The following is a 72,089-nucleotide window of genomic DNA, read 5'->3' on the forward strand; positions in this document are numbered from 1 at the left end:
CTTCTTTTCTTGCCTACTTTTGGCCGCTCATGTTGTACAAGATCATTTCGGCACAGCAACCTTGACAAACAGAAAGAAAACCACGGCCTGAAATTGACTTAATGAAAGGTGATAGTTTGAGCAAAATGGATGCGCTTTGGTAGGCTCAGGGGAAAATAACTTTCAAACCCTTATCTAAATACATTGAGCACACTGCCAGTCTCCAACTCATAGGGTGCATTTGTTCTAGTGAGAAATGTTGGCAGTTCAGCCTGGAGGGAGTATAGGAAATGTGCGAAACACATCAGTATAAAACAATAAACCTTTTCAAAAGAAGGAGCTGGAAACAATCTACTGCTGAAGTTCTGGCATTTACAGTTGTAAGACAGAATTGATGTGAACCATTCAACTGGAAACCAAAGATCTTTTTTTCTTTTCTTACTGCATGGCCATTTCCCTTACACTGGGACGCCACAAAATGACATGAAGTAATGAAAAGCCTTTTTTTTTTTTGTACTGTGACTTTTTCAGTAATATTTTCTTGGTCTGGTGGGGGGTCTATGAATAACGCAATACTCGATTCTGTACTTTGTGTTCCAAGCATTAGACTTTTCTGTTTATAAAAAAAAAAAAAAAAAAAAAAAAAAAAAAAAAAAACATTTAATGCAGATGGACAGACCAATTACCAACGCTTGTTATTGCAGGAGTTCGTTTTCAAGAAGAAAAGGGTAACACATAGTGAAAAAAACATATAGCAAAAAAATAAATAAATATGTATATCGCCCAAAGGTTTGATATTTACCTTGTATAAGAAGTGAAAATGTCTTGCTTCTGGATTAAGGGTATTGTAATCCATGAAGCATTCCTGGAAAAAAAAGGCTTTTGTATAGTATATAACTTTCAGATGTCACGTTACAGTATATAACGTCCAGATTATGAACACTAATGTTAAACAGTAGTCTGCTGAGTCTCCTTAAGAATAAACCAGAACCTAGGGAAAACAGAGGTAAAGCAAGAACACAAATAGAGATATCATTATTGAAACTCAACGCATAGGGAGTCTATTACAAAAACAACCCATCTTAATGGTGATCTAAATACTGCTGTGCAAACAAAAAGAAAAGGGACACAACCAACTCTAACAGTGTTAAAATGAGAGGCATGGTTCTAATTGAACAATTAAATATTGGCTGTATTGAGATCTAATTAGATCAACTGAACAGAGTCCTATTTGTAAAGTCTTCAGGTCCCAGGCAGGATGAGGAAATAAAGGCACTAGAAATCTTGAAGAAAAAACAGCAGGGATTGATAAAAACTAATTAGGTGGTACAGGTGCAAACATCTTGACCGATGAGTGAAAAATAAAGATACACCGATCATTATATTCAAGCAATGTGACGGAATCCAAGACAACAGTAGATGAAGGCTTGCAGAAAGAAATATGAGTTTGTGGGAGGCAAGTAAATGAAGCAATGCTGTTTAGGTTGATGGGATCAGTAAGGGCACAAAATAAAGTCTTCAGGAAAAGCAGACAAGCAACAGTATCATTTTGCAATGAGTGTAACTCGCTGATCCGGTTAAACTTTTATAAATCCACTATTTTAATGAAAAAAAAAAACAAACGTGTTTGAATAAATGCTTTTGTGAAATTCAATAATATTGATAATATTGAAACTTTTTGGTAGTTTTGTTACATTAAAAAAATCACAGAGCGCAGACTCTCATAAATGTGCCTTGAATGCGTTTGCATGTATGTAGATTATGAGGGAGAAAACAGTATTATATATTGGCAATTTGTTTCCATGGGAAATAACCCTCTGATCTGGTGGTGTATAAAACCTTCACAAAGTGAGAGTGAGGACAGAGAGAGGGGGGAATTTAAAAAAAAAAAACATGAAAAAATAATTTAGAGGATGGTTAGCAGAAGAGGAAGAGCTTGCATGGTTAACAGGAGGGGACTAAGCTGAGGGAACCAAAGCCACTTCAGGAATAGTGGCTTGAATCCTGATTCCAGGAGAGGCAACTTTGCTGTATTAAACTCAGTCTCCCCTAGGTGGCCTGAAACCTTGTCTCCTAAAACCAAGTTTCAAGCCACAAAGTAGCTTCATGTTCCCTCAGCTTGGTATCATTAACCTGACATTCTGTTGACACTTTGGTTGACAACTCGTTTCATATACAGAAGATGAAGGGAGACAAACTGGCGCCTCTCACTGGCCTGTTGGCATAGAGATAAGCGACAGCAGCTGAGCTGTTATAAAAATTCAAAAAATAATAAGACAGGCAGAAAACTATCTTAATTACGATCATACATTATTTAAAGTATTCATTTGGAACCAAGCTGGAGGCTGGAATGCTATTTGCCACTGTACTGGTATATGTGCTGGAACTCATTAGTATTCAGTGCTGTTTTTATTGTTATTAGTTGGTGAAAATTAACACCATCCACCCTCCAGACACCTGTGCTTTGTCACATTCTACATGAACAGAATAACTGCTTTGAATGTTCACATATCCAAAGACTGCTTATAGACCTTTTATATGGAATATTTCGTTATCATCAAATAAGCAGTTGTTTCTAACATTTGTTTAAAATCTCTCAGTGAACACCTGAATTACAGTAAAAACTGCTTAATGTAATACCTGGTTATGAATCAACTGTATATTGCAATCAAACATTCCCTTCTGCGGTTCGACCACTACAAAACCTACCATGTGATTAAAATGAAGATGTACCAACATCATCACATTAGGATATGTTCACTGTATTATCAATGCCTTTAAACAAAAAACAAAAATAATTATAAGATAAAATAAAAGCAATGTTCTCAGAGGGTCTGTTAAGTTTTCGTTAACTATGTATTATTATTATTTCGTTAACTATGAATTTTGAAACCAATTCAAGCATTTTTTATTTCATAAATGTAACTGAAGTGTATGTATGTGTACAGTTTCCATGTGTTGCTACGTTTATGTCGACTTATATATATATAATATATATATATATATATATATATATATATATATATATATATATATATATATATATATATATATATGATTAAACTATTGCTGTGAACTCAGTAGCCTTGAAGGCTGACATTTAAAAAAAATGAGGTCCTCAAAGAAAATCCGGGAACCTACTTTATCTTGTATCTTTAGCACAGCAACTTTTTCTTCTGCTCTGCTCTCCTGCTTTGAGTGTCAGTTCACATGATAAGGCAGATCCTGCAGCCGGTAGGATGAAGAGCCAGTCCTAGTTTTTTTTTTTTTTCATGTCTTCCGGTCATGCCTTCAAACTCTTATCGGAAGCTACAGTCCTCCTGCCAGTGTTGTTCGTTGTTTCAAGGTATCAAACAACGCTAGAGAGCATGTTGCTGCCAATGGCTTGATTCCCAGCCACTGAAGTTCTGCAGGTGCTAGAAGCATTCTTATTCTATTCTTATCTTTCTTATCTTATCACTTCTTCTATATATATAAGAAGTGAAACAGTGAAAATAAAACAAGCTAACTGGGATTTAAAACTATTATAATAGCAAATAGCATTAAAAAAACAAGAACAAAACATGTGTTTCTTTCATATCTGCATGCAAGACCTATACAGCAAATAGAAATGAGCGACAGAAAATATTTAAGGAATTATTACATTAGCAACAGCCAGTTTATTCCGAGATACATTGTGGAATGTTCTAATAGTCCATTTAAGGTAATTGTATTGCACGCTCAGAATGCATTTACTAGGGGATCTTTTCACAATATATTTCTGATATTTTAAATGCTGACTGAGCGTGGCATTGGAGGTCCGGCACTGAATACACAAAGGGATATATAACTATTCTCAACGCCTTTCAAACGCAGTCTCCAGAAACAGGTCAAGGTAGACTGGCACAGAAGTTAATTAACAGGTTATCACCAAAAAAGAAAAAAGACAACTGACACACCACAAATCGTATTACCCCTTAAAAAAAAGGAGAGAATAGTTCATGCATTAGCACAATGACAACATTCACTTATTTGAATAAATGTTCAGTATATTGCATACGGGCAAACTTGGGATAAAGTAACATGGGCATTGGCAAGTAATCCATCAAATCGTAGCTTTACTATAGAAAAAACATATATAGCATCCAAGTGATTCAGTATCTCCTATTGTATTGGTACTGTGTCTTCTCTAAAGAGTGCAGTGTAATAGGCAATTGGAATGTCTATTTTGCTTTATAAAGTCCCAATACCTCATCTTCACAGTCACCCTGAGGTTCAACCTTCTCAGGTTTTCCTGAAGAAAGGAAATTGTTACATGCTTTTCTGGTGTGATCCTTGGTTGTCAGTTACCACTTCATCACTAGCACTAAATTGAATTGAGATTAGTTCAGGTAGTACATTATAGGGTTATAGGACAGCGATTGTCTGTGTATGGCGAAATATTGGCACCAATAGAAGGGAATGGACCGAGGATGAAAGTAGAGGTCTGTTTAAGTGCTACAAGTCTCGATATACTGTAACCCATACACAGACGCTCAACGCCCTCTAACTACATTATATACTGCTTTATTATTAATACACAAAATCCAGCTGTACTTGTTTTGGAATCATTAACCTGTATTTAGTCCCTTGTCAGTTTCATTAAAAAGAGAGAAAAGGTTGATGAACAGAATATCATTAACTGGCTGAGGTACACAGCCGCTTGTGATGTCACTGTTTTGAACAGCCTGCAGTTGAATGAAATTCCAAGAGGTGCCTCAGGTATGATTTCTGAAGGTATGAAGCAAGTGACGGGTGATGTCATGAATAGGGTTTCTCTGTGATGTATCGCGGAATACAAAAGTATCAAGTTAGGCAAATTCTAATTGGGGTCTGTGACACCTGTTATAGAACAGTAAAATGCTAGGATTTTAAAACTGCTAAAAATGTGAAATTAGTGAATAACAAAAATTTGCTCAAAAGCGAACCAGTGCTGATTCCCCATCTGCAACCAAATGTGAAACTCTGTAAAGCATTAGCTCTTTTACAACCTTTTGAACACCCAATCCCAGTCAGGCAGTCCAAGCTGTAGAATGGATACAATGTAGAATGTGTAAGACCCTACCTGGCCTTGGCTGTGAGTGATACAAAATGGTCCGTCACAATTCAGCCTTGGAGCTCCGCAAATAACAACTGGCTTGTGCTGTGTACTTGAATGGACTGGCTGATACCTGAAATGTCTTTTTAAACGTAGTTGTATTTATGCACATATTTAATTTATGATGCTTCACCTGAATCATGTAGTGGACTTATAAGGTCATGCTGGAAAAGGGAATGTATATTCTGGCACAACGAATAACACATTGTGGAACACATACTGTCAGAAACCATAACACACTGGATAATCTGTAATAAAAACAGCAAAGGGATCTAACTGTCTGTTTCAAAAGTTTCCTAATGTAGTTAAGGTCAAGAAATATGTCTATTGACAAGGTGTCACTCTCCTGCAATATTTATTTGTTTTAGCTGTGTGCATGTATCTTCATGTGAGGATAATAAAACATGAAAGAGATACATATTGCCATCAGAATTTAAATAGCGCTAGAGTACAACGAATACTGGTCTGGAACATTGTTTATATAGTATTTCTGTACAAGCTGACAGCCACAAAGAGAATAGATAAAGTTTAATAATAATAATAATAATAATAATAATAATAAAAAAAACAAGTTTGGCGCTTTGGTACACATTGTGAAAAATGGATCCCCTAGGGCATTGCATCTCGCAAACCCAAATAAAGTAAATCTCACAAACAAAGCAAAGCAAAGGCAACATTTTAATAATGTCTCCTAGCAATGACGGAAATGGAAAAAAAAGGAGTGACATTTTATTATTATTTTTTTCTCATATTGTTCAAAGCTTTTGCCTGTAGGGATTAAGTTGAAGAGCTTGAATTTCCAAAAGCCCAACCACAGCATCTGGCTGCGTTTAGTTTTCTGTAATATTGGATACTTTATGAAACTGACTGAATCTGTGGATGACCTTCACATAGCAGTAGTTCCCCAGATAGTATTTGTAACCCATTTCAAATTGCTTAAGTTATAAGAAAACTTCTATTGTTTTAACTGTTTTTCCTAACAATTTAGCAGCTAGCAGCTTTTTAATTTCATTTATTCATTTATTTATTTTATATATTATATGATATATATATATATATATATATATATATATATATATATATATATATATATATATATATATATATATATATATATATATATATAGATGTACATGATTTCTCTTGTCTCGTCGCAAATTCGGTATCAAAATACTTTTCAGCTCACCAATTCTTAAAAACAGATACTGACAATTTGGTTTGTCGTCTTGTTCTTAGTTCACTTCCTTGCAGTTCAAGCTCATTAAATGCCTTTCTGTATTATTACTTGTAGTACTAGGGTTATCTAGAAGGTTTTCAACAGCAGTAGCTGGATCAGGTGTTGTAGGTAAGGATGGTAAATGTACCCACTCCCGTGAGCAGGAATGTCATTTGAAAAAAGCCTGTATACACGATGATCGATTTTAAATTTAATTCGCACTTGGTGCTGAGATGTCCCAGCGGGCTTCTACTGTCTATTAGAGCCTGCTAGAACTGGAAACTGATTGGCTGATGGTATGGAATCGTTTTCTAAGCACATATACATCCCTCCACTGCTAGTCTTTCCCTTTATCTTCAGCTTAGCATGTAACCACTGCTTGTGCTTCGGCAACATTATGCATTATACAGTGAATGTCAAAAGCACAGCAGGGTGTCTCATTTGTATTATATACAACCATCTCTAGGGGAATGTGTGTGTATGGATCTTCTTGGACAACACTTGATCTTCTCAAATCAGAAGAATTCTAGGGTGACCATGTTCACCAGACCATTTTGAGACAGTTTTTAATGTCAATGGCAATGCATTCTGGGTACTGTTTTACCTGTCTCCGATACCTTTCACGTGTCTCTCGTTTCAGAGAAGCATGACAACACCTACCAGTCAGGGCATTGCATTGTGGGTTAAAAAAACCAAACTGTCCCAGTAACACGAAACATCGTTTACATTAGACATTTCTTCAAGAACAATTAGGGATGAAAGCACTTTCAAAGTTCTTTTTGCAGTGACAGTGTAAAAATCACGTTTGCATGTGCTCTTCCGTAAGAAGCCGATTGGTAACACTGCTCAGAAAAAATATATATATATATATATATATATCAGGTCTGTCTGGGACTCACGCTCTGTCACTACAGATCTAGTAGATCTGTCTGCATAATTATAAAACCGACACTCATTTAATGGCTTACTGGTGCAGTAAACTACATTTAAGTAAAGCTTGAAATTAAAATGTAAATGAATAGGGATTCACGTTTCAGGGTGCTTTTATCAATAAAAAAATACTACTTATTTCAAGGTATGTGATATAAACTTGTGAAGGAGAAATAACTGCTGGCATACAGGAAGATCCAAATGCTAATAAGTTCCTGAAAGGGCCACTAAAATGCTTCAAGTACTGTTCACTCTTAAATTGGCGATGTGTTAAACTTTTTTTTTCATTGGGGAGGCCACTTACTGTAAAACTTTCCAACCACAACTGTTTGAGGCCATTATTGCAGCATACAAATATCCAGAGACTAATTATTTTGCTTCTGAGCCATGATTTTCACATGCACTGTGCAAATCTTTCATATTCCTTTATTTTTATTAGGAATGCGCCTTCTGATTTATCCACTGAAATTGAGGTCTGCTAAACAAGCCTAATTCATCTTTGTTTCCAGTTTGCTGCTCCTTTCAAAGCTGCCACTGTGTCGCCGATATGCTTTGGATGATAAATACGGAATGAAGGACGGGATCCAAATAGTCTCTAGATGTGCAATTGAGCGAGCAAATTAGCCAGGATACCGTTCAATTAATCAAACTCAATTTGTATCAACAAGGACCATGAGTGCTTGATTCCATTCTATTAAAACCATTGATAGTGCAATTAAGTAAAATACAACAACTGACACATGCCTAACATTCTGGCCATAGCAATTAGAAAGCAACAATGGGACAGCTCTCTCTACCAGAGTAAAAGGGAACAGAATAATGCATGTATCAACGTTTTACATTGAGACGACACTACAACATGAATTGGCATATTCTGTGGAACTGATTAACCTAAATAACCAGCAAGAACTTAAGGGCTACCTGTGCGGTGCTGCCAACTAGGCTAGGTTTCTCTTTCAAAACATCAACATTATTAAATTGCCCTGTAAATATACTTCAAAATACAATTACCTGTACTGTAGATGCACCTGGTGCACGGATGTAAGTCTGTACATTAGCATGTATTTAACAGTTATTATGTGGAGCATATTATTTTGTTGAAAGTATATGTATATTAAACAATGGAACAGCAGTGTAAGTACAGCTAATGTTAACATTATCACTTGAAAGTAAAGCCGGTAACCCTATATTAAGTGTCTCTAATTACTATGTTTGTCAGTAGTAGTTATGTTTTAAATACATGTGCACTTATATATAATTCCTGCGTTACAGAATAGTCCCTCATTTGCAAAACCTTTGCAGCTATGGAAGGTAAGTTATAATAACTTTGAAGCTGTTATACGATACACCACTAGTACAGCAGAACTAACCTCGTAGCAGGATATATCAATTGAAGCAGCTGCCTAATTGCTGACTGCAGTAGATTCAATATGCTGATCCAGCCCTGTTGATGGAGAGACAGCTACTGTCAATTAGAGTCATGACAAGCTGTATCATTTGAACCAACTGCAAGAGACAGTAATATAAAGCAAGAGGTTTGTCTGATCACAGTCTACAAACCCATTTTAACAGGCTCTGTAAATCTGGGATGGACCCTTTACTTAGTATTTTATTTTCTGTCTGCATTTAATTGGACCCCTGAATCATAAACGAGAGCACATTGTAAAACACTGTGCTGTACTGGGGTGTTGTCGGCGTACCCCTGTATTGCTTTATGTTTATTTTTGTATCGTATTTGTGCTATGGACACCAGTACTAAATAATAATTCAAACCATGCAGTATAATGCTAAACCCTGTGTCTTGACGAAAAGCGTGTTTTAAGCCTTCTCCCAAATCCAATAAGCTAAACTTAATAACAACATGTGTCACTGATCATCATTTACATTACACATATACATTACTATCTGGCACCATTCCAAGAATCCTTGGAATATTTATTAGCCTTTGCAAACATCAAATACGACACAGGCAGTATTCCGGTACTGCTGAGATGAATGGGTTTAGAAGTATTCTATTCCTTTGGGCTAGACCCAGGACATCAATCCAGGAATTGCAGCTCCTTAAAAAGTCTTTTCTACATTTCTTTTTATTGAGAGAGGAGCCTGTTTAACTGCGACAAGCCAATTCTTAAGAACTGAGGTCTGTGAAGAAATATTGTTTTAGTCTGCCACTATTTATAATGATTGGATATAGAACCCCCCTATACAATGACTTCTTACAGTAGGGACTGTATTACAAGTCACAGTAAAATTTCTGCTTTTTGCAAAATTTGGTGGTGCTTCTAAACATATTACAGTACCTTACTGTTCAGTGCTTCAATTGTCAGCCAATTGAGTGCTGCCCTGTAGGAGCTCCTGTCCACAGTTGGCAGTGGAATAGCCTGGATTTGAACCAGCAATGTCCAAGCTATAGGGTGCATCCTGCACTCCACACAGAGTGCCTTTACTGGATACGCCACTTGGGAGACCCTGTTGTCAATATTATTAAATATTACTATCAAATGCAATTCACACACTTAACGAAAATCTGGTTTAGTAAGAAACGGCATGATTAACCTCAGTTCTCTTGGGTAGTAAGTAGGACAAAGATGGCAATTCTCACATAATTTAATGGATGGAAGATGATGTGGAGAGAATCCATTATGCTGCTGGGATACATGTTGGATGTGCAATCAGAAACATGCCATGTGTGCACGAGAAATCCAACATGCTGCCATGGATTAATTTTCCTCCATCAGTGGCTGTTATAGTGAAGCATGGGCAATGCAATCATCTTGAAAAAATGTTTTTCAATATACTTTGGTCTTTATAGTTCCTAAGTGAATTTAATTACTTTCTGAAGCAGCTACATCTCAGCAAGGTAGATACATACCAGCTCCTTTAGATGAAAATTATTTAGGCATTTTATTTTAGAGACTGGAGATGTGCACTCTGTTTCTTTATGATATAAAACAAGTTTGATAATGCAAACGCACAACTAGACAAACGCACAACTAACAAACAATTGGGGTGTTTTCTTCATCATTGTCATGACACCTTTGTCTAATGACTTAGTTTCTTTCTATTTTTTTAAATAACAAACAACAAATGCATACTTTACTCATGAGCAGCTAGCCAGAAGATACAATGCGATTAAGATATTGGTGTAATTGCAAGCACAGGCTAACAATAAACCGTTGTCCTGCCAATATCTATTCATTACCTTCATTTTCACCTGTCCATCTTCTTTTGAGCTAATTTTCAGGCAATTCAGATTACTACGAGACGTTGTATGTGGCTTTTATATTTGACTAAGGGCTTTATGTGTAACTTAAATACATTATCTGGGAAAGCAGCAGCAATGTTACTCAGTTTTGTAAGTAAGCAAATGCTACTTGTCCTAAACACCAAAAGTCGTTTTAGTGTTAATTGGTTAGCACTTTGTAGCGGAACGTTATATTGACTCAAATGAATGTACAATTATAATGCACCGTTCACTCGTGAGGCAGTAATGTACAAATGAAATAACTCTGATACTGTGATTGGCTAAATTAATTTCAGCAATACGAAATTCCACCTGTATAAATAGCATATTCTATAATACAATGTGCTGACCACTTATACAGGGACTTTTTCAATGAATTACTTGAATGGGTATGGTGGTAAGCACCAAGCTATATATGAAACTAAATCCACGATTATGAAAACATTAGTATACATAGTAAAGAGACACTGTTGTTGCATTTATGATAACATTCAGGTCAGGTGTTAACCGGTCATTCAACAGTGAGATCATCAACGCTGCTTTCTGACTATAAATGATAAGATTCTTCATAGCAAATTGGCTCTCAGCGTGTTTTAAGCCTTCTCCCAAATCCAATAAGCTAAACTTAATAACAACATGTGTCACTGATCATCATTTACATTACACATATACATTACTATCTGGCACCATTCCAAGAATCCTTGGAATATTTATTAGCCTTTGCAAACATCAAATACGACACAGGCAGTATTCCGGTACTGACATGCAGCTGAGATGAATGGGTTTAGAATGAATTAAAACAAATGGAAAATCATTTGTAATTAAGTATTTTCACACTTTTTTTTTTCAAATGAAAAAGAACAAGCTGGCAGCCTGACTAATTTTTTTTAACCTTTAATAAATAAAGGTGGCCAGCAGCAGGAATAGCAGACACAGAGGCAGAAAACTGACGTTCAAGTGTTTGCTTTGCACTTTTATTCTTTAACAAATTGCTGCTCTACAAAGAGTGCAAAGAAGAGTAACCAGAACTGCATATGCAGACAAGCTAAAATAATTGAATCTATTCAGTCTTGAACAGAGGAGGCTATGCTGCAATATGATTCAAGCATTCACAATTCTAAAAAGTATTGACAATGTCGACCCAAGGGACTTTTTTGACCTGAAAAAAGAAACAAAGACCAGGGGTCACAAATGGAGATTAGATAAAGGGGCATTCAGAACAGAAAATAGGAGGCACGTTTTTGCACAAATAATTGTGAGAGTCTGGTACCAACTACCCAGTAATGCTGTTGAAGCTGACTCCCTGGGATCCTTCAAGAAGCTGCTTGATGAGATTCTGGGATCAATAAGCTACTGACAACCAAACAAGCAAAATTAGTACACACAATGTTATTAAATAATAATAATAATAATAATAATAATAATAATAATAATAATAATAATAATAATAATAATAATAATAATAATTGAGAAATGTGCACAAAGTAGAACAAATAACTAATTGCCAATGTAATCTACAATTATTGTAAAAATAAATATGGAAATAAAAAATACAAAAAATGGATATCGTTTTCATGCATATCTTTTATTAATAATCATGCTGTCAGAATCGTGTACTCAGAGTAACCAGCTTGAGAATGGAGTGCCCTTTGCTGTCCCTATGGACCTATAATGACACCAGCCTGTCATTAACTGGCCAGTAATGGCCCTTTTCATTTGACATTATTGCTTTAATATTGAACAAAGAGATAGTGGGAATCCAGACATGCTACTGGAAAATAATTACAGGGGTTAATAATTTTGGGTCCTTAGACATGGTCTGCTTGATTTTCATTACATGAGAGTAGATGTTGAACTTCATGCTGGTTTGAACTCGGCTCTCGCCAAGAAAAGCACCAACTAAGACGTAGCTTTGCAGTAAACTAATGTGATCCATCTGCATCTCCATCCATTTGCGTTGTCTTCCATCTGATGATATAGATATCCTTCTGTCTGGTGTTGATTGCTGAAGTGTAATGCTGGCTCCAGGGATTAGCTCATTTTGCCTCCCCAGCGCATCAGCACACACAGCGGCTGCGATGCTGGCTCCGGGGATCAACCCAGTGCGGTCTCCCCAGCGCATCAGAATGACAACTGTCTGGATTGAGCTAAATAGGGTACATCTCTGGGGTCTTGAAGTGGGCACCTTCCATCCTTGGTGTTTTGTTGACTAGCCCACAACACCTCAAGAGGGAATACATGAATTTAAATTAATGTACGATGTAATGAATTTCGATTATTCATTTTTCAATGGCCATAGAACACTGCAGTTTCAGAATGAGCTTGCCATCACAGTGTCCAAGAATGCGGCATTTTAGAACCACTTCCTATTGACTATTAATTCACATCAGATCTGCAGAAATGTGTCATTCATTACAGCTGAAGCAGATGGCAATGGTCTAGTGCTACTCCCTTAAAAAAAAAAAACATTGAGTCACACCTTCAACTACACTGAGTGAACCCAGGGAGCCAAACTACTGATCTACATCCTCGAACAAACGTGTTTAATCAATACATGGTGTTTGCATACTGCCCAGCCAAGCCTTCACAGCCTCGACCATTTATCAGAGTGAGCTACAGCAAGTCATTGCCACGGTTCCCTCTGCTAAGATTTGTATTCCTCTCCTAAATTAGAAAGACATGGTGGATAACATGAATCAATATGTTGGTACGGGATTCTAGGAAGCCAGCTGATCGGAGGAAACAAACAGTGATTAGAGGAATCTGAACACCGACCATTAGCTGCTGTCCGTCTTCCCAGGTGTCTGTTTATGAAAGTATTTCCCATTGCTGGTGGGACCACTATGAAGTAAACAGTGACTACGAAAACAAGTATGCAGTGGAATTATTCATTTCAACGTCCTACTAAAGCATCAGTGCCTTATTGATATTTGAATGCAGTAATTATTCATTGTTTCTCACCGAAATTAATTGCTGTTCCTATGGATCACAAAGCCTAACCTTTTTGAAAATGCTTGTTTCACTTTATATATTAGAAAATAACCCTTAAGGAATTGTGGCAGGTGCCTTTTCCCCTCTAATATGTTTTTTTTTTTTTGTTGAAAAGTTGATGAATGGAACATTTAATTATTTTAGACGGCTTGCAAATACTGCTGCAACCCAAACGTTTTCAGGGAAGTCTGCGTAATGCTACAGATAAAACTTACATTCCAACAGTATGTGTTGTAAATTCACCTGCAAAGTAATCTGTTCAAGCCACCTCTCCATTGAGGTGGGAGACTTTCCCACCCTCTTAATTCTCATGCAGGGATGGACAGAATTAGTACTGTACATATACTTGTGTCATTTGTAAACAGGCTGCATAGAGTCTGATCACTCAGCCTACAAAGCACTAATGGATAATCTTTGTCAATGTTTCTTTAGTGCTACGTTAAAAGAAGCTATGTCAAAGGAACGGGACAAAAATTGATTTGAATGCTCATACAGCAGTGTGCAAACGTATTAGAACACCCTGTTGCTTCTGTAGTTTTGATTTGCTGTGCGTATGAAATCAAACCACTGGAACTGAAAATCTTGGAAAATTGTCAAAATAGGCAAATTAACGATCGTCTAATTTAACTGATGACTTTAATAGGCCACACATGCAATTAATTTAAAATATCATGAGAAAAGGAGCACAGAGCCATAAATGATTGAATTCGTTAGACATGTTAGAACTTGTTTAAGAAGACTAATTAAAGCACAAAGTGGTCTAACATTTTCACACACAATATTGTTTCTATATCACTGATTACTGACCGAAAATTTAAATTCTCACACCCAGAGGTTTTCATGCAGGGAGGTATATAAAGGATATCAATGACAAATCTTTTAATACATGTGTACATTACTGGAGTTTATATAAAATGTCACATTAAACAAAAGACAATCTGTAGGGAAATAATAAAATAAACCCCAACATGAGAACTACTGCTGTTTATATTATATTTAAAACTCTCATAGCACTGTCTATTTCTAATTCAGTTACTTATCAGATCTATATTCCAGACTGTTCCCTCGCCAGCTGTCTAAACTGAGAACAGCATATGGTTCTAAATAGAACAGATCTGAGTGATTGTGTTACATCTTCACCATGCCCTCTTCAGTTTACTGTGGTGTCTGTCAACTTGCTTATACAAAGTTTTAAATCCAGATTTAAATGAGAGCACAAATAGAATCTTTCATGAACAGCCTCACAATGGGAAACGTAATTAAAAAAAAAAAAAGATATGGAATAAATATGCCCCTCCTCTCTCCCATGATTAAAATGATTTCAGAAAAAAAAAAAAAAAAAAAATAATATAACAATATATATATATATATATATATATATATATATATATATATATATATATATAATATATATATATATATATAAATCATGGTTTAACTGAAAGCTTGTTTACACAATAATGCTGTTCAATTTTCTTGGAGAACTCTTGAGTGGCTGTGTTTCTAAGGATATCCATTCATGTTTCCTTGGAAACTGAAAACTGCTCTGTGACAATAATTGAAGGGTTTTATAATCTTTGCTTGGTCAAACCTCTCATGTTGAGCTGCATGAATGGCTTATGGATTTTCTCTCTCTCTCACACACACACACATACCACTTGTATTTCAGGATGATTACCTGCCCTGCACAGTCATTGATTGCAACAGTTACTCTAAAGATGTCAAGTTATAAATTCGGTTTCCTGTTATAAATTCAGTTATAATTCAGGCATTTGGATAATGTTCCAACTGTTTTTGAATAACATTCAGTACAACTGGGCTGCTAAACAGAAAGCAGGCTTTCTGAGGTGTCGTTATTTATTAAATTTTACTGTATAAAGTATTGTATTTTTTTACAGCAGGGATGGTAATCGGTTTCATTCCTTGAAATGTTGTGACACAACAAGACTCACATTTCAAACAAAGGTCTTACTTTTAGAAGCAGAAAAGCTAAACAAGAGAACAAGGCAGATGGTTGACGTGAGTGCTTTTGGATTTGACCGCTGGCCCCATATCTAAAGAGGAGAAGGAATCCATCGCCCTCTGACAGAGGAACTAATCTGCTGTGGCCTCGTTAGTAGGGTGGAATGTCACAATGTTGCGCACTTCCCCCCCCTCAATCAAGGGGACAGTGGATGTTTGGGAGTTGGAGGTTGGAGTTGCAACTGGGATTGCATCAGCAACAGTTAGGTGAGTTTCCTTGAGGTTTGAATACGTTAGAGAGGAGGAATCCACAGGAAATACCTGTCCGGAATCTCAGTCTAGCTTATAAAACTGTGAGAAGCAACTGTATTACATTGTTATACTGCAGTTATAGATAACAGCAATGCCAGAACAGTTACAGTGTTCTGACCGCCAGCGGTGGGCAAATTAATGAAAAAAAGTACCTTATTACTCGTTACCCATAATATAAAACATAAAACTGACTTAAGCATGTGCTCTTTTCAACAGATATCAATACAGAACTTCTCCTGTTTACTGAAACATTTAGACACATGGGTAGTAATCTATCTGAATAAAACTTCTGGGATGCTGCAAATCAGATGAAAAAGAAAAATATAACCCCGATCAACAGTATGCTGCTGTTTTATTAAAACCGATTTCCTTTAGTAGCGTTGACACTTTCAAAGCAATAGATATGCTTTACTTATGTAGATTGAGAACAAATTGTTGCATCTCTCCCAAGTGTATCTTTTTCCCCGAGCCAGAAAACATTGGCAAATCACATTCGGCCTGATTTCCTTTCTTAATATATTGCTTGAGGACGGGTACAGTTCTGGTATGGATAGCTGAATAAATGTGTACGTTTGGTAACTGGGCTGGTCACACGAACCCTTTGCCTCCAAGCTGTCCTGGCATAATGCAACAAACATTCGCTATCTCGTGGACAATGGAGAGAAAACCAGTGAAACATCTATGTTATTCAGGATTGTGCTTTGACCAAAAAGCTACCGTGAAATACGGACTCAAAAAGCTACAGTGAAATCAGTTGCATGAAATAATATACTTGTTAATAAAGTTAATAATATATTATTAATAATATGTTAATAATATACAACTTGTATATTAAGATAAGATAACAGATAACATGTGCTACCAGTAACTGAATGGCACTGTGTGATATATAGAACTACCAATATTCAATATTTCTTAAAGCATCTTAAAGCATGAAGTGGCATTAGTCTTGGACTTTCAGCCCAGTCTCAGTGTACGCTGCCAGACTGTGTCATGCAAGTCTGTTTCCAACATGAATCTGTGCAACCCCATTTTCAGGTGAAGCAACTAGCCATAGCGACAGGGACTGTTAGAAAGCTAATGCTCCTCCTTATTGCTTTTCAGCACAATTAGGTTCTCCTGAACCCTACTGAAGGGTCACCCAGGTCTGTGCAATTCCAACTGGTCCATGCTTGTTTTTTTGTCTGTTTAATGGACTGTGAATTAAATATCAAACACTTGCAGCAATAAAATCTGTCTTTGCAAAACCACTAAAGCCCATTACCAAGGCTGCTTCACCAGAGAACCGAATGCCTCTAGATTGCATCACTTGCCACCCAAACTTAAATTCAACTCAATGCTTCACTTTGTTTAAACTTACAGTTTAATTGCCTTTCTGGTATTTCTGTTTGAAACGAAGACTAATTCAGCTTTTAATATACAAAAGCTGAGTGCATATTGATTCAGTTCACTGCTAAATCTTTCACATCCACGTATTGACTTTGCAGGGTTAGGCAGGTCATGGGAAAGTTTCACGAATATTGATTAAGGATTTAAAACGAAAGTCTCTCCAATACAATTAAAAACAGGTTATAACTTTGAATCCAAACTTTTTTAATGATTAATTACATTTTCTACAAAAGATGATCTACTCAAGGAGTAATACTTAAGCATTGTGTCTTAGCAACTTGTACGCTAGCGGCATGCACAATAAGGCAATGTGATAGCTGTTTGAGAATGCCTCCTTCCATTATCCATATGTCCAAAAGGCTACTTCCTGGAAAACTTAAAACAGACTGGACAACACTACTACATTATGCACATTTTACACAGCGTTCTTTATCCTTGCCTTTCGGAGAGTGGAGTGGAGAGGCTGATGGTAGGGGTGGGCAGGGGAGCAGGCTAGCTGCCCTCTATATTAGACAAAGCCAAAAATCAGGTGGAGGCTGGGGAGGAGGACATGAACTCTGGCGCACAGCTGGGATGTAATGGGTTGAGGTAAGATATAAATCCTTGTACGTATTGTTTATCGAAGGGCAAATAAGATACTAGCTGTTCGGTCTGACGCTTTGATTTGCTATTGGAAGCGCCTAAAACACGTTTGATGTTTCCGTGATTTGATCTAATGTTAGGGAGTTCCCTGCCTGCACCACCGCTTTGCTTACTGGGCTGTGTGGTACTGGAACTGGGGCAGGGTTCTATGGAACTCCCATTTCTCTGTCACGTATCTACTTTCCCCTGGTTGTACTTGCAGGTGGCAGCCGATGGAGATTTTACTATAGTGAGGATTAATGCCTTTTACTTCTAGAGGCCTGGGTTGCAGTCACTCTAATTTAGGTTACAAGAGTCCAAAGACTGGAACAAGATGAACACTGGAGCAGACTGAAGATTCAACCAATCAATCAATCAAAACCTTTATTTATCCAGGTGAATCAATTGAGAACAGATTCTCATTTTACAATGACGAGCTGGCAAGAGCTTCACAGCACTATTGCAAACAACATTAAATACAATAAATAAGAAGTAAAAAAAAAAACACACATAATCAATCATAAAATATAAAACACAAAACTCTGCAGCAACTTAGCAGGCACAGGTGTCAGTCAGCAATGAGTCGACCCTACGGCTCAAAGCAACCTCAGATATGATCCACTCTATATTGAACTTTTATTGAAACGTTGGCTGCTGCAAATTGACGACCAAAAACTGTTGATACCCTGCATGGGAACAACCAGTTTAATAAAACTGGATCTTAAGTTTGTACAACAAAGAAGAGCGCTCCAGTAAACTATACAAGTGAGCAGGTGTTTTCCAAGTTAAGACTGTGTAGATTAACATATACTAGTGTCTCTGTAGCCTTATATGTAGAGAGGGACAGTGAATCAGATTCATAAGCCAGTTTACCAATGAAAGCAGGCCAGGATGTTTCCCGGATGGTTTAATTCTTTTGACACATGCATAACCCACCTGAAACGGGACTCTTGTGAATGTTACAGCCCCCTCTGCTGGAGAACAAGAGAAAGTCCTCTCATCTTCATAGATACTGTTTCAATGATGCATGATAAACTTCTCTTAACCTACACTGCAGGTCACAGCAAATGTGTTCAGAGTGCAACAATATACCTTATGAGGTCTGGTTTTAGAAGATGTATAGTGGTACCTATATAATTGGTGTGAAATTACATTGAGCTGTACCTTGAGAAAGTAGATTGAAGTTTATTGAGAAAATAAGACTTGCTTTATGCATTTAGAATATTAAGTGAAAAGGGTACTATAATTCCCATTTACAAAAATCTATATTTTTTACAGTACGAGTTGCCTCTTTTTACATCAATACCTGTGGACAAAATCACATATGTAGAATTGAGCAAAACGAGTATTTAATTAATGTATGACGTTTATTCATCCAAACTGTACCGTTTTGTTTTATTTCAAGATAACAAGATCCATTAGCCCATTGGAAGCGAATTACAAAGTCACTACATGTATAATTCTACAAAAAGTTTCCTATCTATGTATCTATTTTATAAAGTATTTTTTTTCAAAGTTTTGGCAGGGCAATTTCTTGAACTCCACAGAGTTCACACAGACTGCTTCAAAAGTTCTAAAATGTAATTAGAAAAAGCGTGAGCGAAGGGGTTACACTGTAGGCTACTGATTAGTTTAGCTCATTGGATTCCAGATTTCAGAATTAACGATAGAGCTATTTTTTGTCCATAACAGTTTGTCTTATTATTGATATAAATGAAGCTTTCACCCCAAAATGGTGATATATAGTGAATGAGGAGAAATGAATCTTTCCTCCCTGATCATCATTACATTATCATTGGGATTGATGTAAATTGGAAACTTTCCAAATTGCTTACTTTAGGGACTGCTCAGACTGATTAAGCAGTGACTCTTATTTTTAGCATACTGTGCATGTTCTTTGATATATTGGTAGACCTAGAAGATCTAGATTTCATTTGCATTTCAACAATTCAATTATTTTTCTGTTCCCTGCATGCAGTTCCAGTTTCACGTCTTGCTATTTAAAGACAGTAGTGCTTGTTGTGCAATCACATGCGTCACGAGATTACACGCTCCCTAATCTGTTATATCTGCCGGATTTCAATCCCAACTCGCTTCCAATCCCTCTTATTCAACCTCCCGATTGTCTTTTTCAATGTGATATAGCCACGTATTACCTTCTGTAACGTTGTGGGCTTGGCTGTAATTGCAGGATTAATCAAGTGACTGTATTTATCCATTCTCCAGTGCAACTACTGATCAACTCCAGCATGTCGAGTGGAATCAATGCAAGAGTCACTGGACAGGAAACGTGGAAACAACTCCGGATAGGGCTTTGCAAGCGGTCTTAATTGGTTTCTTCATGATTTTAAAATGACTTGATCCGAACCGTAATCCTAAATCACCAGCACATTGCAACATTTCCATCCAGTCCCTCAGTAGGATGATTATTTGAATAATATTCTCTACATCAGTTGAGGTTGCATGTGCTCTTTGTGTTTAGTTTACTGTTTTTTTTTTTGCTCACTCGCTTAAATGCAAGATCTTACCCCACCCCACCCCACCCCCAGTAGCTCTCTAGTTATAAAAATGAAGCACAAGTGACCTGATGAGAGCATCAGCCGTTTCATATTCTATATACCCTTTGCTAAGCCCCTTTCCAGTTGGGTGAGCAGACTAGTGGAACTCAATGTATCTCTCTCTGCCGTGGTCCACAGATCACAGTACATGCTTAAGAATCTTTCCCCTCCACCTAGCAGTCTGATCCTGCCCTCGGTTCTGTACATTTCCTCCTTCCCCCCTGGGGGACTTCAGTTCTACAGTATGAGCTTACAGAACCTAGCCTGCCTTCAGTACAATTAAAGAGCTGGAGCGCGTTTGTGTGTATGAGCGGCATTATGTAACTTAGGCGTCAGAGGTTAATGAAAAGGAAATGCATGTTTTACAAAAAAAGTATTCATTTACTTATAATAGTTCTCAATCTTTGACAAACAGAACTGGCCATTATTGGCCTTGACCATAGTTGTTTGTCAAAGACATGCATGCTCTGGTGCTTACAGTACTTTCTGACATCGGTGATCACTGGCTGAAGAAGCCCAATGAAAGACTATGGGAGGCTCATCCATGTTGAATAAGTTTCCTTCTGAATAGACTACAATAGAACAGTATATAATAGAATAGAACAGAACAGTATATAATAGAACAGAACAGAACAGAATATAATAGAACAGAACAGAACAGTATATAATAGAACAGAACAGAACAGAATGTGGTTAGTATGGATGTTTCAGACTGAAGTAGAACCTGTGTTTTTTCCACAGCTAGACTAACAGCCTAGTCATATGAATATAAAATGCTCTATGCAATGACTAACCACCAGCTGAAATATTAAAGATCTACTGGGTGCATTTGTTTTTTTATTACATGTAAGTTAGTTATGCTGGCTTCAGATGCAAGCATGCAGGCTCTCATTTTTTTTTTAAATCAAATATTGTACAGCAGACGTTCAAAAAGGGTACAGTAGGTCATCGAGTCAAAGACAATAACGGCAAAAAAGGCTCCTAACATTGACGGAGTCAGATGATAGGTTGTCAAGCCTCCTATTCCTTTAGTGTAAAAGTTATTAAAGAAAAAAGAGCCATACAGGTCAGAGTTTTATTTTTTATTTATTTATGTGCTCAATTTATGTTGGGTGCAGCAGCATGATAGCATAACACTGTTAGCGGTATAGACAAATATAGACAAATAACCTAAGAAAAAAGAAGAACCATTCTGTCTGAGGGCCTGTGCATTTCAAAACCTCCGAATACATCTCTGATTCTGTTATTGCTTCCAGTCCCTGCAATGGTCTGTCTTAGAGCTCCCCTGGCAGACAGAAACCCCTTGAGGGGGTGTGTGCTTATAAAATACAGTCAGGAAAAACTGTCTCAGTATCGGAAGAGCTGGGATAAGGGAGCCCTGATGTTTGGCCACAAAACAGAAACCAAGGCTAAAGATTTAGAGTTGGAGATGGAGCTGTAAGACAGAGGCAATTCAAATCTGTGGGGAAATATACAAAATACTGCTGACATTGTAAGTAGAATTGTAGTATTTGTATTAGTATATAAAACTGTAAATCAAGTAAACATAATTATATACAAAAATGTATGGTTTAAGTACATTAGGCGCATTTTTGTCAAGAACGTCTTTAGAAACTCAAACAAAAACACACGATATGAGACTTCTTATAAAGACAAAACATCTGTTCATTTAACAAAACTATAACCTCATATACAATAAATTGTATATGAAGCCACTTTAGCAGTTTATTAAAGATAATTATGATGACAATGTAGCTGCAGAATATAGCAAATCTGTAGAAGACTGCGAATTCCGTAGGACCCTCCGAATTCTGGGATTTCCAAGGAATTCCGTTATCCACACATTTGGATTGCCTATATCGCTCATATAACTGAATCCCCGGGTGCAAATACAGTTCTGCTACTGGATGTTTCATACTCTGCAGTGAGACAGAGTTGTTGGGAAATTTCCAGCACTCCTTGCAAGAAATAATTAAAAGTGTCCAACTGCGACGAATGATTCCAGCAATCAGAACTACAGAGGTGAGATGTTTTATTCACTGGTTGCTTGTTCCGATAACACCAATAGGCAAACTGTTTGGCAGGTGGATGAGTTTCACCAATGGCAATATGACTGTGTCAATGTCATTGCAGAACGTACAGAGGTATTACGACAACAACAGCAAAGCACAAAATAAATAATTAGAGGAGTGCTTTGATTTAAAGTGTGATCAAGATGAGTTTAGGAACAAAAAATCTATCTAATGCTTAACGATGCACCATGCATTGCTGCTCCAACAGCATAAAAACCCAATAACATTTCTCATGGAGTGTGGTATCTTAATTAGGAATGCAGCTGTGAGGTATGATTTACTACATTAATTTGGTAGCTTTATGAGCTATCAGAGAAGGAAAACGTCTGACCTCTTGACCAGAACAAACGTGCTACCAGGAAAATAAAGATAAAGAGCATGGAAGCAGAAATTAATTTGTAGACTCTGTGAGCGGATATATTAAGTTGATGATGCAGCTAATGATGATGGCAAAGAAGATAGCAGACCATAGATTAGCACAGAGGTTATGGAAATGCTTTTGGTACCTTCGCAATGAAAGACACAGAGAGAGCAATACAAGTTGGCATTCTGGTTCTGGTTGAAAACGAGGATATTAATCTAACCATGGAGGATGAACTTTACACAAAATGCAATTAATACAAATGTGTGTGTGTGTGTGTGTTTTTTTTGTTATATTAGTGTTTTAAATTCACAAATGACAATTAGTCTAAATGACCTTTCTGGGCTGATTGCGTGCATTGAATTAAATACTAGCATGTGAAATATATAGAGCATAAGTCAGCACTGTTTTAATTAAACATTGTGAGCAATTCATAATTTAAAAAAAAATGTTTTGCAAAAACTCACCGAAAAAAAAACTAGAATCGTGTTTGGCTAACATTGTGCCAATGTGTGCTCCAAATAATTTCACTCATTATTAATTAATTTCACTATTATTAATAGCAGAGAGTAGGTGTGTTTTTGGCTGCTTTATTTTAATGATCATGCATCATTCTCACACCATTTTACAGGTGTGCACACCTTTTTGAATCAATTCAACAAGTCGTTCGAAACGTATACAGTAATCACAAGCTTTCATAGAAACTAACAAACTCAGAAAGACAGCATGTGTGCTGCAAACAAACAAAACCCTATCCTGGAAAGACTCCAAACAACCTGCTTTACAACTAGGAAGAATGCAATGTTAGATAATATAAACCTTCTTTGAATAACAAACTCAAGAATGTTTAAAACATACGGTATAGTGCAGCAACTTATCTTATGGGCATGCCATTTATAAATAACCCATGCTACTATCTTCATATTTCTACTAGTTATATTAACCCTATATTGCTATGTATTGTCATGTGTTCAAGTAAAGGGTTGACCAATATGTATTGAACCGGATGCAATATTTACATTTTCATTTTCGTTTTTGCTTTTGTCGGCTACGACGATGCGTTCTTCACATCCATGTAGCAGTTTACCGTACGTATAACATTGCATCCAGTGCAATGAATAGCAGAGGGTTTAGATACGATTTTAAACACTCATCTCTTTCTAATTGAATTCCTCAGTTTGTGTGGCAGATATATGCACTGCGCCTCACTGGGACATCCCAGTCTCTTCCATCGCTCACATCCCCAGTTTAAGGCCTCTTAAAGAACATGTCTTTTCTGAGAACGTATTGCATCAGTTGTGACAATTCTTAAATTGTTGAAACCTGGAAGCTGTATTCAAGAAAAGGCATGATATAGTGAAGCACTACCTCTAAGCTTGGACAGTAGCTAAGTAAACTACATCATCTTAAGCTACTGCCTGTGTGTTTTATATAGCCCCTAGATAAATCAAGCATTCTGCTACTCTAGGCATCATAAAAAATGAAGAAATACACTGTGTGTTCTGTTCAAAGAAATCCATTTTGGAAATGCTGAAAATGGCTGGCTGTTCTATTGCTAATGAAAGAGAAATAAACAGCCCTGTTATGGCAAAACAGCTAACTGAAACAAACGCAATGCAACAGTCTGACCCAAACGGCTTGTGAGGAGCAGCTTTGGAAAATCTGTGACACAGAGACGATTTATGTTTTAATTGAGCGCTATGGTGACCCCCCTGTTGCCTACAGAAAGGTTTTTGGTTTAATATCTCACGATAAAAAGAAAGAAAAAATATCAGCCGTGATTCGGTTCTTCCAAGAGTAATTTCAGAGAAGAGCACGACACCTGTGACAATGCCAGTCTACCTTGTCATGCAGTGTCTTGCAGTGAAATAAGTCTTACAATCCCTACCAGATGCAGTAACATCAATGGGGAGAATACAAGAGCGACATACTGTAGGTTGGATTGACCATTTCTATCAATACAATTAGCCTAATTAAAATATGCACAGCCTATGGTTTGATATTCAGATATTTTATTTCCATATTCATATGGCATCCTAGGAACAGTTTACCACCAGGGTTACGGTGCCCTGTTGAACCGATACTGTAGAAATGTACAGTTCGTGTTTCTAGAGTTTCTGTGGAACAATGCTGAGAGCTCAAAGCATAATTCTGCGTTTACTTGAGTTTCAAACACTTGAGTGTTGAGTGAACACAGGGCAACAGTGATTTACCGAGGCAGCACATCTGTGAGTATTAATAACATTCAGATCTGGTGACTGAGGAGGCTGGGAGATATTAAACGATCTGCCTTGTGCTCTTCAATCCAGTGTGCTTCAGTGCATCTGACAGCTTTAGTTACACTGTATTATTCTGGTTAATGTTTAGTTTGTAATATCACGTGTTTATGGAAGGAAATATATACCTGTTTATATTAAAACAATTTATATTAAAAGCCTTGCGGGAGAATGACAACATTAATCCACTAGATGGCACTGTTGGCTATGCTGAAATCCCATGCAAACAAATTGCATATATATATATATATATAAGCATATATATATATTATAAGCCACACCGTGAAAAAGAATACTGTAAGCTATTTACTGTTATATATATAATATATAATATATATATATATATATATATATATATATATATATATATATATATATAATACATAACACACACACACACCTGTATAATGTACTCTGCATGTACTTGTATGCCAGAAATTCTGGAACAGAACGAGTGTCAACATGCTCAATTCTTCAGATCGTAGGTTAACAAGATTAGAAACGGGCAAACACGTAACTCGTTTAACTGATGCGACATCCGCATGCCTCTATTTGTCAGTCCAGTCTACAGCATGTCTGCTATTTCTCTCGAAGCCTCAGTCGGCTACAGACTCAATAATGTATAGATCAGACAACCCCCACAGCTCCTCAGATAGCAAACTGTCAGGCAAGTGCCAGTGTACTGTATCCGTCTATCGGTTTGATTGTTTAAAAGTGCATGCTAGGAACTGGGACATGATCACACTTACCCTATTCAGGCCGTCCTGAGTGTGAAATCTTGGCAAACCTGAATTACAGTTCCAAATAATGTACTTGTTGAAACAGGCGTGTGTTATTATTATTATTATTATTATTATTAGAGACATTATTATTATTATTATTATTATTTAAGTAGTGCTTATGTTTTCAATGAGTGGCAGGCGAAACTGTCACGTGTGTTGTGTGTGTGTGTGTGTGTGTGTGTGTGTGTGTGTGTGTGTGTGTGTGTGTGTGTGTGTGTTACTTTCTACTAAACATTATATGAAAATTGCCACTGAGAATAAAATTCGACATTACAGTATTAATTGTGAAACCGAATTGTTTCTCAGTATTAATGTAGTGTGACCTATGTCGGGGACAGATACGAGCCGTAGAGATCACTTACAATTACTTGTGGAGAAAAGTGTGTATTGCGTTTCAACTGTACACGTAAAATGACATTGTTTGTGTGTGTGGTGTGACGTGTCAGTCCGGCAGGCTGGTGGTTAATGAGAGTGGAGAAGACGCGCAGAGAGGCAGAAAGATGCTATGGAGAATGATGCTCTCTCTCTCTCTCTCTCCCTCTCTCTCTCTCTCTCTCTCTCTCTCTCTCTCTCTCTCTCTCCTCTCTCTCTCTCTCTCTCTCTCTCTCTCTCTCTCTCTCGCCCTCACGTAAGGTTTATGTCTCGACTTCTCGAGCACATTCAGCCAAACGCAGTCAATCAGATGCGCACATTGGCGTTTAACAAAAGTCAAACTACATCCCAACTGAGAGTCGCAATCAGAAGGACTAGTGCTGGAATCATCTGAATGAAGTGGGTGTAGACATTTATTTCTCTTCACTCAAACCTATTATTATTATTATTATTATTATTATTATTATTTATTATTATTATATTATTATTATTATTATTGCGTTTATTTATTTGTTTATTTTGGTTAAAAAAACAAAACCCTTAACACCTCTAAAATCGGAGAGACGGCTGGGACTTGAGTGATGGTGCTTTATGAGCTTTTACCCTCTCGTGGTTTTCTAGCAACACTGGAATATATTTTTTATCGTTTTAAAATGAAAGTTTAAATGACACGACTGTTTGGGAGTCAAAACGGTGTCTAATAACACTGTTCTGATTTAAAGGACGACTTATATCTGTTGAGGACCAGCTGCGCTGAGAAGACTTTAGCGGAACGATGCAACTGCGTTCTTCCAAAACACACTGACAGAATCAGAACTCCGAAGCTGAATCGCTCCTACTTCTGTTCCTTTTGTTGTTGTGTGTTTTTTTTTGTTTGTTTGTTTTGTTTTCCGTTCTTGTTTCTAACTATATAATTTTAGAGATAACTCACGCTTGAAGTCGTGTCTGGTAAAACATCAGCATGTTCTTACTAGCCTTTTACACGGAATAAAGCGTTTTACTTACCCCTTTTCTGTGGGTACACCGAAATTCGGGAATATATAAATGGGTGACTACCTGAAGAACTAACCCCGAAGAGAAAATGCGGATAAAACAGTTCATAGCACTAAGGTAAGACAAATTAGAATCTATCTTTATTCTGTTTACTGTATTATTATTATTATTATTATTATTATTATTATTATTATTATTATTATTACTATTGTATCATTTCTGTAAAGCAACTATTTTGTATATACATAATTTAGATACATATTATAATTAATTAATAGTTGCTAAACAACATTAAATAAATAAATTTGTAATTTGGCCCAAATACAACCTAAAAAAAAAAAAAAGACCTATGTACGAATTATAATTTGATATTGCTTTTGGGTGGGGTAAACAAGTATTAACTCAATGCTACCCCCAAATGCATTATTTTCAAAGTGTTCTAGCAATATAGGCTACAGTCAGGAACTCAGTTATAAATCCAATTTCATGTCAACGGCTTGACAATGCATTATTGCATTATTGCTTTGTTGCTTTTAACTTAAATTTAATATCGTGTTTCTCAAAGCATCCGCATTTTGATGTGATAGCAACGCCGGCATTCACAGAAGCGGAGAATATTGAATTGTGGAGATTTAATTCATTTGGATGCTTCATAGCTTGTTTTCTTTAAAGAATTCTCATATACACAATTACTATACGTTTCCACTGGGGGGCGCTATTTTCACACGCTGAACCCAGACCCCCAAATGGATTGACATCATATAGAAGACAATATAGCCTTCTATAGTCATATAGAATGACAGTGCTTATAAGTAAGGTATGTCTTGTGTACAGGCTGTGGATACTGTATACATTACTGGAATATGACACAAACATATTGGACACGCTGGAGCATATGCGCCTCAAGCATGACATACATATTCATTATAAGCCACACCGTGAAAAAGAAGGCAAAACTATGTATGTGTTGGTTTTCCACTTGGATGGTCAGAACGGTTCCTCTTCTTAAAGACTACACAGCACTTGTTTCACAGCGTTCATTGCTGTATGTATTTATTCAGCATTCCGTATGAAGTTTTCATTTTGGTGCACATTCTTGTTTTTTATTAATACCAGCACAGTCTTGAAACAATTCGTCAGTGTATGTCTGTTGCTACAGAAGGATCATTCCTATGTTCGTAGTTTGCCTTTTGTTTGAGTGTTTATTGATTCAAACGTCACGAATGCAGTGTACAGAAACCCTTGGGTATTATGCTGACACCCATGACTTGATTGCATTCATTTCTCTTCAATGCCACTCAAGCGACTTGTAGTTTACACTTAAGCTAATACTCTACTACTATTACTGCTAATAATAATTTTTACTATAGACTTACATACCGAACAGCACCAGCATAGTGTTGCAATACAGCATTCATTTTAAAAATTGGGTATGGGGTGCTCCCGAGAATTGCATCCGGTAAAGGGCACTCCATGTGGAGTACAGGATGCACCCTATAGCTTGGAGTTCGCCGGTTCGAGTCCAGGCTATTCTACTGCTGGCCGTGGACGGGAGTTCCCGATTATCTGATTGGCCAGAATGGGGAGGGCTTAGGTCAGCCAGGGTGTCCTCAGCTCACCACTCACCAGCGACCCCTGTAGACTGGCCGGGCGCCTGCAGGCCTGCCTGCAAGCGGCCCAGAGCTGCGTGATCCACTGACGCTGTAGCTCTGAGGTAGCTTCGTGGCGGGGCTGCAGAGTGAAAGGAAGGGGGCGGCTGTTCGTCTTCATCTCTCCCGAGTCAGCGCTGGGGTTACAGCGGTGATCCATGCTTACGAATTGGGCATTTCAACTTGGGGAGAAAATGGGGTAAAATACAATTGCCGATTCCAAATTAAACAAACAAACAAACAAACAAACAAACAAACAAACAAACAAACAAAAACTGTGATATATCTATCGCAATATATTGAATATTAGGTATGGTTAAGATGCCCACTCATACCAGCTTATCATGTTTGCAATTGCCTGTTGTATAACTCCATGTCATGCTAAGTGAATACAGTACGCGTTCTGTACAGTTTCTAGACTCTTGTAGAAGCACACTCTTTATATCCCCAGTAGCTGCTGATTCCAATTGCTGATATTTGCTTAAAAAACAAAATACAAAATCAAAAAAGCCAGTATAGGCTGTTAAAAAAAGAAAGAACAAATCTAAATAAATAACAGATTACAGCATTTTTCTTTAAATGATTAACATGAAAGATCAAAAATCAAAATAAATACATTGCCACCTTAATCTGCAAAGTATTTCAATTATGATGACACTACGTAATTATGGCTGTTGAAAATCTTCACGCCTGCTGACTAATGCTCTTAAAAGACCAATGAAAGAGAAAGGGGTTTAAGGGCAGACACACTAACGAGCAGTGTCAGTTCTGCATTGCTGCCCGCCAATAGACACAACTTGCTTGAATGTAGATTGTAGCCAACAGCAGACTTTACGCACATCTTGTGACAACTAAACCACCCAAAGGTCCACACAATGTGGGCCAGCAAGCAAAAGGAGCAATGATCTGGAAACTGAAGTTTAATTGCAATGCAGGAGACACCAAAAGCTATGTTTACTTAAATCTGACATATTCCAACGTTTTCCTTTCCATGCAGTATGTTTCAAGATAACTGAAATGGCTGTGTAGTGGTATCAAATAAAGCACTGATACTAAAATGTAGAACTAAGGAGATACACACACACGCACACACACACACACACTCACACGCACATGCACACACACACGCACATGCACACGCACACACATGCACACACACACACACACACACACACACACACACACACACACACACACACACACACACACACACACACACACACACACACGCACACGCACACACACACACGCGCACACACACACACACACACACGCACGCACTCGCACACGCACTCGCACACACACACACAGACATAATAGCTGTTTAACCCTTTAGTGGCAATGCCTTTTTCCCTTTTATCCACTTTAGGCACTCCACTGCATTCTAATAGTGTGTGTACCGGGACCCCAGCCCCCAATATATATATAGTTCAATATCTGTAGCTGCCAATGATATAGTCTGCCACAGCAATAGTTCTTTCATGGGTTATACAATTATGGTATAATAGTGGTGTTGGTAATTTTCAATCTTTTTGGAAAGGCATCCATTGTATTGTTTTTCATTTAGAGCAAGAGTTTTGTAGTGTAAATACAGCCAATTGGCGCATGATAGGTTTACAACATTATAATAGTTGATTTGCAGCCATATGAATAGCAAACATAATTAAATCTGTCTATTGCTGTGAGCACTGCAAACCCTCTCTGGTCTTTTTTTTCGAGAAAGACAAGTTGCGAGTAGATTGAACGAGCACAGGGTATGTTAACACAGGCATGTCATTTCACACAGGGTAGGAACACAGCATGGCTTCATACGGTTTTGTTACTGTATGCTCCTTCAGTGTATAATGTATGCTATCTGATGATCTTCTGGCAACAGCATTGTTCACATCCCCACATCACAGTCAATGCTGGACCAAACTAGGATCCTTTACGCATGATACATTGTTAATGAACAGAATGTTCTGGAGTTCATTTCTCTGTACGCTGCGAAGGTCTATTGTTTGGGCTGCAAGTTACAACTATAATCTCTATCTCAGTGTGCTAAAATGTTTTTTACCAGACTATCAGCTACAACTGAGAAATATTGTATAAATGGTTGAAGTAACACAATGTACCTGGTAAAGCTTTACTCTTTATTGTCTTTTTTAATTGTTTTATTACCCAATATGTAATTTTTTAAAACAAATTATTATACATTTTTTTATATTTATTATTGTACCCTAACACACCTGTCACTTGTCAGTGCAGGTACTTGATCACTCCAACTTTTTTTTTTTTGGAAAAAAATGTTATAAAAATGTATTTTGTGATTATAATAGGAATTAACAGATCGAGTGCCTGTTTAGAGACCTTGAATACCGATACTGGGGAGTTTAATATTTTGAAGCATGAAACTTCAGTTCTAGGCATACTTACTGTTTACCGTTTTGCACTGATGGAAACTTTCTGTAAATATGAATCTCTCTCTGCAGGGTCCAATATAATGGTCCTGTCAGTACAAGAGCCACAAGGGGATGCTTTGTTTGTCTGTCTCAAGAACATGAAGATCTGGCTTTAAAAAATACAGCCAGTGCCAAAGCATGCACTCTATCATTTTCTCCCTGCATTGATCCTGCACAGATTTCCGTGCTGTTGGCAGTGAGTGAGCGCTGGATTCTACAGTTTGAGAGCGGCATTGAGGGCCATCATTAAATCCGAGTGAGATAAATAAGAGGCAGAGCTGAGCTCTGATAGCATATTGAAAGAATGCACTGTTATTCTGCTGATGTACAGTGGTGATCTGAGCGTGCAGACAAAATACAGTGTAGAATATACTGTGCTGTCTACAAGTGGAACACCTCAGACATTCAATGTTTGCTAGCTGGCTCAAACTAGAGCTCTTTATAATGTACTGATATGGTATTCAAACACCCACGCAATGATAATCCATTAAAACATCCTTTATACATACAACTCAAGTGAAACCTGCTGAATAATGTTATGTTAACATATTGAATGACGTACCGCTTCGTAGTTTTCTAAATACTTAACTGACAAAAATTGAACATTTTGACATTTCGGAATCTAACATGAAATACTGTATCACTATTATGGCTTCCTGTAGACTTTTGCGGTATCATTTTGCAGTACATGATTACATGGTGTTAAAATATCTAAATTATGTTCATATAGTTTATTTTTGTTTAAATGATGTCTCAATCCTAAAGTTGTAGGTGATTCTAAACTTTTGTACAGTTGGGTACAGAATGATGCCATGAAAGATGATCACGCCATAAAATCTAAAAGCCTTTTTAGAGCAATTGCTTTGTAGGTATCAACGTTAGATTTAATTCTATATTTCAGAAAAAAATTCAGAAATCCACGCAGAAGGTGCAGATAATAGATAAGATTCTTGATAATAATTTGTATTGTGCTTTTGCAATCTTGAAGGAATTGAGCCCTTGTTCCATAAATCACTTTTTTTTTCTTTTAGTCTAGTCAGAAAAGCCATTACGGTTGAGATTTTTCTTTCTCTATTTGACAAATGGGAACTCAGTGTTTTCTCTATTATTTTAAAACTACAGTATGCCCTAAGTTGGCACTAAAATAATTTGCAACACTATAATGCATATCTCAGTGGAATCAACAGAGTCTGCATGAAATATTAATAATACTGTAACAGCTGAGATTTGCTCACGAGCTACGCAGATGGGGGAACGAGAGAAACGCAGGAGTCTTAACGAGTTTCTGCATTCTTTCTATAATTCAGATGGATACTTACTGTGAAGGATAATCAGAAAGTATAGCAAATGCTAATTTCCCTGCTAATTCATGGTAGATGCATTCTGTTTGCTACAGACTGTCATTACTGCCTTTTCTCAGTCTCAGACGGCAACTCAAACAGACATCATTAGATCACATAAAACATTTGCAAATGCAATGTCGGTTTTACACTGCAGTGTCTGAATTTCCTTGGGATTTTATCTCTGTATTAAAAAATCTTGCTCGAATGCACCTCTAGTTATTGTATCCTTCGGCTCTATACAGTAATCAAACCACTGAAACAAGGATTTTGGTTTGCAATCACTGTCACTGAGCACACCTTTTTTCCCATCAGTGTTTTCCTTGCAAGGTTTGAACTAGTTTAACCCAGCTATTGTGGCAACTTGTCTCTTTTCATATATTCATAGATCAAACAGTTGGTTGTATTAATTTGTTTGAATAAGCTGGTCCATCTTAAATGCATCTTGTTTACTAGATGATCCTTTAAAGAGTTCAATAGAGCAGAAAGAAATGAAGCAAGCTAAGTACTGTAGAGGAGAATTGAAATATTGAAGTAAGGACTTGCGATTTGTTTTCAAGTAGGTCCTGGGGAACTGGGGAAGATGGATCCAAATGCTGAAGGAATAATAATAAAAAAAAAAACTGTTTGTGAATTTTAGTACTAGTGTTGATGAGTTAAGCATATGTTCTGGTAGGTGCTCCATGCAAACTTCCCCACAAGCCAATGTTGATAACTTATATGCGCTCAGAGACCATGCGTGCTACGCAGTCTTGAATTTGTGTCAACTGAGCATGGAATTGTAACCAGAAACTCTTTCCATTTGTGACCTAAAGCAGATTTAATCCCAGGCTCTCAGAGATGCACCTCCTAGACTGCATTACAGTCTTTATTAGCTCAGATGAGTAGAATAGAAGGTTAATGCGAGTGTAGCATGGTGGGGGCACAGGGATTGGATATTGTAAACTTATACCTTTTTAAACGTGTTATTGATTTTCAATTAAAAGAAGATGTGCATTGCAGCATTCTAACTTCATCCTTTGTCTAATCCTACATTTTAAAGCTTCAATGACTTGTTGGTGAAGCTTGTCTCTAGGGTGATTCTTGCAGCAAAATGGTTTAGTTTCATTATAGTTGAGTGACTGAAGACAGTGACTTGCTTTGGATTAATCCCTCAAATGCAAAACAAGAGTAGCTGCCATGCACAAATGTATACGTCTGCTTACAGCAGACAAATTGTAACATGCTGCTAGAAATATAGGGAACCACTGTTTGATGAGATGGGACCATCAGAAACAATATTTTGACTCACACTTACAAGATATTGTGTCAGTCATTCTGGCTTTTTTCCCCCTAAACATTAGTGAACCTAAAAGTGTCTGTATTATTACTATATTATTCCAGCTTTTCTTCAGGGAAAATTGTTGGAAACTAAAGGGATCGTTGTGAAAAACAGGAGGAAATCTGTCCTTTGCATTTCTTTGAGTTTCTTGATCACTGACCATGGGGGGAGGAAATGGGAGGGACTTGTCAGTATGTACTGCCAGATACCCCGCTTCTAAATCTTGACTGAAGTGGCAAACGATTAGAATTTAGGACAGGGGTACGTGAGATCCTGCTTTCCATCAATTCAGTCATTCTAATGCATTCTAGCTGCATTCTTTTTGAAAAGTTTCATTGTTCTGGGTGAATTTCCTCCAAAGAAGTGTGACGTCGTCAATCTTATTGAGATGGGATTAGTGAAACGGTCACCGAGCAACCTGTGAGTTCTCTAGCAGTGCCAAATTAATAGAATGAACATGTGCAGCCTTTGAAAAACTCTCCAAAAATAAGATCAAATCTAGAGAAAATAAATGCATAAAGAGAATGCAGACTCAAATGCCTGTTCAAAAGCCTAGCTACACTTGAGTTTTCACAGTATTTGAATGCATTAACATTATGTTTGCTAACATCCATGAAAGTAGTGTTTAACTTCAAAGGCATCAAAAAAATAAATGCTGTCATTATAGCTCTACTAATCTGCTGTTGTGCTGCTTGATTAACCAGATTTTTATGCAAGTGTCAGTCCCCTCACAGCCCTCTATGACTGTACCTGAATAACAGTGGGGATCAAAGGGACATGTCCCAGGTCCTGTGACATAGGCCAGATCAGAGCACTACCCCAGCAGGCGGAAGATCACAGCACTGTGCTTTAACTGGCTCCCTACAGGGTCTCTATATTCCAAACCCAAATCTTGTTTCCTGAATATCAAACCATACCGAGGACAAGCTGCTCGGGGGTGGGGGGGGGGGGGGTGTGTGCGTGCGTGCGTGAGCAGAACATCTGAAACAAACACATTTCTGTCTCTTGTGCCACACAGATGTGAAATGTATTTTGTGTTGTTTTTTTTTTTTGTTTTCTCTTTAAATAATATACCGTGGGGTCATTTTGGAAGATCTCTTTAGATGGTAGATTTTCACTTAACGCACATCGCAGGCAAGTCACCAGATGTGACTAGCGTGTGCCTAGGATTGAAGTACGAATGATAGATCAATGAAACTTAGCAACAGTAGATAATGAGGAAGAGGATGGTGTGGGTGGCATGGATTGGTTTCATATGAGGCACCGTGGTTTGTAACTGAGCTGAGGGTGTCTGGGGCTCAGGTCATTACAACAGCTTTGTATACAAGGTGCATATTTTTGTGGCTTTCTGATGCCAAGGATCCCGTCGTTTTAAAAGTGCATATTTGCTTATTCTGGGCTTAGCACAGCCTTGACAACCATACTGTTAACAAGCTGTCTTTAAGTAGAGACTTCATCAGAAAGCCATTTTCTAAATGCAGAAGATGCACCGGTTGACATTAGAAACCAAATTCCATTAAGTTAGGGTGTTATGAATGGTGCTGCATAGTCTGAACTGGGCTTTGGCATTTCTGGGGCTAGTCCGAATACTAAGCCCTTGAATTGCTGTCTCACTCTATGTCGGTGACCACCTATGGAGCTTGATTTGCAAGCTTAAGCAATGTGCTGCCATTGTGCAGTGGGTGATTTAACTCATAATGCAAATTGAACTGATCGGCATACTGGAGACAAACTTATTAAATGTTAGATTTTAATTTGAAGTACCACAGTAAGAGGGAGAGTGAGAGACCCACATGCTAGCAGTATGTCAAAGCTATTCTTGCATCACACCGAAGGATATAGAATTGGTCACAAATGCAATTGTGACAGCTCCCTGGGATGTAAGCTTGAATAACCCATGGATTAAGAGAGATGGTCTTTTACCCTAGTGGATAATATGCTCGCTTAGCAACCACAAAGATTTTAGTTTGACTCTCACAATCTGATAACCTTGCTGTACTTCTTTATATTGTAGCTGGTGCTTGGTAGACTAGAGGTGTCCAGGGCCTGCTGTGAAGGAATATATCAGCCTGCATGAAAACACACAAATACGTTGCTGAATACCGATGGGTTTCCTTGCTAAATTAGTCCCTATTTCAATCATGAAACTCATGCAATAGAATTTTTTATTTTTATTAAAGCTCGGACTAGACAACACTACTACTTCATACATATTGTTACACTGCATTCTTTGGCCTTTTGAGGTACCCCTGCCCAAAAATGAGCTTAGGTAGGGATGGCCAGGGGGGCAGGGGATAGCTGACCTCCCCGTTAGACAAAATTAAAGGCTGGGGAGGAGGTGAACTCTGGTGCACAGCAGGGATGTGATGGATAGAGGTAACATATAAATCCCTTGCTTGCCGGTCATTGGACGTTTCGTTTATCGAAAGGCAAATAAGGTACCAGCTAACCGGCTGACGATTTGTTCTGGTATTGATAACGTACATCAGAAAGTTTGGTTTGGCCTTTGCACAGCAGGGCTGGACTGTGGGAACAAGAAGCATGAAAAGAAAACCTCCCTCTCTGGGGTTTTAAGGCTAAACTGCTTCTTCGTTTCTGGGTTTCTTCTACAGAAGTCATCCAGGCCAAGCAATCCTTGTTTCATTCCAACATCATGATATTTTTACAGTGTGCATTAAAAATGTAGTAACCAGCAAGATATGTCATACCCTTGTTTATCTGGGTGAAATGCCAATGCAATGAAACAAGGGATGGGGGGAAAAAAAAGCAAAACATTGTTATAGACAAGATTGCATTTGAACGGAAGGCAATTTCAAAGTGCCTCAGTGATGCTGAAGATAGACTACTGCTCCCCTGTCACCTGAATGCTTGACAGCCCACGAGCAATTTAATGTAGCTGTATACTTGAAGCAAATCAAATTCAAATTGCCCCATGATCTTCAGACCTTAGTATCAGAAAGGGCTTCTGTGTGAATGTTGATAGCAGACGTTTGTTTTTTTTATCCAGATTCCCACAGCTTATTACAGAAAGTAGGCCACTGAGATACGCTATTGAGAGTCAAAGGCTTAAAATCAGAACCTCTGAAGAGTTAATAAAGATAGTAATTCGCAAAACGAACCGCAGAATTGGAGTAGAAAATGGGAGGCTTGTGGAGCGAGGAAGGAGGATGGGATACTTAAAAAAGTATTAGCTGAACTGGTAGCCACAGACTGAGGTTTCATGAGGTGTCTATTATATTTGTGTGGCCACTGGCTATATCTCGTGACCTAATAGAAAGTCATTGAAAAAGGACTAGTTTATTGTTCGGCATTATGTGCCCAGTGCATATATTGATTTCATATGTTTTCTTCTTGTTTGTCTAAATGCATGTTTCTATGAAAGCTTGTGGCCTTTATTATACATGCTGAACTCCTTGTTGGATTGATCTCTAGAGGTTCACAATGGTGAGGGAATGAAACCAGCTCATATGCATTTTGATAACAAAGGGTTCTCTAAAAGACCCCCAAAACCCCACACTGTGGCTATTAATAGATCTGTGAGCGTGAGGGAGCATAAGATGAGATGTTTTTAATTCTTTCAGAAATCTAACTTTATAGCACAGCTACAATACAATAACTCATGAAACAGCGCGTCCTATACAGAAAAATGTATACCTGTGCACAACAAGCAAGAGGCAAAACCACAATGCAAAAGAGCCGGGCTCATTTTCCACCCAGGGTTTTAGAGCTTTTAACCTCCTCTCATCTCACCGACAGGGGACTGGGCAAAATCTGTAATGGCAGAGTATCACATAACGCTGCCCATTACATACATATATAAGCAGTACATGCAGTACTGCATATCACATTACTTTACTTGCTTGCTGTTTTTGAGTGGAATTACCTTTCCTATTATCTGGAGCAGCGTGTAGTTTCGAGGTCTGCAGTGTTGAGAGGGTTAAGTGGAGATTTCAGTTTGAATGCAAGAGCTAATAAAGCAGTTGCAAGTGTAATAACACCCCCTCTCCACTTCCTCCAGTACATGTGTTGCATGTTTGCCCCCAGCCTGTATGGAAATCATACGCTGAGAACACAGGTTATAAGAGGGAACCTGCGTTGAGCTTCTTTCAGGCTGAAAGAACAGAAAGGGATTCAGGGCAGGCTGTCGTAGATCACAGGAATAATGTGCAGAATCATTAAACATGTAATGCTCAGCAGCATTCAGGCGGTGATCAAAGAGGCTGAAGTGTCACATGGAGAGGAAGACCTCACAGCCAAATAACCTACTGGCACGGCCACCGTGCAATCTGTCGAGGTGAAAAACCTGTCTGTAAATTTAGACCTTTTTTAATGACTCCTGCTTCTGTACGTAGGACCTGTATAGCAGTCACTAAGAAGGTACAGTATTACCTGAAGATGCTGGGCATTAATACTCCTGCTGTAATATGCTATTGTCTAGAATTCCGTTACATATACAATATACAATGAAAAGTATATATACTTAGGCATTCAGAAAAATGTGTATCATATCAAAATAATCTGACATGATTCGTACCTTCATAGATTAGTCATAATTGTGCCTATTCAGTGCTGATGACAGTTAATAAACAAATTGCTAGATTGGTACTGCAGTAATCAGATTTTATTTATTCATTAAACAAATGTAATATTAACTCACTTATAACACACTACAATCAAGAATAAATACAGCTTTTGTATCCAAAAAACGTTGTGAAATATATGCTGTATTCAGTAGAGAGTGGGCTGGAAGCAAGTCCTAGTGGTGTCTAGGTAACAGCAATGATGCTGAATATAGATAAGTTCTACATTTTAAGACTGTGTTGCTGCCGTGTTACACTGTAGCTAAACTCATACCAGCACAGCATACTTTGTGTTTTCTAGTCATTTAAACTGCTTTAACCCTTTTATGTCTCTATTGCAACCTTGTCTTTTTTTGCTGTAGTTATTTTTAAAGGACAACATGTTTGCATTGTGCACGGATATGGCAAAGTCTTCACGTGTCGAAGCAAAAACATTTGACTTTTAGGCAGCAAAGATCTTTTCCCCCCTGCTTCGCTTCACACATCTGTCTGGTCTGAGAAGTGTATTTACCAGTGCTGTTCCAGAATACATTTCTATCTAACAAGTTGAGTTCTTGGATGCAGTTCTCATTTGCAAGATTCGGTAATGTTTTTTTTATTTTTATGTTTTATTTATTTTTGAGTTGTAATCAATGCCTATTTGAGTATAAGGCTGTCTGGATCATAGCCAAACAACTGAAAACAATGCAGATGTTGGAGACGGCTCTAATTGATGTATTCTTTACCCGCTTGATATGAAAGCACAAATGCACAACATTAGCAATATCTAGACTGGACTGGACTGATAATGCTACTCACCCACTTTTATCATCCAGTGAGCATCACAATAACATTCTCTGCCTAGGGACTTTATTTGCTTATCGCGTAAAATGAAATTACAGTCATTATGAGTTATAAGGTTTTAAAGTATGCTTCTGCAGTTTTTAATTTTCATGTTTGTTTTTTTTTTATCTGTATCAGCTGTGACCTTTGCTGGCCCCACCTGGTCTGTAGTAATCGTACGATGAAGAATATGGGACCAGCAGAGTTCAAATGTGATTTCCTTGGAATCAGGAAGTACTCATAAAGGAACTGGAAACTAGGATTCTACTAGCTCAGATAGTGCCCAGTGGATTCTGATGCACCTCACCACTAGAGGGAGCCAAGATGCTGCCATCTAGTGAGAGCAGAAAGACATGTTTCTCATACTTGACAATCAAACACAGAGGGCAGGTGCTGTACAAGCCAAGCCAACAAGCCATCGATTCTCTCTTACTGTCCCTTTGGATATAATGTGTGGGTGGGTGTGTAGGTGCATAAGTGTATTTTAACAGTGGAATATATCACTCTTTGCTAATGGATAACACCCACACTGGCCTTTTCTTGTGTGTCTAAGTAGACACACACAAGATGACCCAAAGGAACAAGTAGCTCCCATGTTTATTTATTTAGTTATTATTATTTTTAAAGCACGGATCACTTTGTCATCTAACACATCCCACTCCTGTCTGTTGCAGTATTCTGTATGATTTAGAGCTGTTTGATTACATTAACTTTTGGCATGTTATTGAGACTTCTACAAATGTGCAAAATTATATTTCACCCATAAACATTTATCTTGGCACTGTTTTGTTAAATAATATTATTTATTTATATATATTTATTGCTTCGCTTGCACTTTACCCATCCAGGAATGCTGAGAAATCAAAACCGTAAGCAGGTTGCTTGTTTAATTTGCCTGTATAGAAGCACCTAGATAATTTATGGGTGTGATTACATTTTAGACTGAGCCAGCATCGGAATATACTGACTAAATACGGGGACAACAGAATTACAATTTCCCCTTTGCTTTTGACTTTTTCATAGAGCTCAAAATATAAGTTAGCTGTGCAGCATCCAAAAACGAGTACTTAAGATCGATCTTTCTTTCTTTCTTTCTTTCTGGATATAGTGTATTATTTACACCCCTGTTCTTTGAGAACAGAAGGAGCAGATCTTCAGGATTCACTAAAGCATCCATCTGTGTAACAGTCTTAATCTTGCCAGACAATGTGCGAATTGAGATGACAGGTCACCAGTGCTGAGAAGCCATTGCCAAACCAATGATGATAGGGTGCTAATTAATGAAACCCACTACTATTCAGATGACTCCGTCCAACCCCCCAGTCTCCCCGAAAAAAAAAAAAAGAACTGATGCCTTACGATTGACTGGAAGAGGGGTGAGGATTGATTGGAAGAGGGGTGAGGATTGACTTGAGGAGGGGTGACGACTTGACTCAAGGAGGGGTGAGGATTGGAGGAGGGGTGAGGATTGACTCGAGGAAGGGTGACAACTGAGGATGTCCTAAAATGGACACTGTACATGTAGAAGTGTGTTAACTATTTAAAATGCTTTTAATCATGGTCCTCAAATTGGCATCCTAGGTTTTAATGACCTTGTGAGTAGACTATATTGCCAGGACTTTACATGAAAAGTGAACATATTATATAACTAGCTGATGCACTATTGCACTACTAATATGTCATTGTAGATATAACTCATCATAATCCTATCTCATTACATCCTATTTCATATGGTATTTTAATAGTATTATTTGCACTTACTGTAAACTATTTTGCATTTCAATATGCATTGTAACCCTGTACTGCCCTGTAACACCTTGGATAAAGGTGCCTGCCAAATAAACAAATAATAATAATAATAATAATAATAATAATAATAATAATAATATAATATAATAATAATAATAATAATAATAATGAACCAGCACCAATATAGTAAAATGTAACGAAATAATAAATGCGTGCTTTAGTAGATAGCTGTGAATTTTCTGCTCCTATGTTCCTATTTTCCCATGCACTGAATTATATGTACAGTGTGATGAGGAACCCATGATAAGATCAAGGTATGTCACTGAATCAGAAGCTGTGCCCACGCTGAGTTACACAGTAATCTGATTTCAGACAAGTGTCTAAAAAGATGCATGAGCTTGGTTTGTTTTCTTTACATGTGTTTACATTATATCACATTTCTTTCTAGCATGTCTACTATAATATTGCATGTACTATAATAGACCGGTAACACTGTAGTTTAGGGATCTGTTACAAATGATTAGAAACAATAGCAAAAAAAAAAAAAAAAAAATTGGCAAAAGTGTATAATAAGTGTACTGCAAAAGCAAAGCAGCCCCATACAACTGGTGAGACACACATATAAAGACAGACAGGCTGTATCCGTTACAACTGATTATGAACAATAGGAAAAAAAATGGTACTAACAGTCATATTATTTCTAATCATATTCTGTAATTGTTAATTGCATAATTAATAGAATGTTTATAGCTTGTTTAAAATCACTTATAATGGATACCTAAATTAAAAAGTGTTACCTAAAAGACCTGGTGGGGTTGAATTGCAGTTTTGTTAACGTTTCTGATAATATAGGCAGTTTATATAGATATAATTATTCAAGCACGCCTACTGCAACAATTGAAATACTAATTATACACCCATTTATCTTATATAGACACTAAGTAGATATACTCCAGTATGAAAACAGTACAACAGTAACCATGCATTCACTGTTCTTTTCCTTTTTTTTGCCTTTGCAGTTCAATGCCTGCCTCTAGACCAGGTGGCCCTGCTGGATGTCATGCTTGGATTCTACTAGCGATGATTCACCTTACCATGGACTTCTGCTCCTGTAGCCCTGTAACTCAAGGCTCAGGACTCAAACTCATATCAAGGTCTTTGCCCCGGCACAGGCTGCCTCACAGCCCCCTGTGGAACTTACAGAATGTGCACCACTGGAGAGCCCTCAGCCCTTGGTGGAATAGAGCCCTTCGTCCTGAGCTGCTACACCACAGGAAAGAGGAGCAGGCACCAACACAGAGGAGTCATAAGCACAGAGGATCGTTACTTAAAGTCCTTCTTTGTAAAGAATGCCAGCCTAAATATTCTTCTAGTAGAAACGCAGACCCTTTGGTTTCTCTTCCAGCCAGAAACTCAGCTCAAGTGACCTTTTTAAAAAGGCCCAGGAGGCAAGTCAGCAGCGTGTGGGATAGTTACGACTATACCCCGGAAGGGTGGACAACAACAATGCCTGAATTTATAGAGTGGGGACCGACCGGGGAAGATGACACAGGCATGGGGGAGGATAAGCAGGAGCACAAGACAAACAGAGGGGCCCCAAACTCCACTACATTTAGAAGAACCACAACCACCACCACTGCTTCTATGACTACAACCAAACAGTCCTCGGTCACAACAAAAATGAGCCATGCAGTGATCACAATCTTCCCAGGGAAACAGATGACAACGGAGTCCAGGCATGTCCGAGTAATTAGCGAGACAGCTAGACCGCCCAAGCAAACTATAGACACAGCAGGTACTCCTAAAATTCTACTGAGGTAACAGCTGCCAGTGTTGTCGATTTAGGCAAGTGCATTTGCACAAAGGCTGGAGTACACGAACAGCAGCATATTTAGGAATTAATCTTGCTTTGACCTTTGACTGGCCAGTTTTTTTTTTTAAAACCTTTAGGCTATTAATGATAAATAATGTATTGTTTACTTATTTATTTTGCTGCATTAAATCTGGTTCTGCTATTACTGTCTAGGCATCCCAGATTATTACCTTTATTGACATAGAATTGTAGCCTGGGGTTTTTTTTTTTTTTTTTGCTAAATAAAAAATTTCTAACAGTATTATTTTGGACAGATTTCCAATTTGTATTTGATCCCTATTTTTAATGTATGAACATATTTTTTTAGATTCATATTGAATGAAAGCGGTGTTTTTTTAAGGGAGGGGTGAGGGGGCGGGGTTAGGGTTAGGGTTATAACTATGACTCGCATGCCCTAGATAGAAATTTGAAGAAGACCTACCTGCACTTTTCATCAAAATACTTGAACAACCCCTGTATTTCAGTCAGAAAACTCACAAGATAGATTATTTATTAAAACAGACTAGGCAACTATACTACAATTAATTTATGCTGCGTTCTTTGGCCTGTGGACTTGCCTTTCGAGGTACCCATGAATTAGTTTGCAGATAAGTGGAGAGGCTGGCTGTAGGGGAGCCATGGGCAGGGGGGCAGGATAGCTGCCCTCCCCATTAGACGAAACCAAGTAAACACAGAGGTAAACTATAAATCCTTTCCTTGACGATCATTGGACATAGTGTTTATCGAGGGAGGAATCAGAAACCAGCTATTTGATTGATTTCGTCTGGTGTGGGAAGCGCCTGACATATATTTGACGTGATTTGAATGAATGCAAATTGAGTTCCCTGCCAGAACCATCGCTTTGCTTAATGAACTACAGTGGTCTGCAGGATACCCTTGAGAGAGTGCAGTGTGTCTGTGGGGCTTGCAGGCATGTTGTGTTTCAGATAGCAGTGACCAGCACTGAGGGCTTTCTTGTTTTCAGCTAGCCGGGTTGGTTCATGATGCTGGCCAGGAGCAGGTTGAGCTGAACAGCTTTATTAAAACCCCTTTACTGCGATGTCTGTTGTCTCCACTCCTAAATGAGTCTGTTAGCAGTAATCCTGGTTTGGGATTTTATATACAGCTATGGCCAAAATGTTTGCATCACCCTATAGATTTAACCAATTTTGCTTCATGACGTCAAGGTTTTGGCGTTAGCTGTTCCTGTTGGGTCCAGTAAGACTCCAGTAAATATTTGTTCTAAGTCCCAACACCAGCTCACCATCAGAGGCTGGGATTGTAAGCAAGCTTCTTAAAGCAGGCCTTCACAGTGAATTCAGGGCAGCTTTGGAAAAGATCCTATATTGCAAGTAATGGAACAACCATCAACTCTTAAAAAAAAGTTGTTGTATTTTTTAATGTTGATGCAGCACCCTCTTAAAACTGTGCAAAGCTAATTTTTAAAAAAAGTTTTTTATTTTTATTGTATGGTCTATGGATTCTAATTCAAATTAGATTTGCATTGATCATTTACTCAATTAATCAGGCGCTTTTGCCAGGTTGTAAACTAGCCATAATGATTTTGTTTAAGCATCATCAAAAATTGATTTGGGAAGACATTGCTTTATTACTTTGGTGCTGGAACAAAATCACTGCAGTCAAATAAATTAGATTTAGCAGCAGGTGATTTAGACCCTTTGCCTCTTAACAGACTGATGTGCCAGATATTCCACACTTACAATCTCTTACCTTTACATTGCTGCTGCATTGCTCACAGCAATATCCTCTACACAGCAGCACTTTATTATTTTTTACATTAAAAGGTAGACTTTTACACATCATCCAATGATAGCTATAGCAGGAACTGCCCAAATAATTCAAAAGAATAGCTCTGTTTTATTATGCTCCACAACGTGTAATATAGTGAAAGCGTGCTAAAGCATAGGTAACCCTTATAAAGCCCATAGAGATATAATAAAGCAGAAATGATTACCTTGCCTGAGATGTACAGTTGTGCAAGAATTAAAAAGCTGTATATGAACTACAGATCCAGTGAACTAACCAAATTAAAATTGTGTCTTTTAGTGTCTTTTAGATTTTATGGTAACCCTTTACATTACGTGTCTCTAATTACTGTATGTTTACATAGTAGTTTCTTAGTAAATACATGTATTCTTACACAATTACAATGTTATTATGTATAGTTACAATGTATTTAATGTGTACATTCTTTTTTGCATGATATAACCCTAATCCTAACCCTATCCGTAAACCTAACTTTAAACAGAACCCTAACTCCTTTTCTGATACAAATGTGTGCTTACATATGTCTTGCAAAAATATTTACATGTTAAGCACATTGTAACTATGCATAATAACTTTGTAATTATGTGTAAATACACATGTATTTACTAAGTAACTACAATGTAAGTACACAGTAATTAGAGTCCCAATGTAAATGGTTACCGAGTGTATCACTTGCAACGTGTTAAGCATCCAGTAGGTGGTGTTGATGTATATACTGCACAGTAATCTACAGCTTTCATCTGTACAAAGATCCATTTGGAAGAGAAGTTATATAGTTACAAGTTATGAGTTTATATGTTATCACACAATCTCTCAAACTGGGGGGTCAGTGTCACATAATATGCTACCCGCTGAAACCTTCTGCTTTTTTCAATTTTCAAAATTATAAGTATAACGCTTTCTAAAATAAGAGAGCAATTGCAAAATAGAAGACCACATAAAACATGCCATTACAAACTGGATGACAGCAGGTAGCAACAGCTCCATTATCAATGTTTGTGACACATTTTTTTTTCAACACAGGAGAGCTATTTACTGAGCTTGTATGCTGGCAATGATAGGCTTTGGCAGGAAAATAACAGGACAAAATGGGTCAAACTGACAGTAATAAAAACGGTCTAGCAAGTGGATAGGACTCTTGGAAAGAGAAAGAATGAGATTAAAATAGCCTGGAAGAACACACATCTTGCATGTGTCTGCATTTACTTAACAACAGCCACTGGGGCCTGATTGATTATTAGCTTTGAACGCCCGTGCTCGATGCACTTTGACTTTGATTGGCTGTACCTTCTGCTCCTCTCAAGTGTAAATCTGAGAGCTCAGAAGTGCTGATACCACTGGGAAGACTGCTCATGACCATCCTTAACTTTTAGTCACGTAAAAAAGCTAAGAGGCTGAGCTTCCAGAAAGAGGCAGTATGTGCTTCATGGTGACACGTTAGTCGTTGCCAAGAATAATAATTCTAATTTTTAATTAGGGGTTTGTTAGCGGATTTGTTGCAGAAAACTTAAACAGGCAAGCAATCCCCCAGTAGGGGGCCACACACTGGTTGTTCAATTAGAGGACTAGTTATGGGTCTTTTGTTTGAATGTCAGATTATTATTATTTTTCATTCCTTCCAATGATAGCTCCCTATTCCAATTAATTATTGGAGCATGAGCTGAAATTAGAAGTGTAATTGTCTAAAAGAAGAGAAAATAGCAATTGTTTTTCATTTGGCAGTTTGAGCTGGATGTTTGCCACTGAAGTACTCAATATATTTGCCGACCTGGGCCAAGTATACAACTAGATCAGAGAAGTCTTTTATATACGTCTTTATTGAATTACACATTTGTTAAACTTAAAGAAAAAGACGATCAACTTCTTAATTCTTATCATCCTCATTAAAGGTCCTGCTTTCATTGTGTTGAAGATATGTTGGTTCTTCGCTTGTTAATTTAGGATTAACAATTTTGTTATCTGTTGTCTTTAACAGGCGCACATACATTTGTTCATTGCCTTGTCCTGGTTTTAAGTTTTTAAATCTAGAACTATTAAGGAATATGTATGAGCGCCGTAGAAAAAAACAAACTCCATTATTCCTCAGTCTGCTGAATTAAGAAGTCAGCTACTATATGCATTTTTATGATCTGACTGCCATGCAAGGGAACAAATAATGCTTACAGGGAGATGTCAAGAGAAAGTCAGGCTGATTCCTGCCAAGAAACAGAGGTTATGGCTGATCTTTTATTGAGAGTGCAGCCACAATGAAAAAGTGAAAGGAAAGACAAGTGTTGTATTATCCAGGTAGCACCATAGCAGATGTGTTAAGTCCAGTTTAATGCCCATTTCTGTTTTTGTGATGTGTTATAGCCTCACATATCAGACAGCTCTGTGTTCTTGTTAAATCTGAAACACAGTTCAGACTAGCAGTAAAGCCCTTACAGAAAACCACGCTAAGCTCTTATATGCTCTAGAGGGATTTATATATTTATAAAATATGTGAACAAATAAACATTAGAGTCACATGTAGAACTGAAACATTTGTCAACACAGCTAGTTGTATCATGTGTCATCTTTTTTTCAAATAAAAAAAAAAAATTGTGGCAGATTTAATAAAATAGATTGATGAATACTTGCTTATCTGGTCTTAGCGAGGAGGAACCACAGACAACCAAGAAGGAGTTTCTTAGTTCTGAACATTTTTATATGTGCACAGGTATCTTGGTAGAGCAGCAGCTCCACTTTCTTTCATTGACACTCCAGCAGTCACCAGGACACTCAAGGGAGCTACCAGTAGCTCACTACAGAGATGCTAGTTACCACGGCAACCGGAAGGAAAGGCCTGGATTCTTGTTGTTGACAGTGATGCACTGTTAAATAAAAGAAAAAAAACAAAACAAATTAAAGCAAACACTAATACAGACACATATGGTCTGACAGGCAATTTACACAGTGGCCACGTTGTAAACTTAATCGAATGAAAAGACCCAGTTTGCGTCAACGTTTGTAAAAGGTCTATGCAGTTCACTTCAGGGCCAAGCCTTTTTTTGGTTTTGTTTGTAGGTGTTGACAGCAGATGCTAGTACAAAGGTAATTTAGATATGAAGTGTGTTCTCTTATTGATGTGGAAATCTCTAGACAGTTCTTTGTTGATTTATCCCTGCACCTAATCCAACACTTTGCGATCCAAGGTGATTGCATTGTAACTTTATCTATAGTGAGAAGGCAGTTCAGCTAATTGACTCGCATCTTTCAAGGCTCATTTCTTAGTCTCGGCTCAGCAGAAATGACAAAGAAAGACATTCTGACACAGACATTAATTGGCAATTCTGAGACCAAAGAGAGCGTTTCCCCTGTGGAGGAATGTGCGTCGGACCTCTGCACACTTCAGCTGCTGGCTGACACATTTTCCATACTAAATTAAGAGACCAGTTGATAACATTTGCTGTTTGTTTTTGAGCATCAAGAGTATCCCCATAAAGAGTATTAGGTAATATGAATTGATCATGCACCTGCTTTTGTGTTTTTATAGGAAGTGCATTAATCCCCATTTTTTGGTCCCAGCAACTGGAAAAGTGTTTTATTGTGATGCTTATACCTTTATATTTACATCAAACTGTTATTTTTTGCAAACATTTAAGCTAGTTTATTTCAGCTTGTGGTTGACTTGAGATTGTCTGATTGTAGGATAAAATAAGTATTATTCATGGCAACAAACATGAGCTCTAAAACTGTACATATGTCAATACGTTACTGACCAAGTGTAAAATGTTACCAGACTGCAATTAAAAACTCAACCGAGTGGAGCAAACTTCAAGTAAGATCATTCTGTGCTAAATAACGCTCCCCTTTGAAGTCTGGTACCATGCTGATGCAACACATAAGCATTGCATTGGCACGCCCTTGAGAGACCACCTTTCTCATGCCCCCAAGCAAAATGCACTTTCTTTTTGGAGGGCTGTGTCTGCTTCGATTGGCCTCTCATTGCAATCAACATCAAGGCTCAGAACGCAATGGAGGGTGAAATGACAGGGCCCTCATTCCTCATAATCTGGGTCAATAAATTCTAACAAAAACCCCTGGAAAGACCGCAACTCAAACAATGTCACTCACAGGACACAGCACCGCAAGCACAAGGTGAAAAAGGATTAGCTTTCACAGGAGCAATAGAAATACTCAAATGTGACTAACTAAAAATGATTACTATTAGTATTGTTTCTACACGAATAACGAATGCTGTCTGTATTCCTTTGAAGTCTATTCTATTCTATTCTACTCTTTATATGTGTAATTGAAGCATCACGTTTGACTGGCACCTGTGCATGGGGTTGTGGGTGCAGGTCTAATAGACCTAAGGGAGTGTGTAGCTCAAAGACTCCACATGCTTTAGCTCTGTTCCCATTGGCTAGTTTTGGGGATCTCTCGATAGCGGAACACTCACATGTGGTTAGTGCTAGAGGAAGTAGAATGAAGGCAAGAAGAGTACGAGTTGGTTGATGGCTACAGGAAGAGGGGCGGAATTGTAAGGAAATAGTATCAGAAGGCTTAGGGTGAATTAGGAACAAGGCACTGCCCTCTAATTATGTTTTCCTAATAAGTACACACTGGTTTTGTGTATTGCACCCCTTTAATCAGCAAACCTGTACAGCAAAGGTGTTTGAAATCACAGGCCACTGATTCGGCTTGTAAGGTAAAAGTCTTTCCTAATAGGTTTAACTTCAGCTTTGGTTTTAAAACTATGAAGTGAAAAAAAAGATATATATATATATATTAATATATATTATATATATATAATATATATATATATATATATATATATATATATATATATATATATATATATACTGCCAGTAAAATGTTTTACTTATTTCAAGAATAGTGCCTGCTAATTAGAGAGAAAGGGGAGAAGGAGCAGAACTAGGCTGTACTTTCATTCATCTTCGTTTCGTACAAAGTGATGCGAAATTAGCAGTGCATCATATTAATTAGTCACAAATTAGCAATGTTTTACTCTATTGACATTCATTGTATCTGAAAGGTACCAGAATTTCCACTGCCAATTGCCCCATGGCCAAACAGGTTTAAGACCAAAGTTAACATGTAACATGCACAATCAGTAACACTTTATGTTGTGTCTTTAATTACTGTGTATTTACATAGTATTTATTTAGTAAATGCATGTGTACGTACACTTGATTACAATGTTATTATGAGTAGCTACAATGTACTTAATGTGTAATTTTTGTTTGCATGATATAACTCCAACCCTAACCCTTACCCTTTTCTGATACAATTTTGTACTTATATAAATCGTGCAAAAAGATTTCCGTGTTAAGTACATTGTACCTATGCAGAACAACATTGTAATTATGTGTAAGTACCATTTTTTTAAAATTATGTACAGTAGCTACTATGTAAATACACAGTGATTGGAGACACTTCATATAAAATGTTACTGTTTTATCTTCTAAAATGTGTTTATCTGAATTTCCCTGTCAATGTTATAATGGTACAACCACTCTACCAGTTAGGTCTACAGTATCACAGCTCACTTGCATTCTCCTTGCATTCATTGCTTTTTTATTACACACCAGAGATTTGAATGGTTTTGCTGTTTTTGAAAGCTTGGATCTTGTGTTATGTCCTACCCTTTTTTTTTGTATTTGTTTCCAGGCCTGGCAGTTCACCAGATTATCACAATCACGGTTTCTCTTATCATGGTCATCGCAGCTCTGATAACAACACTGGTCCTAAAGAACTGGTAGGAGAGAGACCCTTCATCCATCTTTTTTAGTTTTTGCCCCTTTTAAAAACTTCAGTAATGTAAAAACACGATCACAATACATGTAAAGATGCATCTTTAAAAACAACAATGTCAGCCACTGCTCTTGACATGGTTTTTGTGCTCGTTTATCCATTTCAATGAAACACACGTTTGCAATTGGGTTTCGAATTTGTGCAATTAAGCTGTAATTGCAGAGAAATATATATTTTGGAATATTTTAACCTCCAATGTAGTTAAAACAGGCTTAAACCTAATTGTTTTTTTTTTCTTTAGCAGGAAATAAAGTGATGTTAATTAATAATCTTGCCGGCTATTTTGCAGCTGTGCACAGAGTGGAAACGGACGACGCAGCAACCACCAGCGAAAGACTAACCAGCAAGAGGAAAGCTGTCAGAATTTAACTGATTTCACACCTGCCCGAGTTCCCAGCAACATGGACATCTTCACGGCCTACAACGAGAGCCTGCAGTGCTCCCATGAGTGTGTGAGGACAGCAGTGCCGGTCTACACAGACGAAATGCTACAACAGACCCCTGTGTACAAGACAACCTTTAATGGAAATAGGTGAGTATCCCTTTAGAGATGATAACCCTCTGGGTACAAGAAAAGGCGTTATAAAATTATGTATTTATTAGTTTCAGCACAACCGCTATCTAAAGTAATTCAACTGGGGTCTGTTAGAAAGAATGCGCTAAGGATAAACAAACAGTTTTGTTTTTTTAACACATTGTTAATGAAATCTTACCTTTCCTTTTACACATTTCAGCTCGTTTGGTGTAATCTGTTGGTAAGCCTCGGGAGCCTGCACTGTTGCAGTGGTGTTTTCTTTGCTGGGTTTAGGTTGAGTAAAGATAAACTTACATGATATTCTCTGCTTAAACAGACTGTTAACATTTTTTTGTGTGTATTATTGGTGCGGAGATTTGGAGGGTAATCCCATAACAGGTTTTACTGTCAATCAAGGACAACTCACTGTTTCCCCCAAGGTACAGAAGGAATCAAGAGATATTGTCCTCCAGTTTAATAATGTAATCATGGTCCACAGACAGATCAGAGTAGTGTATCTTCTAGTTATAAAATTAAACCAGCTATCTTGATTGATATATGTAGCTGACAGCATAGGACGGAAATGGAATATGGTTCCTAACAGAAGTTGTAAAACGACAATATAATGGTGTAAAGATTTGTTTTTCAATCCATTTCATCAAATGTCTACATTTGTATGTGTTGTTTCATTTGGATTTTAATTTATTCATGTTTTTTTTTTTTTCCACTGGGCTCCAAGCGTTTGGTTGACATACTGCCCTGCGTCTCTTTATTGAATCGGATCTTAGCATTGTTTATTTTTATATTGATGGCGGTCTTATCTTGAAACCACATCAGCACCTGGTAAAAGTTAAAAGATTTTTTTTTTTTTTTTTTGTTTATAAAAACAAAGCTTTGTTATAAAATAAAAGTAGTTGCCAGTATGGATTCAACTTGGTTCGTAGTTATGACTCAAACAAAGCACCCAAACATTACATTTCTACATGCCACGTAGGACATTTCTATACCCTTTTAAGTTATCTGCTAACAAAGCTAACTTGCCTTTAGAGCATAACTACAGAAGGCATTCAGAACAAGCAAAATAGGATTTCCTTCCAACCACAAATTGAGTTATATCCTGGAACCAGACCTGCTATGTAGAAGTATAAATCCATTTGCACACTCACTGTTTTTCCAGTAGCATCTCATACTCTTGCCACGCTCATAAAACTTATAAAGATCCAACTTATATCAGGTATATTCTGCTTGAACCCTTGCAACATATTTTATGTGTGCTATTCCATCTTAATAGGGATTAAAGCCAGATCTCATGCTCACTGTACCTTAGAGCAAGTTCGTTTATATTTGATGGTATAAATGCTGGGATAATAAAAGCTTCCTGTACTTCATTAAGCTTAAAAAAACCTGTAATGGTGTCGATATGCTTAAGATATTCCTGGTAGGTCACTAAGCTTAAATCCAGTTTGAAATCATGCTTATAGTATCACTGTGTTGGCTTTGTGATCTGTTCTGTAGCAGAGGAGAACTGTAGGGCAGAGATATTGTATCTGTAAGCTATCTAATGATATAATTAAATTGCGTAAGACCCAATAATATTTTTTTTATTGGAGATTAAAAAAAAAAAAAAAAAAAAACAACAAACAAAAAAAGCAGTATTGATAGATATATATTATATATATATATAATATATATATATATATATATTATATATATATATATATTATTATATAGCAAATCTAAGGTTTCTTTTTTTTGGTGACAGGCCTGCTTATTAGGCCTGCATGTTGTGTGTTAAGTATCAGCTCGCGCAAGCCCATTTTTCTGCTCGCTGCAGACCCTCGCCTGCTGAACGGCAGCTTATCCCAGTGGCCTTTGTGTCTGAGAAATGGTTTGAAATCTCCTGCTGACTGGCCGAAGTCCCTTTACTTCCTGTGGGCGGGGCAAACTCCATGTTTCTGTTTCCTGGTACGTACAGCTATTCATACGTTTTCTTACCCAACCCAACCCCATCCACCATTTCCAAGCCGTCTCCATGCATTCAGAACACTCTGACACTAAGCAGGGAATCCTCTTTCTTTTAGCCCCTGATATACCTCTCTCCATTGATTCTGTATGTTCAAAAAATTATACGTTCCCTTCGCATGCATATAGACCAGGCATTCATAATAAGCACAGGTTGCTTTCCTTTAGGGGAAGAAACCAAGCTGTATGAGATGCTGAAATAGGCAGAGTCTGCAGTCATTAAACTTGGAATGCATTGATCATCCCCCACAACCCCCCACCCTCAACTGATAACTCCCACTTCAGATAATTCACAGGATAAGGTAGGGTATTATCAGAGCCTACTAATGTGGTATCAGTGTTGTTATCATCATTACAAAAATCATGGTCTGTTGTCCATTTCTGCATGGGCCTGCTTTGTAAGTCAATAGAGGTCTAGTTTATGATTTAACACAATCTGTATTATTATTATTATTATTATTATTATTATTATTATTTGTTAGTAATGGGATTGTATACTTAAAATCTCTGCACCAATTGTAGTCAACTGCAGTATAGAAGAGACCTTCTGTATCTTAAATGCAAATCTACATTTTAACTGTTTTCATTATAAAGCTTCTGCATATTGAAGCATACTGCCAGTACTGTGTAACACTGTATGATGTCAGCATGTCATGTTTTAAGACACTGAGCACTTATATCTGTGTGGTATGGAAAATAGCACCCCTGGTTTTCAAAGATAATGGTATATACCGGATTCTGCCGACTGAATGCCATAAAGTTATAGCTAAGTCAAAAGTGTGTGTAGGGGAGGGTAGGTGGGGGCGTTGGCTCATGCAGGGGCGAAATCACAGGCATTATTGCAGAGGGAGTATTTTTAACATTAGGTAGATAGATTACTTTTACAATTGGGCATGTTGACATATTTAATGACTGGTGAAATACAATTCAGCTGTTTTGTCATTTCAAATCTTTTCACAAAACAAACATTAAACTTTAAAACTGCAGTGTCTGGTGCAAAACCACATCATGAAAAAACACAATTGTAGATGAAAAACGCTAAAATGGGCAATTGTTCATACTGGCAAAATCTGATATTATAGATATATATATATATATATATATATATATATATATATATATATATATATATATATATATATACTATCATATATATATTAACACATGCTGCGATAAAAAGTACCAAATTGATCTTGTACCTTCATTTAGTCAACAGCTGCCAGGGCTATGTGATTTTAGAATTCAATTTGCTAACTGAGCAATGAAAATTCTAATGAATTGACAGCAGCAGCAGCAGGGACAGTACAATCACTCTGTTTCTTGTTTTACTTGTTCATAGCAGCTTTCTGTTAAATGTGATCACAATGAATGCTTTGCACTTATAGTTCTAAAAGTACAGGACAGGATAATGGGCCGGGACAGTAGAAAACCTCCAAGTGCAGAATTTTCCACAGAAAACTATTATTTCTTTTTGACCTAATTTAACTAGAATAGAGGGCCTGGGGGCCTTCAAACTCAGTATGCTGGTTTCTTAGCTGTATGTTGTATGAAGGTTTGAGATGGATACAAATTTTTTTTTTTTTGCGCATCCCCCAAGAACCAGCCAGACACATTTATATTGCACCACCAAAGCCTGTGTTAAATGTCACTCGGGGTACGATGTGCAGTATACAGTATAGTTACCCTAAATCAAGCTGATGAGCGTTACTCACATGGTTTCAGTAGTAACAGACACATGATCAAACACTGAAAGGCTGCTCAGAAGTGCTCAACTGAAATACCCCAGACCCATTCGACAAAGCTGCCATTAAAAGAAAATCCATTAGCACTTAGCAATGGGACATTATCTGCACTATCCGTGTAATGGCACACACTGCTGTGCAGTGCATCCTCATTGCAAAGTAATATTGGGTGGTGAGGCACGTTTCCATCAGCAATCTTATTTAAGTGTCTCATCTGAGATCTTTTATAAAACATTGTGTCAGGCTTATTACAGTATCTTCTTGTAGCCGCATTCAAAGGAAGAGCATCTAAACACAATGGAAATGTATCAGGAATGTTCAATCCCTATTGAGTACAAGTGTTCAAGGACAGGGATTAGTTGGAATGCCTTTCAAGCAGGGTACAGTTACACATCATCTTACTTTAGACTTTTTTTTTTGTCATACCAGTATATATCCTTAAGGGAAACGAGGATACGATTTTAGTATTGGACAATAGGCGAACTTGGTTGTTCACACAATAAAGTTGTATTAAATATTTTGTGTATCATGCTCTGTTCTTGACGCAAGTGCAGTGCAACAGAAAAATAGAACTGAAATAAAGAGATAGGACTTCAACCAGGGAATGATGGGACCTATGAAACACCAAGATTCACACCAATAACAGAAGCATTCAATGAAACTCATCTTTAAAAGAGGATGGAAAGGAAAGCACGCTTGTTGACATAAGCCTCACAAATTCATATTTATGTTTAGTGGGTGAAGCAATATATAGGAAAAAAATATGAGTCATCTGTGATAGAGACTGGTATTAATGTGATACAAACAGTCATCTGAAATGTCATTGTATAAGATGTTTAGACGGAACTCTGATGTAACAGAGTACTGTTTAATTATTGCTGTTTAACTACATTTTTTTTCAGCCCGCTCAGGGTCAGAGCATCTAGAAAGTGGGCAGCCACACTGACCCCTCGTTCTGCTTCAATTCAGGCACTATGACTGAGAGACCTTTGATTTATTGGAATTAAAAGCATTTTTAGACAGCTGGTATTTGATGGCTCAGTATTTACAGGTTCCACAAACACGTTCTGCTACACAAACCTTTACTTTGCAATTCCTGCAGCAAACAGTACTAGGGGAGTGCCATGTTGATATTGGATTGTTAGCTGTTTCTTTATGTGGTTTTTAAAGAGCTTTTCCCCCCCGTGGAAGGGATTTTAGGTATTTTCCATTTGTTTGAACCTAAAAGGCTATTCGAACATGCCACTTTCTCCTTTCACAAAGCAGGAGTGGAGCTTTATAAAAGAAGTGCTGCAAAAAAAAGCTAGCTCAGCATGTCTAATAATGCTTAATGGGGCTACAAAAAAAACAAGAGAAAAACAGGTGGCCAGCCATCCTATTGACAGGGTTAGGTCATGTGTAAGCCACTGTGTAAAGTACATAACAGTGTGTTATTTATTTATCTATATACTGGCATAATTGTGGTCTGGCAAGTATGTATTTTAAAGCTTTGCTTAGCAATTGCTTAAGGCAGTGGAATAGCAATCATGAAAAAAAAACAAAACCAAAACAAGCATTTTAATCACTGTTGCTGTCGGGGCTAAGTAAATAGCAAAACAAATCATGGTTTACTTTTTCACTCAGATACCTGCTGTTAGTGGAGTTTCTTTTCCTCTTTTCACTTGATTTGGTCTGCTTTATGCTTTGGTGGGTTTTCTCTGATCTCTAACCTTTCTGCACCTGTGAGTCAAATATGACAATTAAGCAGCATAGAGCGTCCAACAGTCTTGCCAAAAATAAAGTGGAAAGGAATTTCAATTTCTGAAACTGCTGATGTGCAATTCGTGTTCAAGAGACATTACACTCACTTTGGATCCAATTATTTCTGTGTATGGAAGGGCTGTAAGGGGTCAGTCCTGAAAGTATGTGTTGCTTGACCGGACCTTGCAGTTTGAGGACAGAATACATAGATCTAAGCTAGGTTTGAAGACATTTAGCACATTTTTGGGAAATTCAAGACAGGATAATAATAATAATCAATTTTAGGATTGTGTTGCAATTCTTTTAATATGAGATAAATTAGTTGGGGGATAACTTTGGCTACAGCAATTAGACAGTTATAAAGGATTGTGACATACATCCAACCAAATTATGATCCAGCACTGAATGATTCTTGATCTGCAGGAATAGTCATTTATGAGGTTCTTGTCACATAGTGCCACTGTCATGCCTGGCGATAGATGTCATTATGTTTGCAGGTCACGTTTATACAAGAAGGATTCCTTCTTGTATAAACAGTTTTGAATGCATGGGGTTTAGAGTTCATTTATTAATGCTGTTTTCTGTTTCTTTCTTCCAAGGATTCCTTTGGTGAACCTGTAAAAAAAAAAAAAAAAAAGAAAAGTAAAGTAACCTACAGGTTTCTTTTTATGAACTGGGATGATGGACATATTTATTTTTCTAAAAAAAACAAATAAACAAATGCTGATACTTCTTGATATTTTGAAGAAAAGTACAGCATTTATATATATATATATATATATATATATATATATATATATATATATATATATATATATATACAGCTTACAGGAAGAGAATGTGAACCTGCATAAAGAGAAGATTTATCCTGAAGATTACAGAATATTCCAAAGGCTTCTGTTTGAAAATGTTGGACTATGATAGAGAACAATGTGCCAATTATGCCATTACGTGCCACAAACTGTACAGAAAGGACCTAATAAGGATGCCATGGAGGACTAAAGAAACCATATCCCGCCATCAGTCATTACCTTTGTTTTTTGATAATGTTTTTGATTACCTTTTAATGTTACCGCTAAAGCACTATTCAACAAAAGAAAATATTCGCTTTCAAACTGTGCTGGCTGCTTTGTGCAGTTGCTCGTTGAAGAAGACATTTCCACCCGCTTCCTAGTTGTTTCTGTTTTGTGTGTCGTCAAGACTGCCATATTTTTATAGAGACTTTTAAAGTAATGACTCAGAAATCATATTACAGACACCAGCAGCCTTTCAATACTCCACTAGGGCTGCATATTTGCATATCTCGTATTTTGTGAAAAGAAATAATCTCGTCCTGAGTAATAAGGTCACTGGGGGATTGTGGGATAGTATTGTGCTGTGTTTTAAAGATACTTGTAGTGGTACTACATTCAGTAAAGAAAATTTCCCGAGCAATGAATGTTACAGTCGAAAGAACATTTGTCGCTATTTTTATTTCCTCTCTACATATTTCAAATCGCCTTCTCAAGATCCACGCGTATATATTCCGCACAGAACCCATTCACTGTTTCTGGGTTTTCGCAGTCACCCCAGATTGTTAAAATAATTTTCGTTTCTTTGTTCTTTCACATGTTGCCACAATGATCTTTTTTTTTGGCCAAACTCTTCTTGACAGACAAAGCTTGTAAAGTGTACCTCTGTTCCCCTGTCTTGCGTCTTATCCAGCCTCTTACGCCTCCCTGCTGCTTGATGACAGAGTTCCATTGTGGGTAAGATATAGCGAACCAAGCCAAGGCCGATGTGGCCAGCAGTGTAATCGGGTTACAAGATGATTGCTAAGTGGGGTCTGTGAAGCAAGTTGTTATTGTTATAAAGTAAATAATGATACATATATATATATATATATATATATATTTATATATATATATATATATATATATATATATAATATATTGTTTTTTTTTTTTGAGGAAGATTCTAAATTGTGTTCTACTGAGATTTCCTTTTTCTTAGTTGCTGCAGCAAGATTGCCATGAAATTTTTGGAATTTACTTGCACGATTCCCTTAAACCATGACCAACTTTTTAGAAATTAACACTTAAAGCAGCGGCAGTATCTCCTGGAACAGGTTTTTCTAAAGGTAACTCAGACAAAATGATATCGCCTGGTCTGCGCTGTTGAAGACAGACCTGTTGACAAAAAGCAAAGGAAAACTCTCTGCTTCAGCCACATAGAAGGTCCTCTCCTGGTAACACAGAACAGTAAATCAGCAGCCATTTAAAACACCTTGTTAGTGTATTTCACTTTCAAGCTATATGTGCTTGCTTTGAAAAGCTGTGCGTGCAACATAAAAAAGTCAAGTAAAGAAGGTATGCTACATGTGAATGCCCATGGAAGGGTATTGGATGCACAGTAGCATGTTTATAGATATATACATGAATGACACCCAGTTGGGAAGTAACAGGTAGGTGGGTTTAAGATTAGTAGGATTCTGCAGACTGCAGTATTAATTTCCATTGTTAATGCACTTGCTCTAATTGACATATGCCTTGTTTCCACAAAACACCTAACAAGGTATAATCGTGCACCCCTAACCTCAGTGCTCTGAATCAAGAGATCCTGTCGCGTGGATCTGAGATGTTCAGGTAAGCCAGTGGCACTGCTGACTGTTTTTTTAACAATAGATAATTAAACAGTGAGCCATATGACCTTTGTAATTTATAAGTTGAAATGTATTTTCTATATCATTGACTTCTATTTGTGTACAACGACGTTCTATTTATTTTTTTAAAAAGGGCTTTTATTTGGGGGGAGGGTCTTTAAAGATGTGACGACACACCTGTTGCTTACACAAATCGGATTAATATTGTGCCAAACGCCTCGCTTTGTATTTTCAACCAGTTCTTACAATAGACTCTGTCGTGTTCATTTTCAGGTAAACACTTTAAAAGGCCCAATTTTTAGAAAAACCGTACCGTTTTCTAAAATATTTTAATGTTTTTTTGGGGGTTTGTTTTCCCATGGGAATACAGAATTGGTTGTCAAGGAAGAAAAGTTCAGGTTAAACTTTGATAAAATGGACCAAAATTTTAAACAGCAGCAGAAATAAAAAAGTGAACTGTAGATAAGAAAACTTGAATACCAGTCCAGTGCATTCACAGTGCTAGGAGTACACATGACATGTGCGCTGTATCTTAAGCAGTATCCTTTATCTGCTTACCTCCATGCAAGTTTCATAGATTAGCACAAACAAGCGTCTGATGGCACTGCAGTTGTCTTTTGCTGTGAATTATGGAATCACCCATCTCAAGTTTCCATGGATACAATATGGGTAACTCTTTACATGAAGTGTCTCTAATTACTGTGTATTTGCATTGTAGTTGCGTAGTAAATACATGTGTGCTTACACATAATTACAATGTTATTATGCATAGTTACAATTTGCTGAATGCATAATTTTCTTTGCATGATATAACCCTAACACTAGCTTTAAATCTAGCCCGTAACCCTTTTCTGATACATTTGTGCATTTATATATATCTTGCAAAAAGATTAAGTACATTGTAACTATGCATAATAACATTGTGATTATATGTAAGTATGCATGGATTGACTAAGTTTGATCTAAATACACAGTAATTACAGAATCCAAATATATTGGTGCCAATTACAGGTCCTGCTTCAGATTTCGCTGTTTGTGGCCCCCTTTAAAACAATACACTGAAGCACACCTACACATACACAATGTTTACACCCCATTTCCCTCTGTACCCCATTATCTTCTTTATTGAAACTTGTGGTAACACTTTATTTTATAACACATTAATAACAATGTCGTTACGTAGTAACCACTTTGCAGTTATCATTGCATTTGTATGATGAAAACATGACTTAATGATACATTCACCGAACATGAGTTCGTTATGAAGTCATCTTTAATTGGCGTTAAAGTAATATAAAATGTATCTGGATTTTATTATTTAGTAGGAAACAATGTACATTGGATTATCAGTAACCAAAAACTGAAGTAAAACAAATGAAAAGCAGTACATTTCCTGTGTCAGTATTAGCAGCAAATCTCTAATATATTATTGAGAAGAGTTAAATGTGCCACGACGATCAAGGACTGTACACTACAGCCCTGCATCTGAACAAAAAAAATCCCCACTTGAATTCGTAGAATTATGTTCAGGTTCTAGCCGCAGCGAAGCACCTGCATGCTAAAACCTGCATATCTTAGGCTTGTGTTTTTAATTTTGCTTTGTTCTCCCTTCTTTGACCTTGGTAACTGCCTGGCAGATACAGGGCATTTGTTCTGAACATTATCTGGGACGCTCTGCTCACAGTTTATTTATGGCCTCATGAATATATTGCTGTGAGGATTTTGCAGTTGTTGGCGGCCTGGTTTAGATTTGAGGTCTATTTCGTTTCATATATGGAGACAGCAAAGTATCCACTGACCTGCTTCATTAGTCTGCACACAGACACACATAGCCAATCATTTCTCTGCACTTCCATAATGTTCCTCTATTCCTTTTTCCCAAAACAACCTCAATTTCAAACCCTTTTATGAGGCCACATACTGCTTTACTAGACAACAATGCACAGGGTACTGGTACAACGTAAATCATGACATAGACCTAATCGTATATATCCTATAATCTGAAGTGCTTTATATGTATCAATTGCTCTCTGTCATACTGACTGTCGTACTTTCTACACTATAGTTGAATTCTCCACAGCCTTCCAGTAGTAGCTTTTGTAAATGTCGTTGACATACAATACGTAAGAAGGGCTTCTATTTGGAAAACACTATGGGACAGAATTGATAAAAACAAAAATATTAAAAGCTGACATATTTGTTCTGTGTTTCTGCATTCGCCTAGGAGAATGTTGATCCGAAACTATAGCCGGATATTCAAGCTGTACTTAACAAAGAACAGTAAGATGCATTTATCATTAGAAACATTCCAAACCTTTCTGAGCAGCACAATAGAATGCAAACAGGACAATGCTACATTGTGCTCTGATTTATTTTTTTGGTTGTCAGTGAAATCTTAATTTGCATTGCATCAAACTGCATAAAACATACAGATACACAATATTCCATTCAGCATGGAAAAGCATACATATCTGACACATTTTTCTGATTTTCCCTGAATTGCGGATACCTTTTTTTTTGACGTTGATTGCCATAATATTTGTTGCATTTTTTTTTAGGCTTGGAGAAAGAATAGCGCTTTTATAACAAAAAGGAATGCTATACAGCTTGGTTTTATCAGTTGTCAGGCTGTATAACATTGTGCTTCAGCAGGGACTCTGGAAAGCTTGCAAAGGGCTGACATTGATTATATGTCTGCTGTTTTGCATTTGAGTTTTTCAGCACTAGGTAATGATATCAGCAGAAATAACAAATCACAAAAGAGAGCATAATGAGGTGCCAATGTGGTATATACTAAAGCATTCCATTGAACAAGATCCCTACTACTGCTGTGCAATTTGCATTCCTAATATTTTCATGGAGTAAGGCAGTGTATGGTGTTAAACATGCAGCAGGCTCATCTGAAGTGCAGTTACAAATCACAAGTGGAATGAGTATGGACGACCTCTATAACACAACCTGACATTGGTGGCAGTGTATGCTAAAAAAACAGGTAATTTTTATTTCTGGAAAGTGATGAACAGCACTACAACCCACGAAACTGCAATTTTGTTGTTGCCATAAAATGATGAAATGTTTATACCTGGTGGAATCTTTATCTTTTTATATTTCTGTTTAATATATCAAGGAGTACCTCTGTTACTTTTATATAAAAGGAAAAAATATGTCAGTCATATAGAGATTCGGTGATTGTGTCGGTTAGATGTTGTGTTTTCTTTTTTTTTTGCATACCTTAAACTACTGTCTAATGAATCAGCTCTTTTTTCTTCTAAGTAATGGTAAACTGTTCAATTTCTAAGTGCTATTGATTTGGTTATTCTTGTATTTCTAAGCTCTGTATTTGAAAGCGCTGTAAATGCAATCCTTATCCGATTCCTCTCGTGTACATTTAGTACTATGATGTTGCTATTAAAAAAAGTATAAAATCACATTCTTTGTCTTTCTAGAGAAACACAGTCTTGTATTGGCAGATAAGTATAATACTATGATTGGTTTTCACACTCCTGGTTGTCAGAATTGGAGCTTACAAATCACATCAGCGGGAGCACAATCTCAGTTACTGTTGTAGCTCTTAAGGAACATTTGTCTTCAATTAAAGAAACCCTGTTTTTACAAAGATATGAAGACATAACAGTGTATTAACTAACTACCACTGCTGTGCAATCTGCCCCCTTAGTTTTCCTGTTTTAAAATCAAAACGTTTTTTGTTTGCTTTTTGAGTGTTTTTCTTTTATTTAATTGTTTAATTGTTGTGGTATCCTTGTATTAAACACACACACACACACACACACACACACACACACCACACACACACACACACACACACACACACACACACACACACACACACACACACACACACACAGGATTCCTCTACACAGGCACACTGTACAATATATCAGTAAATCATCCAGTAACCTCAAAGTCATTATCAGATCTCAAAAGAGACATCCAGTCTCCCAGCAGAACACATATTAATGGCAACCAATGAAATTCAAAGTGTGGGTGTGTGGCAAAGTGGTTAAGTGGGTGCAGGTGCAGGAGTGATGCAGTGCGTGAAGAAACAAACAAGGAGCGTTATAATCCAGTTGGGAAGGTATTTTTTATTATGTCCAGGTCTGGTGACCCCAATGTGTATTGCACGGCATAAATAACAACGGGTTCCTAAATAATAAACACAGATACCCGCCCCACAATAGTACTAACACGGTCACCAGCCCTGGGTGCGTGCAGTAGTGCTCATGGCAGGTGATGCAGTTTATTAGTCACAATCGCGCAGTGCTGTTCCGGGTTAGTGCTGGCCCTTGGCTCTGGAATTGTGTTTAGCCATCTAGTAATATTCAACACAAGACAAATACAGACAAAAACAAATCAAAACACTCACACACATTTTTATCTCTCATGGGGTCTCTCACAGTCCTTATAGTTCAAATGCTTAAACCAAACGAAGGAACAGATTACGATTCTCTGTCCCCTTTGATGCTGCCACACGTGACCCCTTGGTAAACGAGTGCAACCGCTTCTCCAACATGTGGCTTCCACATCGTTCCCCTTATGGGTGAATGCGTTATTGCAACAGAGTCTCACCCCCTTCTAGGCTGGCCGACTTCTTGAACCCCGGGAAAAACTGTCAGACCAGCCCACCTGTTCTCGCTGCTTGGCGCCCTCACAGGTTGGGAGGGAGATTTACCATGAATCATTGTATTTCTGTCACAGGGTGTAACGGAACATTTTGCATGGGACAAATCAACCACCAGATCTACACAGTTACAGATCAAGAACAAATGTTTATGCAAGCGCATTGCTTTACTACAGCACAAACCCAGCAGGGATGCTCTTTTAATCATGATTGACACATTTAGAACAAATACTGCTGATTGCATATAGCTGTGTGCTGGGACACTGGGGACTATGCAGAAATAATTACTCTGAAGGTTAGAACTGGAATAAATTCCCCCTATGGACAAGAATTTAGAATCTGACCTCTATTGTCTGTGCCAGCTACTCATGCTTGCAATTACTGAAACCTACAAAGGAAAAACTATACTAAGAAAAAGGAAAAATTATATAAAAAGTCTACTGGAAGCCACAATAGTCACAGAATTGTCAGTTTTTTGTTTATGGAAAACTACAAGGCGGTATGCAATTCAATACGTTTATGTAACATTATTCAACAGGTTTCATTCAACTTTATGAAGTTAAATTAGTTAATTCTATAGAGTGCTGTAAAACTTTTGGCCATAGCTTTTTTCAAATATGTTGGCTTTGGTATAATATATAAAGTACAATATAAATACATACTTGAATAAAGCACAGTGTATTGTGTCAAAAAAGCAGTAGATTCTCCTTGCTGCAGAGAAAGTGATTATGATCAAGTGCTCATTCACACAGGGTCTAAATAACTATGCATTTGTCCTGGTGTGAGCTATGGGTTGGCATTTACAATGCATGGCATAGGAGTGATTACCCATGATTTTTAATGTACTTTTTTATTTTGTGGTAAATGGAATAAGGTTTTCGCATTCACATTATGGTCCTCACTGTTGTGTACAGTAACTACTGCTAAATCGAAGTGTTTATACCAGTTAGGAATCAGCAGTTACTATGTTGTACAATACGCATTGATATCCCTAATGCCCAAACATGTTTTTTTTTTTTTTTTTTTTTTTTTGAGGAAGCTTTATAATATACAAATTAGCATTTTAGAATACAGGGAGTGAAGTTCTTCATTTTGCTATTACCTCTCCCTTGCTAAAATATTCTCAAAACAGTAGACTTGCATTATTCACAATCTCAGAATCACACTGGCTCAATCCCACAGGAACCATGTCTTTCGAGAGTGCTATTTCTCACTGAGAAGCTCACAAGTTTTGAAATAGATCCAAGACGCAACGCAATGGATTTGCAAGTCATTCTAATCCACTGTAAGTACCAGGAACTCGCAGGTTATGATTTCACGGCTGATTAACAATCTGAGAACATATAATTCTTATTAATATGCCCAAGGCTAGAGGCTCCAAGAGGTTGTCCAGTGTACTCTTAGTCATGCAGGCAGAGGTTTACTGAGCCCTATAATTATCATTAATGGGGATTCTGCAAAAGGAAGAAAACCTTGTGAACTTGATGGAAATACAACAGAAGGGGCTTCACTGAGTGACTAATTTCTTTAAGTGTTGAATGCTATCAAAATGGCACTAGGTAGGAAACAGAACTAAATGAAACTGCTGTCCATGGTGCTGAAATAATCACCATCAATTACATTACAATAGAGAAGTGGAAGTAGCATGCCAAGCATGGCTGAATAATATCAGATTTCTAAACCAGCATTGAATGTAATACAAACATCACGGATTGTAAAATTGACCTGGGTTCTGAAACTGTAAATGCAATCAGGGGCCTCTCACTTAGATACAATCTATATTTCATCATGTGTTTCTTAGAGATGTATGCAAAAAGAAGAGAAACACCAGGTCAATTAATTTCAGAGGTCATAACAGTGTGATACTAATAATGCCCCTCTCCTTTTACCATGCTAATTACTGTGAACAATTTCAAAGAGTTACAAACTAAAGGGTCGATTTGAACAACCTATTTGATCTTCACATACATATAGTGCTTGTTAATTTATTTTTTTAAACAAAAAAAGTGGGCTTACAATTTCCCAAAATATTAATTAATACTATTTATTTCTTACAGTGTATTATTCTGCACCCAGGTAGCCTGTTGAAAATACTCACTTTGTCTAAAACTAATCATTGCTAAACAAAATGTTTCAGACTGCAGTTGAACATATATTTTTTATTTAATGCAAACTGTAGGTAAAATGATAGGTGAATCTGTTTTCTAGTCTTTTTTTCTGATTTTTCTGACATTTCTTGGACACGTTGTCTGCCTGTGTGCTTTGACCTTTGAACTATTTAAAAAAACTGAATTTTTTTAAAAGGGGCAGTGCTCTGTAGGCTACTCAAGCAACCAATTTAAACATCTTGTTATTATTATTGAAGAAAAATATATACCTTTTCATTTTGAACATGGTAATAAAAACTATTATTTGACATGCCGTCTGTTTCGCTATGCGGCCGATGTGAAAGTCTGCATGGTACAATATTAACTAAGTTTTGTACTCTAAAGTAATGTTTAAACTTGTCAGTAGTCAAAATCAATAATCTTTATAGTATTGTTTTTGTTATGCTATTTAAAAGCTGTTGTGTATGTTGATGTAGCTAAAACTACATTATTTGGTGACCTTTCTGTGGATTCTTGTTTTTTTTCCTGCCGTGAAATGGACTAAAAATGACTGTTCTAAAATTGTAGCCTTAATGATAACTCATGGTAAAAACATGGTTCACCCTGGTAAAGCAGAGGAAATGCATAGTATAAGCACAAGGGAAGCATGGTAAACAATACTGAGCAGATATTATAAACTTTAATAAGGGGTATCCATTTTGCATTAGTTTATTGACAAAAGTAGTTTTTAAAACCTTGCAGCATTGAACCTTCCTGAATTGGATTTTCTCTCGCTGTCTGCTGCAAATCTGAAGGGAGATCACCTCTCAGCTAGAAATCTAGTCCCCATGCTCATTAATGCTGGTTTGCAGGAAGACAAATTGGTCAGAATATCATCGTATTGTGATGGGGATACTGTCAACTTGGGGAAGAGTTTAGGCCAAGTAAAATCGATTTACATTCAGACATCTTCCTCCCTAGGTAAACGACAAATGCATACATTCCTCAAGCTAATTGAGCAAGACTTACAGCTACATATTTGTAACAGCTCGCTACTTAAACATTCAGAGGAATTGCTTTTAAAAATAAAATCATCTAATTAGAGAGCACAACCACATCTGTTGCTGGCAACCCTGTTCATCTTTCTCCTGTTTTGTTTTCTTGTTCCTTGAGGAGTTCATGCAAATCCCTGAAAATAAGAAGTCCACAAATATATTGCTCTGCAGAACGACAAAATCAATGATGCATCAGACAGTTCTGTCAAATTTCGAAGGAGCTGGAGGTTAATGAAAATCAGAAATTGGATTTTGACCAGCACACGCTTAATTGATTTTGAAGTCAGATTGCTAGCGGAATGAGAAACATGCTTACGGCTCCATTATGTAACTATTACTTAAAGCACCTAGTAATGCTCAATTTGATTGAATGTTGCTTAAAGTCAGACCATGTTACATGCACATTTTTCCATTACTTGATATTGAAATGTCAAACACTTAGTTATCATGTGAATCAATCAGATCCTACCTATAATATTATTAATGAGTGAAGCTCTGTGGTTACCAAATTATGTATGCTTTTTTTAATTGAAATGTGATTGACAGCATTGAATAATGTGAACTTCTAATAAGAAAAAGTTGCACCACACTGTTTAATTAATCAGTAATTTCAGTGATCGATACGGAAGCAGATTTGAAAGTCTTTGACAAATGGCTAGTTGTAGGCCATTGGTTTACAGGTTATTCCTTATCAAAGGAAATAAATATGGGTGTTTGACAAGGAACAGTGATTCTACAGGAATAGTTTGATGCACATTATTACCCCCACCTTCCCTGAAGCAATTAAGATGCCACTGGTGGACCCGCATTCAATTCACAGTGTATTGGCTTTGTATTTTTTAACGTATTCCTATATTTTATTTTCAGAAACTTCCCTCCACCCCATCCCATAATCAATACTTTCCTGAAAAAACGTGGATGGCCACAGGCCTCCCAAGCTTCACCTGTAATCCGTTCCATGATCAAACAGAGCGAAAACTGCAAAGATGTCAAATTTGATCTTCTGCTGTGCGTGCATGAAAACTAAAAACCAAAAGACTTTGCTCTCAGTGATCATCTAGCCAAGGCAGCGACAGAATTAATGGATGACATCCAGTTTCCTTCCCATCCACTGCAGAATAAGATGAATGACCTAAAGGCCAACCCAGCCACCTACCCTGTCAAATTATACCCCGCCAAGTATGTCATTTTCTCGTCTTCCTCCTGTCTTTTGCAGGATGTGTTGAACCTGCAGATCTTACAGTATGGTGACAAGAGACGGACAAAGCCCCATTGATTTTAAATGTTGTATAGAAACCAGGGACACCTGATTTATTTGAGTGTTTGATTTTCAGTCAAGATTATTACTGCTTCAATCATTTCATACTACAATCAATATAGTAATCATTCTGTGTGATGAGTGAATAACAGCTTCTCAGTTGATCAGAGTAACTTTTGCTGGATGGGCAGTCTTATAATTAGTTCTTGAAAACAAAAGTTAATTTCAAACCCATTCTATCTTCCATATAAACATCCTGAAATATGTTTTATGATTAAAAAAAAAAAAAAAAAGATCTTCAAGTTTCAGGGTTATCAAACCCTACTCTGAGCTGCCTGCAAGTGAACTTGTAATGAATGTACATATCTAACACAGACAAATTCATATACTGAGTCATAACTAATCCATTTTATCAGGCTGGGGTTATATTAAGCCTCTTGGAGTCTTTGATGATTCCACATGCGGACCGATGTTCCTGATGCGTTGCCTCTAGAGGGATAATGCCTGGCTGCATTACATTTTAACAGGCATGATCAACTTCTCCTTTTCTGACAGCCCTTGACTTCTTCAGTTCACATACATTAAACGGCATTATACTCAGTCATACATATGCTCAGATCAATGAAGTGGACATGAGCTGCAAACAGCTGCCAGTCTGGGACCAAGCTAAAGAATTCACAGCATACAGCTGCCACCAGTAGAAATGACTGCCAGGCTGGATCAAAGAGTCAGAGTCAGTTAGACAATAGCTGCCAAGACAGAGAGAGACTGCAGCGGGAGACAGTCCTTGGATTTAGAGCAAATCATTTTTCTGAGTAACACAGGTTGACAGACTCTGAAAAGCAATACCAGTCTGAATTTTAGGGGTTGTAAAATGGTAAATGGTGAAACGACAGATAACGCAATCAAGAAGCACCTCAAAGGCATTGAAAGGGTTACATTTATTTCCACATCGACCCACACCCCGCTCCCCCCCAATTTTCTGCTCATTTCAGACCTGTCATGTTGCATTAGAGATTAGAGTGATTTAATTGCGTGCCATTTTTAATCCGATGAAGTTTTGATCTTCCGCATTGTCATTTAATATGACGATCTGGAGTTTCTCATCACTGGAAAAATCAAAGCGAAAACAAAGGGGAAAGGGTTTTTATGCAAAAAATCTATGACAGAATCAGATTACAAATGTAAATGATCCTTTTCATGTAGCAACTTGCCCTGAAGCTGTATATTTAAGCACCTATAACAAATGTAGTTACTTAGTTTCAAAGACTTTCGAATCTTTAATTTGGAATCTCTATATATACACACACACACACACACACACACACACACACACACACACACACACACACACACAACTAGTCATTCACCTTGTTTGTACCCTATGGATTTCAAGCTACTGAAGCTTCAAGGCAAGAATCCCATAGAGCCTTGTATGGTTCCTGGCCAGTAGGGGTTGCTATGATGCAATGAGTCGAACCAGACCCAAACAATGTTCACCCATGGGATTGCATTGGCCAATGCAACACTTGCTATGGGCCCTCAGCCAACTTGAGTCATTCCACCTACCTCTGGGTATTTAATAGTCTGACCCTGGGAAGCCAGATTTTAACTGATTTTCTATTAATATTCTGTTTGTTTGCCTCAGTTTCGAATGCATTAAAACATGGATTAGTTTTAGACATAAATTACATGCGCACACACACACACACACACACACACACACACACACACACACACACACACACACACACACACACACAACACACACACACACACACAAAAAGGCCAAAGTCAATGCAACACATGCTCACTGAATTTACCATGTTCTCCCAGTCCTGTTTCCATGTTCTCGTCAATAATGTTACTGCAGCTCTTTTTCCAGCAAGTTAAAATCCCAAGTTGCGATTAACCAGATGGCTCTAGCTGACTCTTTCTTTGTCTTTATTTGGCTCGTTACTGTCCTGGTATTATACCCCATATGGGTTAACCAGTTTTGGTCAAAGCCCCTCTTTTTTCTTATAAATTATTTCTTAGACACAATCTAAACTTTACCAGCACACTTGTATTATTTTTTAATGGGAGAGACTTCAATTGCCATACTTTTGCTTCCTCCATTATTACTGTCTGCTACAATAAAAAAGGGAAGGACACAAATATATTCAGGGGGCCAAAGATAATGTTATTTAATAAGTCACAAGAAATTTAATTGAACATGCAAACGTTTAATTTAGGTTTACATTAGCAAAAAAGCTGTTTTATTGTGCAGCATCCTGAGGTGTTGGAACAAGGAAGTTTGAATTGGAATGCAGGATTGTATTCAGGGATGGAAATGAGATTCTTATTGCCTAGCAGTTTCACCCATTTTAGCTTTTACTATGAACTTGATTAGCCACAGTGTACAGGGTCATAAGCACAGGTGTGTCTTACTAAACTCATAGTAAAACCAGAAATACATCAAACTGCTATATAATGGAAATCTTATTTGCATCCCCGGTATTGCAAAGCATTTTAGTGTCTCCCTTAAGCAAAAAGAGAATACCTGGACTCAAAATGATAGAGAAAATTGAATGTCAGCTTGTTACCAGAGAATTGAGCTTCTAATGGGTTCAGAAACCCCATATAACCTGAACTTGATAGAGCTTTGTGTCAATGTTTCTATCATTTAGTTGTCTGGTTTGTTAAAATTGGCGACTGACAACAAAATTGCAGCTAAATAAAAGGTTAATAATCAATGTGCAACTGTCACTGACAGAACTAACATTTTTTTTATGTATTTAAAGATGATTCATATGAATGTTGTTATAGAGGTTTTGTACTGAAAAATCAGTGGGTAAATAATTTAGTGTTATACATCAATGGTTCGAGAAAAATGAGAGTCAGGAAGACTGATCAGAGTGCGTACCTTCCTTCACATATCTATCGATCCGATAAATAAATCAGGACATGCTGCTACAGGGAGCAGTATAAGAATGTTGCAATGTATGCGTCACAAGCAATATGCTGCATAGAAATATTATGACCTTGCAAAGGTCACAGTTTAACATAATGAATCATTGATTTTATTATCCCATGTTTATCTTGCATTTTGTTTTTCCTGGAAATAAGTTGGCATAAATTATATTTGACGTGAACACTGTACCACATAGAGCAGATAACACAGTATACTTTTAACAAGTAGGAAATAATTTCAGTTACAGCATAGAACATGTATAATCTACTCACCACCCCCCAAATACAGCTCCCAATACCCCCACAAATAAATGAGAATATTTCATTTCATTTGGAACAAACTGTGGTAGTTTTAGGCAAACTCGAACAGAAACAGCACCTTAAAAGATTTTAAACCATTAATAATTTTGGAAGTAGAGCTAGTAACATCTGTGATGCTGCTGGTAATTTTACAGAGACAAGACCAGGAGCTAAACACAGTCACAGTTAAAAGATTAGCGTACACAACATCAAAAAGTCAACCAATCTAAACTGTACTGTCCGCTGGAAAAAAAAGGGGCTTGATTTAGCTCAGATTAATCAATTTCTGTAGCTGAAAACTTTACAGAATTTCTTGACTAAACAAAGCCCTGCAACGCTTCCATTGGAGATAGAATTTAGACTGGACCTTTTAATCCAGACTGTAGAAAGATGTCTAGGTAATGATTTACATGAAGTGTCTCTAATTACTGTGTATTTACATAGTAGTTACTTAGTAAAAACATGTGTACATAATTACAGTGTTATTATGCATAGTTACAATGTACTTAAATGAGTACATATTTCATAATTTGAGCATTAACCCTCATTTTTCAAGGCAGCGTATGTGTATATGTTAAATTAATTCCAGGAAAATAGCACTCATTTTTATTGTTTTTTTTTTCA

At 37.3% G+C, this 72,089-nt stretch overlaps 1 protein-coding gene across 1 annotated transcript; it reads left to right on the top strand.

Annotated features, from left to right (window-relative positions):
• The first annotated feature begins 26,691 nt into the window (after positions 1-26,691).
• Positions 26,692-53,291, top strand: LOC121328541 (adherens junction-associated protein 1-like). Its single transcript, XM_041273253.1, has 5 exons — positions 26,692-27,291; positions 42,096-42,871; positions 50,372-50,459; positions 50,805-51,047; positions 52,864-53,291. The coding sequence occupies exons 1-5, from the start codon at positions 27,263-27,265 to the stop codon at positions 52,934-52,936; spliced, it is 1,209 nt and encodes a 402-aa protein (XP_041129187.1). The 5' UTR covers positions 26,692-27,262; the 3' UTR covers positions 52,937-53,291.
• The last annotated feature ends 18,798 nt before the right edge of the window (positions 53,292-72,089 follow it).

Source organism: Polyodon spathula, chromosome 16, assembly GCF_017654505.1.
Source record: "Polyodon spathula isolate WHYD16114869_AA chromosome 16, ASM1765450v1, whole genome shotgun sequence".
Taxonomy (NCBI): domain Eukaryota; kingdom Metazoa; phylum Chordata; class Actinopteri; order Acipenseriformes; family Polyodontidae; genus Polyodon; species Polyodon spathula.

Excerpts from the sequence above, each read along its gene's own strand:
- LOC121328541 (XM_041273253.1), top strand. The coding sequence starts at position 27,263 with ATGCGGATAAAACAGTTCATAGCACTAAG. Across the intron at positions 42,872-50,371 it reads GCAAACTATAGACACAGCAG|GCCTGGCAGTTCACCAGATT; the intron begins GTACTCCTAAAA and ends ATTTGTTTCCAG. Across the intron at positions 50,460-50,804 it reads ACACTGGTCCTAAAGAACTG|CTGTGCACAGAGTGGAAACG; the intron begins GTAGGAGAGAGA and ends GCTATTTTGCAG.